The sequence below is a fragment of the Hypomesus nipponensis genome, chromosome 22 (assembly GCF_054491055.1).
Source record: "Hypomesus nipponensis isolate SF chromosome 22, ASM5449105v1, whole genome shotgun sequence".
Taxonomy (NCBI): Eukaryota; Metazoa; Chordata; class Actinopteri; order Osmeriformes; family Osmeridae; genus Hypomesus; species Hypomesus nipponensis.
The window spans coordinates 19,919,423-19,989,393 of record NC_140382.1 but is presented as its reverse complement, the minus strand read 5'-3'; the positions used below and the strand labels follow the sequence as shown (position 1 = coordinate 19,989,393).

Here is a 69,971-nt window from a genome sequence, read left to right as displayed (position 1 = left end):
TTCTCACTGTCTCATATCATACAGGTTCACGTATTTCACCTCCCACAGTTTGCTCGTGGTTGTAGGCATGTTTTCCCCCTTCCGACTGTTCTGTGTTTTAACTTATTCTTCAGATTTAACATGTAGGAACGTTCGAGCTGAATCTATGTTTAGGTTTTATAACTTCTGTCTCCGAGGGCAAAAAATATATATAAGAAAGAAAAAAAAAAGTGGAAGGTCTTCTGTTTGCATGCTTAGGTAGTTTCTAGGGGGAGTTGGCCTTCATCTCATGCGGACTGTTTCCCCAGACAGTCTCCTCAACGTCTGGCTGTCATTCAATGAGGGTTCAGGGCGGCAGACCAAACTAATCAAAACCACTCCATCCTCATGCACGCAAAACAAACGATCGCCTATCCTAAATAAGCGATTTCCTCAACAGACCTGATTAGGATAGAGAGGGAGGCCTCTCCTCGTGACTCTGTCTAACGTGATTTAAGACGCTAAAGTTGACCTGTTGAACAGGGCTCTAACAGAGCTGAGAGCTTATCCATGGCAGATATACTTCATATACAGTATGTATATATATGTACATATATATATATACAGCATAAAAATATTGCCGTTCTGAAAACCACATTTCTGTCAAATATCTGTACTGTATATTTGAGCCAATGATAATCAATTGGTAATTAATATTTACGGCAACAAGTAAAACTCAAAATAAAAAATTACAGATTGTGGAGTTCAACTGTTTTAAGTGACGTCAAACCAGAGCTGAAGCTTTCTTCTCAGTATGAAATTCGTAAAAAAAAAAATATGATTAAAAAATCAGTGTGTATTTTATTAATGACGTGGAAATATTTGTGAAAAATTGTCAATGTATTGTGCTATGATAATAATTACTTATAGAAATGTACCGCTTATCGGAGCTAGCCGTATTTCCTTCAGCTAAAGTGAGGTCTTCCTCTCTTTTAGGAGAATGTCTTTTAGAAGGCAGGTCGTCTTCAATAGTGTAGCTATTTATAAGCAATGAGACTGGAGAAACAGAGCTTGTGGTTAAATAATTAAAAACGTAAACTTATGCCCAAATGGGGGAAAAGGAGATTTCTACAATGTGTGTAACATAAATGGCAGCATTTCTGTTAAACCACATGTGTAATGTCTCTTTTTTTCTTTTTTTTACTGCGAAGAATGTTTGTTCCCAGATGAAAGTCCAATTCTCCTTCGGTTCCTGCTTGAAATAGGCCTTCTAGTTTTGGGTCAAATGTTCATAAACCGTTCTCATCCCATTCAGTATTAAATAACAACATGTCACCTGTAGCCTAAATATTTGTCTGTCATTCCCCAAGACTCCATTGTAGCCTAACCCCCCCCCCCCAGTATGAGACTGGGAACATCGGTTACATCGACAACTACTGTCGTCATATTCTACTACTACACACCAAGCAACTGGACTCTCTCACGCACAGCTCACACACAGCTCACACACACACACAGCTCTCACACAGCTCACACACAGCTCACACACACACACAGCTCACACACACACACACACACACACACAGCTCACACACACACACTCTCACACAGCTCACACACAGCTCTCACACACACACAGCTCACACACACACACAGCTCACACACAGCTCACACACAGCTCGCACACACACACCTACAGGCCTACACCTGTTCCCTTTCATTTCAAGCATCTCTTATTCAGTGGCTTTCCTGTAAAAATGTCCTCTGCAAAATTACAGTGACTGTGTGTAACAAGGGGCAATAAGAATAGTATTTAACCCATTTTTGTACGTGGCTGTGCTTGCAAAGGCGGGTATATGTGCGGGCTGGTCAGGTGTGTGTATACCATGCCATGTGAAGAGGAGTGTTAGTGACAGGTGCTTCTGTGATGAGGTAACATGACATTGTTTTGTCAAACTTAATTTTGTTTCAGCATTGAAAATAACATGTGGCTGTCTCTATGACAACAGGCCAATGCAGTTTGAAGATTCTGAACGCTAATCCAATGATAAACACCCTTCAAAAACATGTTGGTTTGTTTTGTGTTTTTAAAAGGAAGCACAAGTTTTTGTATGAAAGTTTTGTTCATTGGTGGAGGAATATATATAGGGTATATGGCACTGGCTGGATGTTTTTTGTTTTAAGGCTATATATTTCCTTCATTTTCTCTCTTTTTTATTATCAATTATTGTGTTTATCTTTGGCCTCAGTGAGGACTGTACAGCTTTTCAGTGTTCTGTCATCACCCCGTGTGTATAGTGGCACATCTACAGTACCGTACCTTATTTTTGTAACTGTGATAAAAGTATATACATATAGATGTGTATATATATATACATATACAATATATACAGTACTTATATAGGACAAATTGTGAAGGGAGGGATTCTTTGTGATGCACACAATTGATGTCTTTGAATTCTTCTTCTCCTGTTAAATTTATTTTCATGATTTAATTTTGATTCAGTTTCCTTCCTGCACTGGATATCTTGGAGACAAAATGCTTTGATGTAAGAAAAAAAATACTGATAAAAATCTCTCAATGTAACTTATTGAAATAAATACCATGACACGGTTGTGTTGCTGTCATGTGCTGTTCCTTCCTCTGCCCCTAGAGGGCAGTGTCTCCAACACTACATGTGGAATCAGAATCAGAAAAGGTTTTAATCGCCATGAAAGTTTGCACAGACAAGGAATTTACTTTGGCAGGAAGGAGTATACATTCAACATATATGGATCTTGACTTAAATATGTGGTCTAACTGTACTAAAGGTACAAAGTCTCACTAATCCTGAGGATAAAATAAAGAATATTAATTAATCAAATGGCCATAATATACAATGTAAAATTCAAATAATATACAAAATACAAATAGTGTAACATAGTGCACATTTGATTGAAGGTGTCATGGCGTCATTGTACAGATGGTGGTTAGAGTCAGTGTGGGCCCTTGGCCTTGTTGAAGAGGCCAGTAGCGGAAGGGAAGAAACTGTTGTTGTGGCGTGAAGTATGGTCCTGATGAACCACAGCCTTCTGCCGGAGGGGAGTGACTGAAACAGGGAGTGTCCAGGGTGGGAGGAGTCGGCCACAATCTTCTTCGCTCGCCTCAGGGTCCTCAAGGTGTGCAGGTCCTCGAGGGTGGGCCAATCACCTTCTCAGCAGTGCAGATGACACACTGCAGTTTGCTCTTGTCCTTGACAGTGTGGGTGAATGAGTAAGTCTACAACATGGGTTGTCCGTGGTTAGAGCAATTTGACTGCAGATTAAGAGGTCCCAGGTTTGTATGCCCCTGTATGGCCAAATACAATTCAGCTTATGGACTCATAATGGTTTGGGCCTTCCCTGCTAATAGTGTGAGAGAACTGCAATCTATAGATCAAGTAATCTTTATTTGTGTATTTCACTGACATCACGGGCACTGTGCACTAGTCATAATAATTGTTCATCTTATACACCAGAAGTAAGAACACCCAGTTTTGCTTCTCTGAAATTATGATCTTTAACATGTGATTTGCTAAATAAGTATTTAAATTCAAGAAAATTAGAGTAGTCATCAATCAGTATTCAGGCAGAATCAATCAGTATTTTAAGATGTCATCAAACTGTATTTCATGTGAATGTAACTTTTCAAAACTTCAGATTTTGGATTCGATGTAGCAGTTTCAGACAGGGCAGGGCAGGGCTTGGCGTTGGGGAGGGGTGTGCAGCGCTCTAGCAGGGCACGCATCTCCCCGACAGGACACCAGAGTTAGAATATACAATGATAATCAGGGGGGTCAACTTTCCTCCCACAACACTCAACACATGCTAACCCCTTTGGTCATTTACCACAAAACACACATATTAACCAATTTGGTCATGTCATCCAAAACACCCATGCTAACCCCTTTGGTCATTTGATCCAAAACGCACATGCTAATCCCTTTAGTCATTTCATCCAAAACACATAATAACCCCTTTGGTCATTTCATCCAAAACACACATACGAACACCTTTGGTCATTTCATCCAAAACGCTGGACATTTAATCCAAAACATACATGCTAACCCCTTTGGTCATTTCATCCAAAACACCCATGCTAACACCTTTGGTCATGTTATCCAAAACACACATACTAACCCCTTTGGTCATTTCATCCCAAATACCCATGTTAACCCCTTTGGTCATTTACCACAAAACACACATTAACCAATTTGGTCATTTCATCCAAAACACCCATGCTAACCCCTTTGGTCATTTGATCCAAAACGCACATGCTAATCCCTTTAGTCATTTCATCCAAAACACACATAAACCCCATTTAGTCATTTACCCCAAAACACACATACTAACCCCTTTGGTCATTTACCCCAAAACACACATATTAACCCCTTTGGTCATTGCATCCAAAACACCCATGCCTACCCCTTTGGTCATTTCATCCAAAACACCCATGCCTACCCCTTTGGTCATTTCATCCAAAACACACATGCTAACCCCTTTGGTCATTTCATCCACAACACACATGGTAACCTCTTTGGTCATTTCATCCCAAATACCCATGTAAACCCCTTTGGTCATTTACCACAAAACACACATATTAACCAATTTGGTCATGTCATCCAAAACACCCATGCTAACCCCTTTGGTCATTTGATCCAAAACGCACATGCTAATCCCTTTAGTCATTTCATCCAAAACACACATGCTAACCCCTTTGGTCATTTCATCCAAAACACACATGCTAACCCCTTTGGTCATTTCATCCAAAACACATATACTAACCCCTTTGGTAATTTTATCCAAAACACACATACGAACACCTTTGGTCATTTCATCCAAAACACTGGACATTTAATCCAAAACATACATGCTAACCCCTTTGGTCATTTCATCCAAAACACCCATGCTAACACCTTTGGTCATTTCATTCAAAACACTGGTCATTTCATCGAAAACACACATACCAACCCCTTTGGTCATTTCATCCAAAACACCCATGGTAACCTCTTTGGTCATTTCATCCCAAATACCCATGTTAACCCCTTTGGTCATTTACCACAAAACACACATATTAACCAATTTGTTCATGTCATCCAAAACACCCATGCTAACCCCTATGGTCATTTGATCCAAAATGCACATGCTAATCCCTTAGGTCATTTCATCCAAAACGCACGTGCTAATCCCTTTGGTAATTTTATCCAAAACACACATACGAACACCTTTGGTCATTTCATCCAAAACACTGGACATTTCATCCAAAACATACATGCTAACCCCTTTGGTCATTTCATCCAAAACACCCATGCTAACACCTTTGGTCATTTCATCCAAAACACTGGTCATTTCATCCAAAACACTGGTCATTTCATCCAAAACACAAAAACTAACCCCTTTGGTCATTTCAGCTAAAACACCCATGCTAACCCCTTTGGTCATTTTATCCAAAACACACATACTAACCCCTTTGGTCATTTCATTCAAAACGCTCATGCTAACCCCTTTGGTCATTTCATCCAAAACACACACATGCTAACCCCTTTGGTCATTTAATCCAAAACACACATACCAAGCCCTTTGGTCATTTCATCCAAAACACCCATGCTAACCCCTTTGGTCTTTTCATTCAAAACACGTATACTAACCCCTTTGGTCATTTCATCCAAAACACTCATGCTAACACCTTTGGTCATTTCATCCAAAACACTGGTCATTTCATCCAAAACACACATACCAACCCCTTTGGTCATTTCATCCAAAACACCCATGCTAACCCCTTTGGTCATTTCATCCAAAACACCCATGCTAATCCCTTTGGTCATTTCATCCAAAACACCCATGCTAAACCCTTTGGTCATTTCATCCAAAACACCCATGCTAACCCCTTTGGTCATTTCATCCAAAAAACACATGGTAACCTCTTTGGTCATTTCATCCCAAATACCCATGTTAACCCCTTTGGTCATTTACCACAAAACACACATATTAACCAATTTGGTCATTTGATCCAAAACGCACATGCTAATCCCTTTGGTCATTTCTTCCAAAACACATATACTAACCCCTTTGGTAATTTTATCCAAAACACACATTCGAACACCTTTGGTCATTTCATCCAAAACACACATGCTAACACCTTTGGTCATTTTATCCAAAACACACATATTAACCAATTTGGTCATTTCATCCAAAACACCCATGCCTACCCCTTTGGTCATTTCATCCAAAACACACGTAAACCCCTTTAGTCATTTACCCCAAAACACACATACTAACCCCTTTGGTCATTTACCCCAAAACACACATATTAACCCCTTTGGTCATTGCATCCAAAACACCCATGCCTACCCCTTTGGTCATTTCATCCAAAACACACATGCTAACCCCTTTGGTCATTTCATCGACAACACACATGGTAACCTCTTTGGTCATTTCATCCCAAATACCCATGTTAACCCCTTTGGTCATTTACCACAAAACACACATATTAACCAATTTGGTCATGTCATCCAAAACACCCATGCTAACCCCTTTGGTCATTTGATCCAAAACGCACATGCTAATCCCTTTAGTCATTTCATCCAAAACACACATGCTAACCCCTTTGTTCATTTACCGCAAAACACACATATTAACCCCTTTGGTCATTGCATCCAAAACACCCATGCCTACCCCTTTGGTCATTTCATCCAAAACACACATGCTAACCCCTTTGGTCATTTCATCGACAACACACATGGTAACCTCTTTGGTCATTTCATCCCAAATACCCATGTTAACCCCTTTGGTCATTTACCACAAAACACACATATTAACCAATTTGGTCATGTCATCCAAAACACCCATGCTAACCCCTTTGGTCATTTGATCCAAAACGCACATGCTAATCCCTTTAGTCATTTCATCCAAAACACACATGCTAACCCCTTTGTTCATCTCATCCAAAACACACATGCTAACCCCTTTGGTCATTTCATCCAAAACACATATACTAACCCCTTTGGTAATTTTATCCAAAACACACATACGAACACCTTTGGTCATTTCATCCAAAACACTGGACATTTAATCCAAAACATACATGCTAACCCCTTTGGTCATTACATCCAAAACACCCATGCTAACACCTTTGGTCATTTCATCCAAAACACTGGTCATTTCATCCAAAACACACATACCAACCCCTTTGGTCATTTCATCCAAAACACCCATGGTAACCTCTTTGGTCATTTCATCCCAAATACCCATGTTAACCCCTTTGGTCAATTACCACAAAACACACATATTAACCAATTTGGTCATGTCATCCAAAACACCCATGCTAACCCCTTTGGTCATTTGATCCAAAACGCACATGCTAATCCCTTTAGTCATTTCATCCAAAACACATATACTAACCCCTTTGGTAATTTTATCCAAAACACACATACTAACCCCTTTGGTAATTTTATCCAAAACATACATGCTAACCCCTTTGGTCATTTCATCCAAAACACCCATGCTACCACCTTTGGTCATTTCATCCAAAACACTGGTCATTTCATCCAAAACACTGGTCATTTCATCCAAAAGACTCATGCTAACACCTTTGGTCATTTCATCCAAAACACTGGTCATTTCATCCAAAACACACATATTAACCAATTTGGTCATGTCATCCAAAACACTCATGCTAACCCGTCTGGACATTTAATCCAAAACATACATGCTAACCCCTTTGGTCATTTCATCCAAAACACCCATGCTAACACCTTTGGTCATTTTATCCAAAACACACATACTAACCCCTTTGGTCATTTCATCCCAAATACCCATGTTAACCCCTTTGGTCATTTACCACAAAACACACATATTAACCAATTTGGTCATGTCATCCAAAACACCCATGCTAACCCCTTTGGTCATTTGATCCAAAACGCACATGCTAACCCCTTTGGTAATTTTATCCAAAACACACATACAAACCCCTTTGGTCATTTCATCCAAAACACACATGCTAACCCCTTTGGTCATTTCATCCAAAACACATATACTAACCCCTTTGGCAATTTTATCCAAAACACACATACAAACACCTTTGGTCATTTCATCCAAAACACTGGACATTTAATCCAAAACATACATGCTAACCCCTTTGGTCATTTCATCCAAAACACCCATGCTAACACCTTTGGTCATTTCATCCAAAACACTGGTAATTTCATCCAAAACACACATACCAACCCCTTTGGTCATTTGATCCAAAACGCACATGCTAATCCCTTTGGTCATTTCATCCAAAACACACGTTAACCCCTTTAGTCATTTACCCCAAAACACACATATTAACCCCTTCGGTCATTTCATCCAAAACACACATACTAACCCCTTTGGTCATTTACCCCAAAACACACATATTAACTCCTTTGGTTATTGCATCCAAAACACCCATGCTAACCCCTTTGGTCATTTCATTCAAAAAACCCATGCTAACCCCTTTGGTCATTTCATCCAAAACACACATGCTAACCCCTTTGGTCATTTCATCCAAAACACTCATGCTAACACCTTCTGTCATTTCATCCAAAACACTGGTCATTTAATCCAAAACACACATACCAACCCCTTTGGTCATTTCATCCAAAACACCCATGCTAACCCCTTTGGTCATTTCATCCAAAACACCCATGCCAACCCCTTTGGTAATTTCATCCAAAACACACATGGTAACCTCTTTGGTCATTTCATCCCAAATACCCATGTTAACCCCTTTGGTCATTTACCACAAAACACACATATTAACCAATTTGGTCATGTCATCCAAAACACCCATGCTAACCCCTTTGGTCATTTGATCAAAAAAATGCACATGCTAATCCCTTTAGTCATTTCATCCAAAACACACATGCTAACCCCTTTGGTCATTTCATCCAAAAAACACATGCTATCCCCTTTGGTCATTTCATCTCAAAACACACATGCTAACCCTTTTGGTCATTTCATCCAAAACACATATACTAACCCCTTTGGTAATTTTATCCAAAACACTGGACATTTAATCCAAAACATACATGCTAACCCCTTTGGTCATTTCATCCAAAACACCCATGCTAACACCTTTGGTCATTTCATCCAAAACACTGGTCATTTCATCCAAAACACACATACCAACCCCTTTGGTCATTTGATCCAAAACGCACATGCTAATCCCTTTAGTCATTTCATCCAAAACACACGTTAACCCCTTTAGTCATTTACCCCAAAACACACATATTAACCCCTTTGGTCATTTCATTCAAAAAACCCATGCTAACCCCTTTGGTCATTTCATCCAAAACACACGTTAACCCCTTTAGTCATTTACCCCAAAACACACATATTAACCCCTTTGGTCATTTCATTCAAAAAACCCATGCTAACCCCTTTGGTCATTTCATCCAAAACACACATGCTAACCCCTTTGGTCATTTCATCCAAAACACACATACTAACCCTATTGGTCATTTACCCCAAAACACACATATTAACTCCTTTGGTCATTGCATCCAAAACACCCATACTAACCCCTTTGGTCATTTCATTCAAAAACCCATGCTAACCCCTTTGGTCATTTCATCCAAAACACACATGCTAACCCCTTTGGTCATTTCATCCAAAACAGTCATGCTAACACCTTTGGTCATTTCATCCAAAACACTGGTCATTTCATCCAAAACACACATACCAACCCCTTTGGTCATTTCATCCAAAACACCCATGCTAACCCCTTTGGTCATTTCATCCAAAACACCCATGCTAACCCCTTTGGTCATTTCATCCAAAACACACATGGTAACCTCTTTGGTCATTTCATCCCAAATACCCATGTTAACCCCTTTGGTCATTTACCACAAAACACACATATTAACCAATTTGGTCATGTCATCCAAAACACCCATGCTAACCCCTTTGGTCATTTGATCAAAAAAACGCACATGCTAATCCCTTTAGTCATTTCATCCAAAACACACATGCTATCCCCTTTGGTAATTTTATCCAAAACACTGGACATTTAATCCAAAACATACATGCTAACCCCTTTGGTCATTTCATCCAAAACACCCATGCTAACACCTTTGGTCATTTCATCCAAAACACACATACCAACCCCTTTGGTCATTTGATCCAAAACGCACATGCTAATCCCTTTAGTCATTTCATCCAAAACACAAGTTAACCCCTTTAGTCATTTACCCCAAAACACACATATTAACCCCTTTGGTCATTTCATCCAAAACACACATACTAACCCCTTTGGTCATTTACCCCAAAACACACATATTAACTCCTTTGGTCATTTCATCCAAAACACGCATGCTATCCGCTTTGGTAATTTTATCCAAAACACTGGACATTTAATCCAAAACATACATGCTAACCCCTTTGGTAATTTCATCCAAAACACCCATACTAACACCTTTGGTCATTTCATCCAAAACACCCATGCTAACATCTTTGGTCATTTCATCCAAAAAACCCATACTAACCCCTTTGGTCATTTCATCCAAAACACCCATGCTAACCCCTTTGGTCATTTCATCCAAAACACAGCAAAACTATTCCTCCAATCTATAATTATAACACCAGATGGCGCCATCAGATTGTAGAGATATTTCATCGGGGAAACGTTTCAGCACATCCTGTCTTGTTCTGGTCTGGGACGCAGTACTCAACATGTCATTACATTTGATTACAAACTTACAAATTATTTCACAGCTCTGTCTTAAACAAAAAATTTGTCCCTCTCAAATGAGTCTGTCCACAGCAGGGACATACAGGAGGGAACATCTTCAGTTTGTTTACATTTAACAGTCACTTTTATCCAAAACAACCTTCACTCTAGCTTTACTCCTGCTGTTGTATTTTCTGTGCAAAGAAATTATCACAGGCTGTGATCTTCAGACCCCTCCATGTGGACATTCAGACCCCTCCATGTGGACACTCAGACCCCTCCATGTGGACACTCAGACCCCTCCATGTGGACACTCAGACCCCTCCATGTGGACACTCAGACCCCTCCATGTGGACACTCAGACCCCTCCATGTGGACACTCAGACCCCTCCATGTGGACACTCAGGTCCTTATCATTCAGAATAGTTTCGTAAGTCGCATTTCTCATTGCAGACCGTAGACACTATACTGATCCAAACTTGAGAAGGAATGATTGATGTGTACCTGTGTGTGTGCGTGGGGGGGGGGGGAGGGAGTCATAGCGACATGGAGAGCCCCAACACACAATAGCAACTGTCAATCTTTCTCAGTCTGTCAGCAGGCGAACAAGCTCCTCACTCGTTCCATAACGCTGCTCCTCCCTTTATACACACACACACACACACACACTTTATACAGCTCTCAAGCAGAACACACCGCCCTGCCACACACACATACACTGAAAGACAAAGACCCACACATGCACACGTACACACACTCACTCATACGCACACACACACTTCACTAACCCACCATACCAGTAGCTCTGTGTGTGAGACTCTTTCAGCACTAATGAAGCATCTCACAGACACTACCCCACACACACACACACACACAGCTGCACGAACATGTACACACACAGCCACACACACCACCCCATATGTACACACACACACTCCACCCAAGGTGTTGCCCCTGTCATGTCCCTGATCACAGCAAATATACACACACCAGGGCCCATGTTTGACCTGGCACGGGTGGCAGCGATCCACATCCACACACACACCAGCCAGCCTGGACCAGCCTGCTGGTGTGTGGAGATGTGTGTGTGTATGTGTGTGTGTGTATCAACTATGTCAACATGCTGTGTCTGTGTACACACAGCTGTTCTGAGGAGGATGTGTGTGTGTGTGTGTGTGTGTGTGTGTGTGTGTGAAGCAGGGGTCTCCAGCCCTGCTCCTGGAGAGATAGCTGCCTGCAGGGTTTCACCCTAACCCAGCATACCTGATTCTAACGAGCTGCTTGATCAGGTAACTAGCTTTGATGATAAGTGTGGTTGGAGCAACTCACAGACAGAACTCATCAGACAGGCAGCTTTACAAAAACAGGGTTGGGGACCCCCTGCCCTGCATGTTCTAGATGTTTCCCTGCTCCAACACACCTGATTGTAATGAATGTGTCAAAGCTTGATAACCACTGTTGCAGACGTAGCTGGGTATATAGGTATATAGGTGCAATGTTGGGGGTGGTAAGAATTCATATTTGCATCAGTTGAAATTGAAATAAAATTCAAAATGTGCTCATTTTGATTGCCCTGTGGTGTTTTTAAGTGGACATTGATGCTCTAGGAAGCTTGTATTTGAGGTTGTTTGCTGCTTGTGAGTTATATAGGGATAGCCTTTCTCAGATAGTTATTTACAGTTATGAAGATATGAGACCACATAAGAAGGTGCTCCCTCTTGTGTTTAGCTGCAGTATAACACGACCTGTGAACGGAGACACCACCAAGTCTCTCCAACCAACTAAACATGCCTTAACACACACACACACACAAACACGCTCAAGCACAACCCTGTGTCTGTCACACATGGGAAGTCAGTCAGACACACACACACACACACAGACTAACCTTTCACACACAAAGCCTCCCTCTCTCTCTCACACAAATACACTCACTCTATCTCTCTTTAACACACACACACACACACACACTCTCTCTCACACAAATACACGCACTCTCTCTCTTTCTAACACACACACACACTCTCTCTCTCACACAGACACACGTGCCAGGCCAGTAAGGTGTCAGATGAGACTGGGGTAGAGAACATGGGACAGACAGGTCATCTGGTAAAAAGCATTCCTCAGCCCTTCTCCAAGTGGGTGGCCCTCTTAGACAACCCTCTACCAACCCCCCCCCCATCCTCCCTCCCCCCCCCCCCCCATCCTCCCTCCCCCACCCACCCATCCTATAAAGCCCATGATGACCTGGCATTCTCCAGCCCTCATTCTCTACCCTGTGTTCTCTATCCCAGACCCTGTGTTCTCTATCCCAGACCCTGTGTTCTCTATCCCAGACCCTGTGTTCTCTACCCTGTGTTCTCTACCCTGTGTTCTCTATCCCAGACCCTGTGTTCTCTACCCTGTGTTCTCTATCCCAGCCCTGTGTTCTCTATCCCAGACCCTGTGTTCTCTATCCCAGCCCTTTGTTCTCTACCCTGTGTTCTCTATCCCAGCCCTGTGTTCTCTATCTTGTGTTCTCTACCCTGTGTTCTCTATCCCAGCCCTGTGTTCTCTACCCTGTGTTCTCTATCCCAGCCCTGTGTTCTCTATCCTGTGTTCTCTACCCTGTGTTCTCTATCCTGTGTTCTCTATCCTGTGTTCTCTACCCTGTGTTCTCTATCCTGTGTTCTCTATCCTGTGTTCTCTATCCTGTGTTCTCTATCCTGTGTTCTCTACCCTGTGTTCTCTATCCTGTGTTCTCTATCCTGTGTTCTCTATCCTGTGTTCTCTAACCTGTGTTCTCTATCCTGTGTTCTCTACCCTGTGTTCTCTATCCTGTGTTCTCTATCCTGTGTTCTCTATCCTGTGTTCTCTACCCTGTGTTCTCTATCCTGTGTTCTCTACCCTGTGTTCTCTATCCTGTGTTCTCTATCCTGTGTTCTCTACCCTGTGTTCTCTATCCCAGCCCTGTGTTCTCTACCCTGTGTTCTCTATCCTGTGTTCTCTACCCTGTGTTCTCTACCCTGTGTTCTCTATCCTGTGTTCTCTATCCTGTGTTCTCTACCCTGTGTTCTCTATCTTGTGTTCTCTACCCTGTGTTCTCTATCCCAGCCCTGTGTTCTCTACCCTGTGTTCTCTATCCCAGCCCTGTGTTCTCTACCCTGTGTTCTCTATCCTGTGTTCTCTACCCTGTGTTCTCTATCCTGTGTTCTCTATCCTGTGTTCTCTACCCTGTGTTCTCTACCCTGTGTTCTCTACCCTGTGTTCTCTACCCTGTGTTCTCTATCCTGTGTTCTCTACCCTGTGTTCTCTATCCTGTGTTCTCTATCCTGTGTTCTCTACCCTGTGTTCTCTATCTTGTGTTCTCTACCCTGTGTTCTCTACCCTGTGTTCTCTATCCTGTGTTCTCTACCCTGTGTTCTCTATCCCAGCCCTGTGTTCTCTATCCTGTGTTCTCTATCCTGTGTTCTCTACCCTGTGTTCTCTATCCCAGCCCTGTGTTCTCTATCCTGTGTTCTCTACCCTGTGTTCTCTACCCTGTGTTCTCTATCCCAGCCCTGTGTTCTCTATCCTGTGTTCTCTACCCTGTGTTCTCTAACCTGTGTTCTCTATCCCAGCCCTGTGTTCTCTATCCTGTGTTCTCTATCCTGTGTTCTCTACCCTGTGTTCTCTATCCTGTGTTCTCTATCCTGTGTTCTCTACCCTGTGTTCTCTATCTTGTGTTCTCTACCCTGTGTTCTCTATCCCAGCCCTGTGTTCTCTACCCTGTGTTCTCTATCCCAGCCCTGTGTTCTCTACCCTGTGTTCTCTATCCTGTGTTCTCTACCCTGTGTTCTCTATCCTGTGTTCTCTATCCTGTGTTCTCTACCCTGTGTTCTCTACCCTGTGTTCTCTATCCCAGCCCTGTGTTCTCTATCCTGTGTTCTCTATCCTGTGTTCTCTATCCTGTGTTCTCTACCCTGTGTTCTCTACCCTGTGTTCTCTATCCCAGCCCTGTGTTCTCTATCCTGTGTTCTCTACCCTGTGTTCTCTATCCCAGCCCTGTGTTCTCTATCCTGTGTTCTCTACCCTGTGTTCTCTATCCCAGCCCTGTGTTCTCTATCCTGTGTTCTCTATCCTGTGTTCTCTATCCTGTGTTCTCTATCCCAGCCCTGTGTTCTCTACCCTGTGTTCTCTATCCTGTGTTCTCTATCCTGTGTTCTCTACCCTGTGTTCTCTATCCCAGCCCTGTGTTCTCTATCCTGTGTTCTCTACCCTGTGTTCTCTATCCCAGCCCTGTGTTCTCTATCCTGTGTTCTCTATCCTGTGTTCTCTATCCTGTGTTCTCTATCCTGTGTTCTCTATCCTGTGTTCTCTATCCTGTGTTCTCTATCCTGTGTTCTCTACCCTGTGTTCTCTATCCTGTGTTCTCTATCCTGTGTTCTCTATCCTGTGTTCTCTATCCTGTGTTCTCTACCTTGTGTTAGCTATCCCAGACCCTGGCATTCTCCAGCTTGTGGCATTTTAAAATGTCTCGACAAATCATCACCCCTCTTGAACACATTTCATCAGCTGTTATGTAAAGTTGCTTTTCTCCCAAATGGCAGACTAGATGTTTACACATCTCTCACATGTCAGAGTCATGATCTCTATCTGTTTAAAAAGCTTGAGAAGGCTAATCTGGCGATCTTGAAGGATCTGGAATGTCGGCCATTTTTTTTTTCAAGTTATAATTATCTTTCTCACCTTTCAACAAATTGGTGCCGATTATACAGACATTATTTCTACTTGATTTAAAAAAATTGTATTTCAGTTTCTTGCACAACATTAGGCCTTTTTAAATGTAGAGGTTAAAAATAAATTACAATTCAAAAAGGGAAACCCTGCCCTGACCTCCTCCGGGACTCCCAGCGCCAACATGGACATCTTCTCTCTGAAGAGTCACTTCTCTGCTGCTTCCAAAGGGGTGGTGGTTCTGTCCCTGTGACCAGGAGAGGTGGAGAGGCAGGGACTAGGAGGGGTGGAGAGGCAGGGACCAGGAGGGGTGGAGAGGCAGGGACCAGGAGGGGTGGAGAGGCAGGGACCAGGAGGGGTGGAGAGGCAGGGACCAGGAGGGGTGGAGAGGCAGGGACTAGGAGGGGTGGAGAGGCAGGGACTAGGAGGGGTGGAGAGGCAGGGACCAGGAGGGGTGGAGAGGCAGGGACTAGGAGGGGTGGAGAGGCAGGGACCAGGAGGGGTGGAGAGGCAGGGACTAGGAGGGGTGGAGAGGCAGGGACCAGGAGGGGTGGAGAGGCCGGGTCTAGGAGGGGTGGAGAGGCAGGGACCAGGAGGGGCAGAGAGGCAGGGACTAGGAAGGGTGGAGAGGCAGGGACTAGGAGGGGTGGAGAGGCAGGGACTAGGAGGGGTGGAGAGGCAGGGACCAGGAGGGGCAGAGAGGCAGGGACCAGGAAGGGTGGAGAGGCAGGGAAGACTGAGGCAATGACAATAAATAATAATGATCATGCCACCAAATACAGATTAAAACTAAAGTAACGAGCCTGTCTTGAAAATGTAAGAAATAGAAAGTACAGATATTTGTGTAAAAAAAAAAAGATAGTGAAAGTAAAAAGTTGAAAAATAAATAGTGAAGTAAAGTAGTGATACGGTAACAAAGTACAGTAATGAAGTATTTGTACTTGGTTACGTCCCATCTCTGAGAGACAGACCCAGAGAGGGAGACCCAGAGATTAAACAGCTGTCAGGACAAATGTACCGTGGGAATAGTATGTATGTGTGCGTGGCTACATGTTTGGCCCCAGTGTTCCTACATACTTTCTCTATTCATCAGCAAGGCTCTGCTCTCAACACCAGACAGAAGCTGCTAATACCCTGTCTGTCAGCCTGCCTGTCTGTCAGCCTGCCTGTCTGACAGCCTGCCTGTCTGACAGCCTGCCTGTCTGACAGCCTGCCTGTCTGTCAGCCTGCCTGTCTGACGGGCCTGAAGATGACACATGAGGTGGGACGATGGGTCAGGCCAGGGGAAGGGGGGGGGAAGTGGGGGGGTGAACACAAATACACCCAGTATACAAAAAACATAAATACACGTGCAAGGTAGAGTAAATACAAATACAGGTTTAAATAATAGTGCACACACACACCCTTGAGCTTTGACAGAGGGCTTCACAGTGGATGGCTGGTCAGACAGACAGTACAGAGGGCTTCACAGTGGATGGCTGGTCAGACAGACAGTACAGAAGGCTTCACAGTGGATGGCTGGTCAGACAGACAGTACAGAGGGCTTCACAGTGGATGGCTGGTCAGACAGACAGTACAGAGGGCTTCACAGTGGATGGCTGGTCAGACAGACAGTACAGAGGGCTTCACAGTGGATGGCTGGTCAGACAGACAGTGCAGAGGGCTTCACAGTGGATGGACTTTAATAGGTGTATAAACATTGAGTCACAGTAAACCCAGGTCTGTCATGATAAACGGGCCGAGGTGAAGGGTGGGCTGCACAGCATGCAAAACATCCCCACTCACAGAACCAGCTGCTGTGCAAATCTCTCACGTCCATTCAAATGATGCCACCAACACACAAACAGTGAAAGTGAATGGGCTGCAGGTCTGGGGGGTCAGCTACAACACCAAAAAACTAGTTTTTCGATAACGCGGGTGGGCGGTATATATACTGAGGAAAGAGTTTTACTAATTAAACTTGGTTGCACTAGCATAGCCTAACTAGTTTCTTGGGAATTATTTTGGTAAATTGCCAATTGAAATGTTGTCCAGTAAGTAAGTAGGCCAAGACAAGTTTGTTCATGGCTAGGTACCTAGTGAGAAGTAAACTTTCCAGTCCAAACTTTTGGCTATAGGCCACTACAACGGCATATGCCTAAACCAGTAAACTGTTCTTTTAAAAAGTTTTTTAGACAAGTTCCATAACAATTAGCAATCTCTTTGTTTTAGTTAGATAGCATCACTTGCTCTACAGGAATACCTAGCAAAACCAGATAATAATTAGAGGGACGATTTAACCATCACCCTACAAAAAGTAAAAAAAGTACGAGCTGGCATTGGAACATGAAATAAACGGGATAATAGACGACGCAGAATGAACTCTGCAGACGCAAACCACACGAGGCCTCGTAGTTAACAACTTCTCTCTCTTCAACTCTCTACCTCTCTCTCTCACTCATCTCTCTGTCTGGGTAGAAAAAAGGTTAATTTGGTTTTAGAAAGAAGTTTCCATTAGAAAAACGTGTGAAATCCAGCTCTGGTTTATGTCCTCCAGTAATTCTGGTAGCAGGGATCTGTAGGGGAAATCACCTCACAAAGGCGTGCATGCAGCACCTGCATGCACGCACAAGATGTGGCTTGTGTTGGCTTTCTGTGGTAAGTCCAGGTAATCCACAGTGTCAGTGATTGAGGAGGGACAGCTCCTACATTACCAAGCACGCAGGTGGAGCAAGAGAGAGGCAAGACCTAGGCGTTCTCTATCTCTCTCCCTCTCCCTCTCCCTCTCCCTCCCTCCCTCCCTCCCTCCCTCCCTCCCTCCCTCCCTCCCTCCCTCCCTCCCTCCCTCCCTCCCTCCCTCCCTCCCTCCCTCCCTCCCTCTCCCTCTCCCTACCCAGCCCTACCTTCACGACCCTACCTTACCCTCCAAACCCTACCCCCCATGACCCTGACCCCCCCAGCCCTACCCAGTCCTACCTTCACGACCCTACCTTACCCTCCAAACCCTACCCCCACGACCCTGACCCCCCTTGGCCCTACCCTACCTCCCTCAATATCTATTGTAACAATATCTACTATCACAATATTTATAGTAACAAAAACCACTGTTACTATCTATCACAATATCACTAGAGGTAATTAACCTAAGTTTAATTTGATCAAATTACAGTAGCTTTCTGTGTGTGTGAGTGTTTGTGAGAGAGTGTGTGTGTGTCTCATCCAGAGTCTCTTCTCCTGACAGGCTGACAGAGAGAGGGAGAGAGAGGGGAATGTTTGGGCATTTATGTAAACAGAGTTCTGGGCTTTTGGATCCAACTGGAAGCAGACAGGAAGATCTGTACGTTCCTGCTCAGGAATCAGCTGCTGGGCGATGACACTGAGCCCTGGCTCACCACCATGGTGCCCTCTGAACAAAGACTCCGATGGAACATGTTGTCTGGTGGTGTTTCAGGTGGTCTGATCAGGTGGATCCGGTGCATTTGAGGGACTTGGTTGGTTTGGAGGTTGAGGGATTGTTTAGAGGCGCTGCATCGTCCAGACCAAAACATTTGAAGAGATAGAAGATAAGTCTTTATTTCCTCCCTCACTACCTCCCTCCCTACCTCCCTACCTCCCTACCTCCCTACCTCCCTACCTCCCTACCTCCCTACTTCCTTCCCTACCTCCCTACCTCCCACACTACCTCCTTCCCTCACTACCTCCTTCCCTCACTACCTCCTTCCCTCACTACCTCCTTCCCTCCCTCCCTCCCTCCCTCCCTCCCTACCTCCCTCACTCCCTACCTCCCTACCTCCTTCCCTACCTCCCTACCTCCCTCACTACCTCCATCCCTCACTACCTCCTTCTCTCCCTACCTCCCTCACTACCTCCCTCCCTACCTCCCTACCTCCTTCCCTACCTTCCTACCTCCCTCACTACCTCCTTCCCTCACTACCTCCTTCCCTCACTCCCTCCTTCCCTCACTCCCTCCTTCCCTCACTCCCTCCTTCCCTCACTCCCTCCTTCCCTCACTCCCTCCTTCCCTCACTACCTCCTTCCCTCACTACATCCTTCCTTCACTACCTCCCTCACTGCCATCAGAAAAGGCAGGCAGAGGAGACAAATCAGTGTTAATGAACTAGAACGCAATAAAGGCATTAGTGTTTAACTTTTTACCATGTGCCAATTGTGGAACAAGTAGCATGGAAACATGCTGATATGTGTGTGTGTGTGTGTGTGTGTGTGTGTGTGTGTGTGTGTGTGTGTGTGTGGGTGTGTGTGTGTGAGTGTGTGTGTGTGTGTGTGGACAGGTTGAAACTGAGCTGAAGACATACACACAGAGTGTGTGATTCTCGACTCTGCATCTGCAACCAGGCGTGGAGGTAATTGTGGGTTCTACACCATGCTGTGTGGTACAGAGGAAAGAGGGGGGGAGAGAGAGACAGACAGGGGTAGAGGGAGAGACAGACAGGGGTAGAGGGAGAGACAGACAGGGGTAGAGGGAGAGACAGACAGGGAGGAAAGAGAGAGGAGAGAGGGGGAGAGCGAGAGAGAGACAGAGAAAAGAGAGAGGGGGGAGAGGGAGAGAACCAGACTGACAGGGCCCTACTTAGGAATGCACGGCTTTAAAATCAAGACAAAGAGGTACAAATTGTATATCACTTTTGTGTGACACAAAAACATGGTGCATTTAGTTTAACAAAGAGTCCTGTATGAGAAATCTAGTAAGCAAACAGTATTCTAAGCTGCTGGTATGAGGAGTTCAGACACACCAGCATCATGGGTCAACTGAGATCCCAACACAAAGATGATTTCAAATGAGTAAAATCTCATTTACATTTTAAAATGAATCCTTGTATTGTGTGTCTTTTTCCAGAAGTTCTGTGTCTAAACAACCTACTGTGCTGACTGACACACACACACACACACATACACTCCGTCTTTCCCCCACATACTCACACACACTCACACACATACATACTCACACACACACACACACTCTCTGGTGGAGATTTAACGGCGCCCCCCCCTGAGCGACACGGTGCTTCAGTTATGTAAACCGCCTGACTCAGCAGCCAGTCAACCGTCCTGAGCACTTTGCATCCAGACCAGGTCTCTGCTGCTGCTGATGCAAACAGCACACACTGCTGGGTCTCTCTCTCTCACACTCACACACACACAAAGTACACACCAATACACACACATTAACACACTGTCTTACACACAGGCACACATATTTACAGACACATAGAAACAATATATACAAACTCTCTCTGGTGTTCACCTCCTCTTCATTCTCCAGAGAATCTACAAAATTCAGGTGCCGGCATAAACAGACCCTGACCCAGTTGTTTCCTTCCAGCTTACCTGTACACAACACAGCCCCAGTGTGTGTGTGTGTGTGTGTGTGTGTGTGTGTGTGTGTGTGTTTGTGTGTGTGTGTGTGTGTGAAAGAGAGAGAGAGAGAAAGAGAGTTTGTGTGGATTGAAATGGAAATGCTCTCATTTGTTTGTCTTTGTTTGCAGAGAGCCGTTTCTCCCTGAAGCTGAGATACAGCATCCCTAACCCTAACCCTAGCTGGGATACAGTATCCCTAACCCTAACTCGTCCATCCAGGCCCTTCCTTTGCCTTGACTGACTGATTGATCACATCAGGCTGGCTGGCTGGCTGGCTGGGGTGGGGCCCTGGAGGGATGAACTACACTGCCTGTCAGCCACATCACACTGCCTGTCAGCCACATCACACTGCCTGTCAGCCACATCACACTGCCTGTCAGCCACATCACACTGCCTGTCAGCCACATCACACTGCCTGTCAGCCACATCACACTGCCTGTCAGCCACATCATGGAACTTTTCAACTGGTTCTGTGGAAGAAAACAAGACACAGGAGTTTGAGCAGGCAACACTACATGATCATGAGCAGGTCAAAGACACAGACACGGGCTGTTTATCAGTCCACGTTTTTTCTTCGTTCTTGTGTTCTTGCAAACTCATTTGACGTCATCTTTCATTGCCCAAGTACGGTTCCAATACAAAGAACACAAGTCACCAATAACGCCAAAAATACCCTCAAATGTTCTTGATCCCCCCTTGATCGAGGATGTAGGATGGTGACTTGGTCAGCGAGAACGCATTTGATTACCCAGAAATCACTGCAAGAACACACGCATCTCAAATCATTCTCCATCCTCACAGTCTTCCAATCTCACAAGACCGTTCTCACAAGACGCTTGGCAAGAACGTTCTTCTCAAGAACGCAAGTACGTTCTTAGCGTTCTTCGGATTGATAAACAGCCATGGTCTGCTGCAAGGTGTGTGTGAGGCTTGAAGGTTAGAGAGCTCGTGTTAGGAGTCTGGGCACCTGTTCCTCCAGCTGTAACACTGCAACACAGGAATCAATATCAGTAAATACAGTAATACAAAGAAACGGATATTATAGGATGTTAATAAGGTTATATGAGGTGTGATTTGATCCATCAGGATCACAGCGTTCTCTCACGACGCAAGACTGCAGGCTTTCTCCCAAGGTTCATCCTTCTAGATCTTTCACCACTCGTTCAAGAACGCACCGCAAAGTAATCCTTATCACAAACACAGAGGAGAGATATCGATCTAAACTGTAAAAAGAACGCCCTGGTCGGGACGATTCAGGGCCAGGCGATGAGGCAGAGGAGAGGTATGTGAAGGCAAAGCCTCAGCTTACAGGCTGAGAGAGTCAGCTGCATGAGTCACTTCTATTGTGCTCTACTGAGGACCATGACAGGCCTGTCTTAGGAGCTGGGCGCGGCTCTGTGGGGAACTGAGGGGCCGTCATACCTGTCAAGCCGGGAGAGAGCGATCTCCCCCTTTCAACGCGTCACTGCGGCAACCGCAACACCTCATTCAACTGTGTTGGAATCACAGATCGGAAAGAAAAACCAAATCGCGATCGTGATGAATTGTGTTGTGGAATCTGTCAACTTGACGTGAGTGTACATGTGGGTCTTCAGTCCTCCCTTAGTCCAGAGTCGGACCTAGGGGTGAGGTTGGTGTCTGCATGCGCACACAGACAAGTGCATTTGTCATTTAGTAGACACTCTTATCCAGAGCGAATTACAGTAAGTACAGGGACATTCTCCCCGAGGCAAGTAGGGTTGCCCAAGGACACAACCCAAGGACACAACGTCATTTTGCACGGCCGGGAATCGAACCAACAACCTTCTGATTAATAGCCCGACTCCCTAACCGCTCAGCCATCTGACCCCCACACATATACGATAGGAAAGCGAGGCTGGATAAGCATGTTTGTTTTTTCATAAACAAAATGTAAACAAATAAACAAACCCCCCCCCTCCCCGAGGCAGGGACAACCCCCCCCCCAGAGGCAGGGACAACCCCCTCCTCCAGGCTGCAGCTCCAGGGAGGGGGCCCTGGCCTCGGCCTGCCCCACAGGCGTTAACCCCTCATCAGGTCCTCCCCTCTTCTCCACCTTTCCTCCTCCTCCACCTCTCCTCCTCCCTCCCCCCCCTCCTCCTCCCCCCTTCCTCCTGGTACTCTGAGGTAACACTCGTAAGTGTTGTGTGCCGGGCTGGGGTTTGTGGAACGTTTTTCTTTCTGTTTGTGTCTCCTGTGTCTCCTGTGACTCCTGTGACTCCTGTGTCTCCTGTGACTCCTGTGACTCCTGTGACTCCTGTGACTCCTGTGACTCCTGTGACTCCTGTGACTCCTGTGACTCCTGTGTCTCCTGTGACTCCTGTGTCTCCTGTGTCTCCTGTGTCTCCTGTGACTCCTGTGTCTCCTGTGTCTCCTGTGACTCCTGTGTCTCCTGTGTCTCCTGTGTGTGCTGTGTCTCCTGTGTCTCCTGTGTGTGCTGTGTCTCCTGTGTCTCCTGTGTCTCCTGTGTGTGCTGTGTCTCCTGTGTCTCCTGTGTCTCCTGTGTCTCCTGTGACTCCTGTGACTCCTGTGTCTCCTGTGTCTCCTGTGACTCCTGTGTCTCCTGTGTCTCCTGTGTCTCCTGTGTGTGCTGTGTGTGCTGTGTGTGCTGTGTCTCCTGTGACTCCTGTGTCTCCTGTGACTCCTGTGTCTCCTGTGTCTCCTGTGTCTCCTGTGTCTCCTGTGTCTCCTGTGTCTCCTGTGACTCCTGTGTCTCCTGTGTCTCCTGTGTCTCCTGTGTCTCCTGTGACTCCTGTGACTCCTGTGTCTCCTGTGTCTCCTGTGTCTCCTGTGTCTCCTGTGACTCCTGTGTCTCCTGTGTCTCCTGTGTCTCCTGTGTCTCCTGTGACTCCTGTGTCTCCTGTGTCTCCTGTGTCTCCTGTGTCTCCTGTGTGTGCTGTGTGTCCTTTATAAAAATACCATCTTTAAAACAAAGTGAGGGACATGTTCCGTTAAGTCCGATAGCAGTGAGAATCCAGTGGTGTCAATAAACGGGTGCCATGTTGTTCCTGCCACTCTCAACAGGGCACAGAGATGCTGTTTGGGAGATTTGCATGCTGAAATCACAAAGCAGGTGAGGTCTGGATTAACATTTACATCTCTCTCTCTCTGTCTCTAACTCTCTCCCACCCTCTCTCTCTCAACACAGCTGCCAACCCGGCCACTGGTGCAGAGCAAACAAAGGTCTCACACAACAGCAGCCCAGGAACCACTAATAAAGCCTTTTAGTGCTAAACATCCAACCCAGCCAGAGACCATTTTGGCCCTTTTAAAATAAACTGAGGTCTAGTTTTAGAGCTGCATTTGAATGCTTAGAGGTAGAGATACTTTGTTTTTGCATCCATGGTCACAGGATGAAAGAATTCCCCTAAACATAGACTGCCAGCACAAAGCACAGCGTAGAGTAGGGTAAGGTAGAGTAGATTACAGTATGAAAGTAGAGCAGAGCATAGAGTAGAGTATAGCAGAATAGAGTAGAGCAGGTTTTAAACTAAGCTCTACTTATTGTAATACAGAGTGTAAACATTCCTATAAGCACACTATACAAACCGACTCCTCTAGTTCAGTAATCTTGCACAACCTTACTATGCTTGAATACACATGTATATGTACATAATTACTGTCTGAATCTGGTGGTTTCACTTCACTAGAAGTAGACAAATAACTGGGCCCACACTTTAAAGGTAGAGTTCTCCTGGCGACACAGTAGGGTTAGCAGAGGAGCAACAACAAGGTCTGGATCAGCAGAGGTATGTGACAGGGGCCATGTGATGTGTGACGGGGGTGTGGTTCCCTTCCTCTTACTCAGGTGTGCAGGGTTGGTTTCAGCTTCAGGTAACACACCGTCCCCCTCACACACACCCTCACAAACACACACTCGTACGGAGCTCCGCACTGTTTACCTGGAGCCTTTCCCTCATTGTGCTGCTGTGGGACCTAAGTGGAAAAGTGCCTTTCATCATTCAGAGGAGACTTTTCTTTCTCCTGAAGAGTTTGGACTGAGAGACTGAGAGTGAGTTACAATTAAAATTATATATTTCTTCTCTTATATATGAATGTTTCCAGCTGTCCAAGATAGCCTGGCCGTGTCTCAGGTGGTTCCCTGAGCTGAGGTCCTGCCGTGCCGTCCGATGACAACACCTGAACAGCTTTGGTGAGAACGAGACTCAGCCTGCGACGATGCCGGTGGTGAAAGTAGAGAAAGTGTCTTCCTCTGATCTCCCCCAGCCGGCCCCCGGCCCCCCCGCGGAGGAGACGACCCGTGGGCGTCGGAGGAAGCGCCCGCTCCAGCGCGGCAAACCTCCCTACAGCTATATCGCCCTCATCTCCATGGCGATCGCAAACTCGCCTGACCACAAGCTCACCCTGGGCTCCATCTACAAGTTCATCACGGAGCGCTTCCCGTTCTACAGAGACAACTCCAAGAAGTGGCAGAACTCCATCAGACACAACCTGACGCTGAACGACTGCTTCATCAAGATTCCCCGTGAGCCGGGCAGGCCGGGGAAGGGGAACTACTGGGCGCTGGACCCCAACGCGGAGGACATGTTTGAGAGCGGCAGCTTCCTGCGCCGCAGGAAGAGGTTCAAGCGCTGCGACTTCACCACCTACACCACGTACCTCCACGACGCCCCCGTGTTCTCGCCCGTCCCCGTGTCGAGGGCGTACGGCAGCTCAGTGTACCCTGCCAACATGGCGGGGCTGAGCCCGGGGCTGAGCCCCGCTCCCTACGGCCAGCAGCTGCCCTCGGCCTACTACCCGTCCCCCTCACCGCCTGGCTACAGCCCGGGCCAGCCACACCCCCGCATGTTCAGCATCAACACCCTCATCGGCCACCCCACCCCCTCCAGCGGCCTGGGAAGCCAGGGCCAGGAGTTGATGCAGCAGCCCGGGCGGAGCTTCAGTCCGGAGGGGACGCCCGCCGGGCCGAGCCCCTGCAGCCTGGGAGCCCCGGCCTTCCAGCCCCAGTCATGCGGAGGGGCCATGCTGTCCCGGTCCTCGGGCCACGTAGGGTTCACCTACCCTGGGCAGAACGGACACCACCACCACCCCCATCCCCACCCTCACCCTCACCACCCCCAGGGCCCCTACCCTCAGGGCCAGGGATACGGGGGGCAGGGCCGGCACCCCTCCACCACTGGGCCTGGAGACTCGGGGGACCTGTACGGCCGGGCCTCCCCGGCCCAGCTGGGACCGTTCCCCCAGTACAGCGGGGGCCCGGCCCCCCTCACCAGCGCCGGCACCTACCTACGGCACCCCGCATACTCAGGGAACATGGACAGGTTTGTGTCCGCCATGTAAAACTGGACATAGTTTATCTAATGACTGAGTTGATTGACCGTTCTTTTTAGTGATTGATTTTTGACAACTGGACAAAAAGTATGTAGACGTGGAGATCTGCAGTTAACCCGGGCAACGAGATAGACTTCTGGAGGAGAGATCGTTCAAATGTGTTTTGAGTTGTTGTGGAATTTGTAGCGTTTACTTAATAAAAAACGCTTGTTGACGAATTAAATAGGGTTGAAAGGGTCAGCGGTATTGCCCTAACCCTAACCCTAACCCTAACCCTAACCCGACCACGGCATGAATACAGCGAGTGATAACTGACAGGATAAGGCGTGTTTTTGAAACAAACGTTTTCACAACCACACAAGTCCATACAAGAAAATCTGTCAGCATGTTTGAAGTGAACCATAATGTAATACATAATATTGCTTTTCAAATGCACAGTTGATATTTTTTATGTTAAAGGTTAAAAGCATTTTGAGATTTAAATGAAAATATAAAGACTCAAGATTGTTCTGTTGCTATAGCGTCTTGAGTGGAGCTGTTGTTATTTTATGTAGTTAAGTTGCAATTTCAATGGATTTATATCATTTGCTGTAAATTATTGTGTAAAATGCTTTGAATAGAATTGATAAAAATGATTTTTGTGGATTTGTGTTGAGTTAAACTATTATTTCCTTCATGGGAAAAAAGGAGACACTTTATAATTGCATTATTTGTGTAGAATGATATGGAACGCAGAGTTAGTCAAAATTAAATCAATAAATAAATAGGTAAATAAATAGATAAATACATACATAAATAAATATGGCTATGGAATAAATTATTAAACAAAAAAAGATGGCAATAAATATATAAATATAGCATTATATAATTACATAGTTGAATCCATTTACCGACATCAATAAATAAATACATTTATTTATTTCAAAATGACGTTTTTGTAAAGACAACATTTATTTATTTCATGGGACTTTTATTTCCTAATGCCACATTTATTTATTTTTTGAGACTTTTACACACCATATTTATTTCCACATATATTTCCACGCCACATTTATTTCTGTGCTGTATTTATTTCAGATCTCACATGCAAACGAGAGGGGCGTGGTTATCGTCAGACCAACGCAGCAGATAGCTATGTAACCTAGATGTGTCAAGACCAAGACCCATTCAACACGGTACACAATAACCAAACCCAGATATTATAATTTATGGAATTATTCAATATTAAATCAAACCACTGTTCAGGTATGTGCCAATACAGCACAACACTACTAGCTCTACAGTTGCTAGCTATAGCTGAAATGGCCACACTGATGTCGTCCTTTTATTATTTTGTCAGCTAGCTAGCCGGATAGCCAGCCACTTGGCCTAAAGTTGCCGACTTCAGCGCTACCTCATTGCTATCAAAGACCAAGTCCCCACACGTAGGCTACTAGCTCACCGCCATCACTCCAATCACAAAGCTTGTCTACATTGTATGCTTTTCGGCAGTGCGATGCCACTGTCACCCCCATACAGGTAGCATAGCTATCTGCTGCGTTGGTCTGACGATAACCACGCCCCTCTCGTTTGCATGTGAGATCTGAAATAAATACAGCACAGAAATAAATGTAGTGTGGAAATAAATGTGGTGCGTAAAAGTCTCAAAAAATAAATAAATGTGGCTTTAGGAAATAAAAGTCCCATGAAATAAATAAATGTTGTCTTTACAAAAACGTCATTTTGAAATAAATAAATGTATTTATTTATTGATGTCGGTAAATGGATTCAGCTATATAATTACATCATGTTATATTTATATATTTATGACCATCTTTTTTTTATTTCAGAGTTTATTTCATAGCCGTATTTATTTATGTATGTATTTATCTATTAATTTACCTATTTATTTATTTAATTTCGACTAACTCGGCGTTCCATAGAATGACACACAAAATAAAATATTCACAAAATTCCAGTGGTCATACAAATTTTAAACAATTTTACACAAACAACAAACTATTTCTACCTTATAGTATTACCATAACCCAAACTTTACTTCTAACTTCAAGAGTTAAGTTGAAAAAAAGAGTGTTTTTCATATTTTCCATCTTGTTAGGAAAACACTTCAAATATCTCCACCTCTAGTGGCTGTGTCCTCCAGCCTGTTTCAGCTCAGCTGAACTTGAAGAGCAGTCTGGAGCCAGGGAACCAGTCCTGCACTCAGACAGAAAGCCCTGACTAATCTATCTCAGAGAACCAGCAATCAAGAAAATTACGACTTTGGAACCTGATATGTGACCCACCTCAGTGAAAGCAGAGAGGAGGGTGACCTGCCTCTGGAGACCTGCCTCTGGAGACCTGCCTCTGGAGACCTGCCTCTGGAGACCTGCCTCTGGCGACCTGCCTCTGGAGACCTGCCTCTGGAGACCTGCCTCTGGAGACCTGCCTCTGGAGACCTGCCTCTGGAGACTTGCCTCTGCAGACCTGCCTCTGGAGACCTGCCTCTGGCGACCTGCCTCTGGAGACCTGCCTCTGGAGACCTGCCTCTGGCGACCTGTCCAGAATGTCAGATTTGTTGACTCAAAGCATAAGCCTACAGGTCTTCAGCCTTTAACTAATTATAAAATGATGTGTAACTAACTGACTAATATCAAAGGAATAAATATAAACACAATATTATAAATATGAACACATTATTATAAATATAGACACAGTATTATAAATATAAACACAGTATTGTCAGAGGGGCTTAGGAACACATGGACACTGAGGGTCTGGTGGGCAGAGGACTGCATTTTCAAAACTTGTCAAGTTAACATCCAAAGCTTCTTTTCCCATGAAACCCAGAGGACATAAACATCCTTATCAAACGAAATATGATGTAACATCCTCCAAACAGCCTCTTCACACAAGCCCAATCAAGCCTATAGGAGAAAAGATATAAAACATACAATAAAAACATTGTCAAAGCCGTCTACTGATCAAAGAGGGACGTCTGTGGTGGAAGTGTCACCCAGACAGTAACTAGCAGCGGAGGTATTCAGCCCAACCTGAGTTTCAGGCCCCATCCGTCATCCTCGCCCAGCGGAGCAACCAGACTGTGGCACAGCAGGAGCAGAGCATTGAGGAGCAGTGAAGGGGAACGAGAGCTAAGGGTGACGGAGAGAGAAAATGAGCTCTAGATTAGAGCGTTTTATCCACGTCGGGTTGACACAAGCACACTGCGATTCATTAGGAGAGGTTTTTGACCCCTCACACACGAATGCGCTTTCACTCGTTTTGGGAATTCTGTGCGTGACAAATCTCTCCTGTCACACCACATCAGGAATAAAACGCTCAAGAGGTTTTTAGTGTCTGATTTTTTGAAGAGTGTTCAGAGTGTCATGATAAAAGAAACTCCCACAAACATCAATTACAGACTTGTTCTCTGAAACCAGTCAGCATAACCAAGGTGATGAGTAAATACCAGTTTTTTTTTTCTTTCCTTTCAAAACTTTCTTTCCTTTTACACAACGTCACAGTCAAACGAATAAACAGATCCACATATTAGTGTCAGAAGGTTCCGATACAGGATACATAAAAACTTATCAGCACAAATGTTTCCCCACTAGAATTTACTGGATATGATGTGGAATGCAGTTGTGTTCATGACAGCATCATGTGGAGTGTGTTTCTGTGTGTCTCTGTGTGTTTCTGTGTGTCTGTGTGTCTCTGTGTGTCTCTGTGTCTCTGTGTGTCTCTGTGTGTCTCTGTGTGTCTCTGTGTCTCTGTGTGTCTCTGTGTGTCTCTGTGTGTCTCTGTGTCTCTCTGTGTCTCTGTGTGTCTCTGTGTGTCTCTGTGTGTCTCTGTGTCTCTCTGTGTCTCTGTGTGTCTCTGTGTGTCTCTGTGTGTCTCTGTGTCTCTGTGTGTCTCTGTGTCTCTCTGTGTGTCTGTGTGTGTCTCTGTGTGTCTCTGTGTGTCTCTGTGTGTCTCTGTGTTTCTGTGTGTGTCTGTGTGTGTCTGTGTGTGTCTCTGTGTGTCTCTGTGTGTCTCTGTGTCTCTGTGTGTCTCTGTGTGTCTCTGTGTGTCTCTGTGTGTCTCTGTGTGTCTCTGTGTGTTTCTGTGTGTCTCTGTGATAGAAGACCTGCTGATGAGTTAACCCCAACCCCTGCTCTACATTCTGGTCATCCACCTGGATCATCAGGGGCTCATGAGCACCATCTAGTGGTGGTGTTGTGTGTTGCTGCTGGGTCGTACGTGGTGTGGCTGAGCTCCTTCTTCAGGTCCTCTGGAAGTGGGACATGAGAGGACGTCCAGAGGGACAGGGACATGAGAGGACGTCCAGAGGGACAGGGACATGAGAGGACGTCCAGAGGGACAGGGACATGAGAGGACGTCCAGAGGGACAGGGATATGAGAGGACGTCCAGAGGGACAGGAACATGGGATGAACATGAGAGGACGTCCAGAAGGACAGGGACATGAGAGGACGTCCAGAGGGACAGGAACATGAGAGGACGTCCAGAAGGACAGGGACATGAGATGGATATGAGAGGACGTCCAGAAGGACAGGGACATGAGAGGACATGAGAGGACGTCCAGAAGGACAGGGACATGAGAGGACGTCCAGAGGGACAGGGACATGAGAGGACGTCCAGAGGGACAGGGACATGAGAGGACGTCCAGAGGGACAGGGACATGAGAGGACGTCCAGAGGGACAGGGACATGAGAGGACGTCCAGGAATGAATTTATAAACGAATGTAAGCGACTGAATGTGAAAGTAAGTGAGTGAGTGAGTGAGTGAGTGATGTGAGAGGAGTCAGGTGGCTGAGCGGTTAGGGAATCGGGCTAGTAATCAGAATGTTGCTGGTTCGATTCCCGGCCGTGCCAAATAACGTTGTGTCCTTCACCCCCCTTGCCTCGGGGGAATGTCCCTGTACTTACTGTAAGTTGCTATGGATAACAGCGTCTGCTAAATGACTAGATGTAATGCGGGAGTGAGGGAGTTGAGTGTGTGTGAATGAAGCCACAGAATTTCACTGAATATTAGTCTACATGATTCCTTCATTCATTCCTTTAACTTGATATCTTTGAATTTAGAAGACTTTTTCTAGAAGAAAAAAAATCTAAACTTTGATAGCAGTCTAGATAAGTGTAAGTTAATAATGAATAACTGGCTCAGAGAGATTATAAAGTATAATTCTTCCAAATAGTGTAAAGAGTTGTTTACCCAAGCTATTTGTTGGCAAAAATGTTGTAATAAGATTAATTTGGATTTGGAAAAACTAATGTAATTACGTACAGTGACATTCTAAAAGATTATGAAGATGGTGGACTGAACACTATTGATGTTGACATTGTGGAGTGCACAAATACATTTCTGAGGAAATGTCTGGTAAAAAAGAATGCTATCCGAGCCCAGTAAGTTGAACAAGGTGGATAGCCTATCAACAATTCTATCAAATGTGTCCTATCAATGGTAGGATAATGTATTCCCATCATACATTTTTAACCATGGTAGTGTTTCTGAGGTTCAAAGGACAGTAAGTGTAAACAACTCCAGGAACCAACCAGGGAACACTGTTCTCAGACTATTTGTTTATCAGTATATCATTTACAAGGCAATGTCCTAAAATGCCATAAAAGTGATTGTCTCTCTGGGGAGAAACAGACATCTGTCAGAGAGAAATGAAGAAACAAAACATGAACCTGCCAGCCTTGGTCATCTGTGCTTTTCTGCTGCAGAGCATCCTTGCTGAGGACGATGATGGGTACCCAAAGCTTTCCAACGAGACTGTCACTCAAACTGTCACCAAGACAGTGGAGACCACGGTAGAAGCAACACAGCCTCCCCTGCTGATGGGTCAAAGCCCAGTTCCTCCTCACCTCGATTACCCTAAAGGCGACATGTCCCTGAATAGGGTGAAATGGTCTGGCTCTCTGCCTCAGAGGGCTGTGAAGGTCGACATCAATGGAACAGGAGAAGAGAACTTCATCTGTGCTCCTCGTACTGGCTGCAACATGACCACTGGCTTCTACAGCCCCTCCAAAGGCCCGTTCTGCTTTCACACCTGCGATGGGAAGGAGGACAAATCCTCAGAGTTTGACTTACTGGTCAACGGGTTCAAGGTGAGTGTGTGTGTGTGTGTCTGTGAGTGAGTGTGAGGTGTATGAGTGAGTGAAGAAGCAAACCTTGCGCCAGCCTTGGTCATCTGTGTTTTTTCTGCTGCAGAGCATCCTTGCTGAGGACGATGATGGGTACCCGAAGCTTTCCAACGAGACTGTCACTACAAACTTCACCATTGCATTCATGACCACGGTAGAAACACAAATGCCTCAGACCCCATCAATTCATTTACCTGTACTTCGCCTCGACCCCAAGGCTAACTTGTTCTTGAAATGGGTGGAATGGTCAGGCTCTTTGCCTCAGTGGGCTGTGAAGGTCGACATACCTGGAACAGGACGAGAGGACTACATCTGTGCACCCAAGCATGAAGGTATTTGGTTCAGTGGTTATTACAACCCTTCCTTAGGCCCATTCTGCTTCAGCTCCATGTATGGAAATGACCAAAAAAATGCAGAGTTTGACATAATGGTCAACGAGCAAAACCTGGAGTTGTTGGAGTGGAAGGATTTTGAAGGTGACGTCAAGAATGGGGTCGCTTCAAGTGTAGGGAGTATTTCATATATGAACAGGTTTGTTGGGAAAAATCAATTTAGTATTGGGGCGATCATTCTCCCAGACAACTCTAAAAAATACATATTTTACCAGCACGGGAATTCAATCTATCAAGAAGCTTTTGAAATTCTGACACTGCAAAGAGGCCAATCAAAGGTGAGGATTCATAACATTGAGTACCACATTGATGATCTGGCCATGCTTTCCCAACAACCCAATGTGCTCCGTCAGATGAAGGTGGAGAACCATAACTGCAGAGACATAGAACAGGAGGTGAATCTGGAGGGGAGCACAGAGAGACAGAGTTCCTGGGAGACAAGCATCTCCAACAGCCTGACTCTCTCTGCCTCCATAGAAGTTACAGTACCGTTTGTCTCCGTCTCTGGAGGGGTGGAATACTCAAACTCCCAAACTCTCACCAACGGCAACTCTCTCACTGAAACCATCTCTCACTCTCTCAGCGTGAAAGTAATCGTCCCTCCCAACCACTCCTGTGTGGTGAAGATGGCAGGGAAGATGAACAAGTTCGACATCCCGTACAAAGCTCGACTCTCCAGGGAGTTTACCAACAGGAGAGTCCATACCATCCCAGTGTCTGGGACGTACAAAGGTGTCCAGGTGGGGGAGATGCGTGCTGTGGCAGAGCGCTGCCTACCCCTCCCCAACGCCAAGGCCTGCCCTGACTGAAACTGACAGCTAGATTGCATCCTACCATATGGTGTTGACCTCTGAACCCTCTACCGCATAGTGTTGCCCCTCAGGCAACATAATACCTCTCTCAACAACCAATACATTTAATTTCAATATTTGACACTGATCTTGTGTCTTGAGGCCATGCAATGAATGGACACACTTATGATCCAACAATTGGGGGAGTAGCCTTCTTTCATCAAGACCATTGACCAAAATGTCATTATTTTGGATGTTTGGACACTTAATTACTTAAAAAAAAAAAAGATGTGCTTGAGTAGCAACTTACAAGGATAGGTTTATTTTTATGTCTAACACTGATTGATTCTGCCTGACTACTTCTGATTGATGACTACTCTTGTTTTTCTTTTTCTTTTTTCTTTGTACCAAAATCAAATCTTGACGATCATACTTTCTGAGCAGCAAAACTGGGTGTTTGTACTTCTGGAGAACACACACAGCACAGGGCCTGTCAAATCTAAAACAGCCTTTTGGTCGTATTAAAAAGCTTTTATTATTTCCAATAAACAATAAAATAAAAGAAACTAAGGTTTCATTTGAAGTGTTACAAGGTCTTCATCCAAGGTATTCCACCAGTTTACGAAGCTCCTCACAGTTCTGGACCACGTCCGGCACAGAGAACAGAGTCTGCAGGACAGGAGATCACATCAGTAGATTAACATGCAGTATAACAGATCACATCAGTAGATTAACATGCAGTATAACAGATCACATCAGTAGATTAACATGCAGTATAACAGATCACATCAGTAGATTAACATGCAGTATAACAGATCACATCAGTAGATTAACATGCAGTATAACAGATCACATCAGTAGATTAACATGCAGTATAACAGATCACATCAGTAGATTAACATGCAGTATAACAGATCACATCAGTAGATTAACATGCAGTATAACAGATCACATCAGTAGATTAACATGCAGTATAACAGATCACATCAGTAGATTAACATGCAGTATAACAGATCACATCAGTAGATTAACATGCAGTATAACAGATCACATCAGTAGATTAACATGCAGTATAACAGATCACATCAGTAGATTAACATGCAGTATAACAGATCACATCAGTAGATTAACATGCAGTATAACAGTAAAGGTGCAGTCCTCCATCCATACACATTCACTACAGCGTAAAACATGTTAGATTAGATACAGTAAGGTTCTACATGTCCCCTTCCTGTGTGGACATGAAGCCTGAGTCATCACATCATGTTGAGTCCATGGTGGAGTGCTTACCTTCCTGACTGCCTCGATCATGTGGTCCAGCAGGTGAAGCTCCTTCTCTAGCTTCCTCTGGTTGGCCTCATGCACCACTTGCTGCAGACACAACACAAAGCCTTCATGCTATTTAGGAGTCTTCAATGAACACAGAAATCCCAGCATGTAAGAGTGAAATGGTTGTTTCATTAGGAGAACAGGTGAACCGCTAGTGTGTTGGTGTTTGAAAGCATGTCTTCATACATAATGGATATAGATTATATATATTTAATGTTGCTGTACTTTATATTTTTAGCTGATTTTAATGTCTTATGTACCTCTGTATGGTGTCCTTGAAAGCAGAAAAAGACGCCTTTAAATCAAATCTTTGATCAGTGTTTTCTCTTTGCTGATTTAGGCCCCGTCTACACTAGCCCGGGTAAATTTAGAAACGCATACATATGTCTGCGTTTGCACCTCCCGTCCACACTAATACGGCGTATTTGGACACTGAAAACGGAGCTTTTCGAATACGCTTCCCTAGCCGGAGACATTGAAAACGCCGGGTACGCGTAGTAGTGTGGACGGGGTCCCCGGAGCTTTTCAGATACGATGACGCTCAGTTGTCATGGCACTGGGGTAGCTTGCGCTCTAGACGTTATAATGTCCAGATGGAAAGTGAAGGAAATATGCTGCCCCGTCTCTATAACTTATTTATAAATTAGTCTAACAGTTTTTTTGTATGACAGTTTTCTTTTCTTTTTTTTAAACCTCAAAGTCTCAGCTGATCGCGTGCATGTAAACAGAGCAACGTGGCGGGAGGGACAGAAGTGGCGTAACCATGATAATGATTGTCATGTATCCTGTTAGTGTGGACGGCAAACATTTAGAAAACGATTTGAAAGCGCTAGTGTGGACGGAGATCGTTTTTAATTCGTATACGCGTATTTGTATTTCCCCGGCTAGAGTGGACGGGGCCTTAGCTGTGGCTGCCTCCCACTGTGTCAGAAACAGGGCTGTACAAAAGGCCGTCTATCAGCAGTGATTGTTAGAGTGTGCGTCCTTGAGAATTAGTCGTATAACTTATGTTGTCAGTTCATTTAAGCCTGTTATTGTATTAGTCTATAGTTCTTGCAAATCAAAATTAAGTTAACTGGTTATTTTCATTGTTTGTATTCTTCCACTGCTAGCTAAATTGCACGTCTGTTGATTCAATAGCGATTGCTGCCCTTGCTCACGTTTGTATTTAGGTGCATTATTATGCTGAAGTAGTTTTAAATAATAAATAGTGGGTATATTGTTATTATTTGCTACAGAATGCTTAGCCTATCAAGATCAAATGCAGCAGACAGTGTACATGCTTCAGAGTGGCCTACCTTAATCAATAGGCTAGGCTACTGACCATTTACAATAAGTTGTTATGTCAATTATTAATTGGCAGCATTTATGTCATTGAGAACGTACTTTGAGTGTAAAGTGTCTAAGTAGCTTAACCTTATTGCTTTAGGGGAAATGGGACGAAAATATGTGCGATATCACATTAGCTTTTAGACTATTAAATTAACCTGCTCCGAAATATAGGGTTAGAACTTTGTTTCGGCTGGGGGAGGGGAGGGGGGGGGGGGAGGATAGGCCTGCCCCCATGGCTAAAAAAACAAATCCTGGAGGAAACACTATTGTTATTAAATACAAATATACAAACTCACGTGTCTCTTGGCTCTATCCAGCAGCCTGGAGCGCCCCTCCTCCACCTCCACCAGACTCATCCTTAGTCTCTCCACCTGTGAATGACACACATGCTGAGGTCCTCTCTCAGCCTGGTCTAGTAGCAGCTAGTGAACACCAGCCTGGTGTAGTAGCAGCTAGTGAACACCAGCCTGGTCTAGTAGCAGCTAGTGAACACCAGCCTGGTCTAGTAGCAGCTAGTGAACACCAGCCTGGTCTAGTAGCAGCTAGTGAACACCAGCCTGGTCTAGTAGCAGCTAGTGAACACCAGCCTGGTCTAGTAGCAGCTAGTGAACACCAGCCTGGTCTAGTAGCAGCTAGTGAACACCAGCCTGGTCTAGTAGCAGCTAGTGAACACCAGCCTGGTCTAGTAGCAGCTAGTGAACACCAGCCTGGTCTAGTAGCAGCTAGTGAAAACCAGCCTGGTCTAGTAGCAGCTAGTGAACACCAGCCTGGTCTAGTAGCAGCTAGTGAACACCAGCCTGGTCTAGTAGCAGCTAGTGAACACCAGCCTGGTCTAGTAGCAGCTAGTGAACACCAGCCTGGTCTAGTAGCAGCTAGTGAACACCAGCCTGGTCTAGTAGCAGCTAGTGAACACCAGCCTGGTCTAGTAGCAGCTAGTGAACACCAGCCTGGTCTAGTAGCAGCTAGTGAACACCAGCCTGGTCTAGTAGCAGCTAGTGAACACCAGCCTGGTCTAGTAGCAGCTAGTGAACACCAGCCTGGTCTAGTAGCAGCTAGTGAACACCAGCCTGGTCTAGTAGCAGCTAGTGAACACCAGCCTGGTCTAGTAGCAGCTAGTGAACACCAGCCTGGTCTAGTAGCAGCTAGTGAACACCAGCCTGGTCTAGTAGCAGCTAGTGAACACCAGCCTGGTCTAGTAGCAGCTAGTGAACACCAGCCTGGTCTAGTAGCAGCTAGTGAACACCAGCCTGGTCTAGTAGCAGCTAGTGAACACCAGCCTGGTCTAGTAGCAGCTAGTGAACACCAGCCTGGTCTAGTAGCAGCTAGTGAACACCAGCCTGGTCTAGTAGCAGCTAGTGAACACCAGCCTGGTGTAGTAGCAGCTAGTGAACACCAGCCTGGTCTAGTAGCAGCTAGTGAACACCAGCCTGGTCTAGTAGCAGCTAGTGAACACCAGCCTGGTCTAGTAGCAGCTAGTGAACACCAGCCTGGTGTAGTAGCAGCTAGTGAACACCAGCCTGGTCTAGTAGCAGCTAGTGAACACCAGCCTGGTCTAGTAGCAGCTAGTGAACACCAGCCTGGTCTAGTAGCAGCTAGTGAACACCAGCCTGGTCTAGTAGCAGCTAGTGAACACCAGCCTGGTGTAGTAGCAGCTAGTGAACACCAGCCTGGTGTAGTAGCAGCTAGTGAACACCAGCCTGGTCTAGTAGCAGCTAGTGAACACCAGCCTGGTCTAGTAGCAGCTAGTGAACACCAGCCTGGTCTAGTAGCAGCTAGTGAACACCAGCCTGGTCTAGTAGCAGCTAGTGAACACCAGCCTGGTCTAGTAGCAGCTAGTGAACACCAGCCTGGTCTAGTAGCAGCTAGTGAACACCAGCCTGGTGTAGTAGCAGCTAGTGAACACCAGTTAGCCATGTGCTTCCACAGTCCACAGCTGAGTTAGTGGCAAAGTGTGATGTCACTTCAGAGATCTCAATCTTTTTTTTCTCGCGTTACATGAAACAGTCTACAGATCAAATGAAAAACATCTTATTATCTCACCATATTAATGCTTCATTTATGTGTATACATATTTCTGCATATAGGGATCGATGCCACGAACAAACCTCTTTCAGAAGACGGATCTTGTCATCCATAGCATTCATGGAGGATGCTGATTGGCTGCCCGCCTTGCTCAGTTCCTCCCTCATGGCCTGGGCCTCCACCTCTGATTGGTGGAGAGAGCGGCGAAGCTCCAACACTTCCTTGCTTAGCCCGGTGTTCTCAGTCCTGTGGCTCTGAAGCAGCTCCCTGACCTCGTCCAGGTCAGTTAGAAGCTGCATGGTGGTCTTCTCCTCCTGGGCTCTGTCCTGCAGCGCTGCAGCCCACTTCTCCTCCTGGCTGGTCAGTCTGCTCAGCTGCTCTCTCAGCTCAGACACTTCCTCTGTGTGTTTGAAAGCCTGGGCCTGCAGCTCCCCCTGCAGGGCACCGCTGAAACAACAACAGTCTGTGAAGGCAGCTGCCCCTCTTCCACAAACACGACATGGATCACCTGACTGTCTAATGGATGTACATGAATACAGCAAAAACAAAACAGACATCCAGCAACTACAGACTTAGTACACACACACACAGAGTACCTACATGGTGTTGTGCTGTGAGTCTTTGTGCTGGTGCAGCAGGGCCAGGGTGGAGCCCAGCTCAGTCACAGTGGTACCCATGTCTACCAGCAGAGCTAGCACACTCTCTTCCTCCTCTTCATCCCTCGCTCCCCCCCCCTCCTCCCCTCTGTCGCTCCTCTTCATGGGGACATGGGAGAAGGCGCTGTTCTTACTGCCCAGACCCTTAGACTGGGACCCACCCACATCTGAGGAGAAACACAGAGAGGGATGGAATCAGAGAGACACAGGAAGAGGGATGGAATCAGAGACAGGAAGAGGGATGGAATCAGAGACAGGAAGAGGGATGGAATCAGAGACAGGAAGAGGGATGGAATCAGAGACAGGAAGAGGGATGGAATCAGAGACAGGAAGAGGGATGGAATCAGAGACAGGAAGAGGGATGGAATCAGAGACAGGAAGAGGGATGGAATCAGAGACAGGAAGAGGGATGGAATCAGAGACAGGAAGAGGGATGGAATCAGAGAGACAGAGGAAGAGGGATGGAATCAGAGACAGGAAGAGGGAGGGAATCAGAGACAGGAAGAGGGATGGAATCAGAGACAGGAAGAGGGATGGAATCAGAGACAGGAAGAGGGATGGAATCATAGACAGGAAGAGGGATGGAATCAGAGACAGGAAGAGGGATGGAATCAGAGACAGGAAGAGGGATGGAATCAGAGAGACAGAGGAAGAGGGATGGAATCAGAGACAGGAAGAGGGAGGGAATCAGAGACAGGAAGAGGGATGGAATCAGAGACAGGAAGAGGGATGGAATCAGAGACAGGAAGAGGGATGGAATCAGAGACAGGAAGAGGGATGGAATCAGAGAGACAGAGGAAGAGGGATGGAATCAGAGACAGGAAGAGGGATGGAATCAGAGACAGGAAGAGGGATGGAATCAGAGACAGGAAGAGGGATGGAATCAGAGAGACAGAGGAAGAGGGATGGAATCAGAGACAGGAAGAGGGATGGAATCAGAGAGACAGAGGAAGAGGGATGGAATCAGAGACAGGAAGAGGGAGGGAATCAGAGACAGGAAGAGGGATGGAATCAGAGACAGGAAGAGGGATGGAATCAGAGAGACAGAGGAAGAGGGATGGAATCAGAGACAGGAAGAGGGAGGGAATCAGAGAGACAGAGGAAGAGGGATGGAATCAGAGACAGGAAGAGGGATGGAATCAGAGACAGGAAGAGGGATGGAATCAGAGACAGGAAGAGGGATGGAATCAGAGACAGGCAGAGGAAGAGGGATGGAATCAGAGAGACAGAGGAAGAGGGATGGAATCAGAGACAGGAAGAGGGAGGGAATCAGAGACAGGCAGAGGGATGGAATCAGAGACAGGCAAAGGGATGGAATCAGAGACAGGGAATCAGAGAGAGACAGAAAGAGGAAGGGAAGCAAAGAGAGAGAGCGAGCGTCCAAATGTGTGCTGTGGATGGTGTAATGTCATACTGTGTCCAGCAGGGGGCTCTGTATGGCATTCCTCCGGCCCTCTGGCCAGGGCAACCATGATGCTGTCCACAAACGAGCTGGGGGGGTGCTGCTCAAACTGTGGGGCGGTCTGGGGCACAGGGGCCTGGGGCACAGGGGCCTGCTCCTGGGACGGTTTGTGGAGACACGGCCATGTCACGTTTAAATCAAGTTTAGCAGACTTGAAAAGAACCTTGGTTAATAACTCTGTGGGCAGGGTGGAAGACGGAGTGTGTGGTGTAGGAGGGTGATGTGTGGAGGTGTGTGTGTGGTGTAGGAGGGTGATGTGTAGAGGTGTGTGTGTGTGTGGTGTAGGAGGGTGATGTGTAGAGGTGTGTGTGTGTGTGGTGTAGGAGGGTGATGTGTGGAGGTGTGTGTGTGTGTGGTGTAGGAGGGTGATGTGTAGAGGTGTGTGTGTGTGTGGTGTAGGAGGGTGATGTGTGGAGGTGTGTGTGTGTGTGGTGTAGGAGGGTGATGTGTAGAGGTGTGTGCGTGTGTGGTGTAGGAGGGTGATGTGTGGAGGTGTGTGTGTGATGTAGGAGGGTGATGTGTAGAGGTGTGTGTGTGGTGTAGGAGGGTGATGTGTAGAGGTGTGTGTGTGTGTGGTGTAGGAGGGTGATGTGTGGAGGTGTGTGTGTGGTGTAGGAGGGTGATGTGTGGAGGTGTGTGTGTGTGTGGTGTAGGAGGGTGATGTGTAGAGGTGTGTGTGTGTGTGGTGTAGGAGGGTGATGTGTGGAGGTGTGTGTGTGTGTGGTGTAGGAGGGTGATGTGTGGAGGTGTGTGTGTGTGTGGTGTAGGAGGGTGATGTGTGGAGGTGTGTGTGTGGTGTAGGAGGGTGATGTGTGGAGGTGTGTGTGTGGTGTAGGAGGGTGACGTGTGGAGATGTGTGTGGTGTAGGAGGGTGATGTGTGGAGGTGTGTGTGTGTGTGGTGTAGGAGGGTGATGTGTGGAGGTGTGTGTGTGATGTAGGAGGGTGATGTGTAGAGGTGTGTGTGTGGTGTAGGAGGGTGATGTGTAGAGGTGTGTGTGTGTGTGGTGTAGGAGGGTGATGTGTGGAGGTGTGTGTGTGATGTAGGAGGGTGATGTGTAGAGGTGTGTGTGTGGTGTAGGAGGGTGATGTGTAGAGGTGTGTGTGTGTGTGGTGTAGGAGGGTGATGTGTGGAGGTGTGTGTGTGGTGTAGGAGGGTGATGTGTGGAGGTGTGTGTGTGTGTGGTGTAGGAGGGTGATGTGTGGAGGTGTGTGTGTGGTGTAGGAGGGTGATGTGTGGAGATGTGTGTGGTGTAGAAGGGTGATGTGTGGAGGTGTGTGTGTGGTGTAGGAGGGTGATGTGTGGAGGTGTGTGTGTGGTGTAGGAGGGTGATGTGTGGAGGTGTGTGTGTGTGTGGTGTAGGAGGGTGATGTGTGGAGGTGTGTGTGTGTGTGGTGTAGGAGGGTGATGTGTGGAGGTGTGTGTGTGGTGTAGGAGGGTGATGTGTAGAGGTGTGTGTGTGGTGTAGGAGGGTGATGTGTGGAGGTATGTGTGTCACCTGGGAGGTGAGGGCAGCCTGCAGCTGATTGGTCAGTTCTCGGAGGGTGTGGTGTAGGATGGTGATGTTAGTGACAGTCTGAGCCTGCTGCTCCGCCTGCTCTGCCTGGACCCTGCTGCCCTCCTCACTCACTCTCTCCAGCTCTGCACGCAACGCCTGCTGCTCCACACTACACACACACACACACACACACACACACACACACACACACACACACACACACACACACACACACACACACACACACACACACACACACACACACACACACACACACACACACACACACACACACACACACCTCACTTCAGTTCAAGTACATAGGAGAGAACTGTACAGTAGAATACTACCTACAGAACCTTTTTAAGAATAAGAGATGAAACGTACGTGGCGTGGCTGAGCGCCCTCCTCAGGTCCTCACTCTGGAAGTTCCTCTCTCTGAGCGCGTGCAGAGTGGCCCTCTGCTTGGCCTCGCTCTCCTCAATCTGCTGCCGCACCAGCTCGCTCTCCATCTGCAGGAACTGACCACAGACAAGAGACTTCATCTGGTGAGACTTCATCTGGTGAGATCTGTTTGGCAAAGGCACGTTGGAGCACGGCTCGAGCAGGACTCCACATTCAGGACCCTCACCCTTCGTCCCTCCAGCAGGACTCCACATTCAGGACCCTCACCCTTCGTCCCTCCAGCAGGACTCCACATTCAGGACCCTCACCCTTCGTCCCTCCAGCAGGACTCCACATTCAGGACCCTCACCCTTCGTCCCTCCAGCAGGACTCCACATTCAGGACCCTCACCCTTCGTCCCTCCAGCAGGACTCCACATTCAGGACCCTCACCCTTCGTCCCTCCAGCAGGACTCCACATTCAGGACCCTCACCCTTCGTCCCTCCAGCAGGACTCCACATTCAGGACCCTCACCCTTCGTCCCTCCAGCAGGACTCCACATTCAGGACCCTCACCCTTCGTCCCTCCAGCAGGACTCCACATTCAGGACCCTCACCCTTCGTCCCATGACCCACAGCAGGATTGGGAGGATGTTAGAACAATTGGACAAATTCTGGATGAGTGTTAGTGGGGAGGCGCTAACGTTGCCAAAACCGCTGGTTGTCAAGCAGCAGAGTTATTATTAAACCTTGTTTGACAATTTACACACGCGCACGTTAACTAGACCAGTTACATGTTTGTATCAGAAACCGGTTTGTATTGTCAGTTGCTATGGGAAGTAGATTTCTGGTATCACTACTTTACTATTTATATTCAGATATTTTACTAATATCTATACTTTCTACTTCTTACATTTACAAGACAGGCTCGTTAATTTAGTTTCATCTGTATTTGGTGGCAGGATCAATACAATGTCTTGTCATTGAGCGCCTTTTCTCATTTCCTGGCTATGATGGACAAGAAACGTAAAATAATCTCCTACCATGCAGCAGGCAGAATGGATGAGGACTCTACTCTACATCTTATCTTATTATACTCTTATGTTGTAAGGTTGCAAGGTTTCAAAGGCAAACATTTTGGCAAAAAAAAAAATGTTTTGGTTTGAAAAGGCAGAATATCCCCCCCAAAAGGTACGTTATGGATGAGACAGAGGAAGTTAGCGATACTCCTTCATGCTGCAGACCTGAATGTGTTTGGTGTGTGTGTGTGTGTGTGTGTGTGTGCGGTGTGTACCTCGTTCATCTCCTTCATGCTGCAAAGCTGAGTGTGTATCTGTGGCAGCTGCTGCAGTTGTTGGGCCTGGCTGCAGCAGCGGGCCTGCAGCTCTGTGCTCTCCTCCTCACTGTGCTGCAGGGCTCTCTCCAGCTCACACACACACTGCTCACTGTGCTGCAGCCGTGCCTGCAGCCTGGACACACACACACACACACGAGGGAGAGCATGACCATGTCAGGGCAAGGCTACGACAACTGTTTAAGTTAAGAAAGCCAAACAACAACAAAATAGGAAAACTGCTCCAAGTCACAACAAATACATCCATGTTTTATAGAGATGTGTTTGTCCTACAGGTCCTCTTAACGTTGTGTGTCTGAGTCCCTATTGGAGAAGTTCTACTCACTCATTAACACGTTCAGTAGCTAGCTTCACATCCTGCTGGGCCTGCTGCAACCTACAGGCCCAAGACAACACAGACAAGTGAGCCACACTATCAGATGACATCTCTACAATAGAATGCACATGGGCACACACAGAGCAGGGCCTTACAGGCTGGACTCCCCAGCGAGGGCTTCCTCCAGGAAGGCGTAGGAGGCCAGGCTGGAGGAGACCGTGGCAGACAGCTCCCCCACCTTCCTCTCCAGACCAGCTCGCTCCTCCTCCTCCTCACCCAGCTTCTGACGGAGCACACCCATCTCTAGTGGGGAGAGAGGGAAACTATTACACACTACGATTAAGAAGTTCACTGAAAGATAGTTGGCAGGAGCTGAGGATCACAATATTGTCACCAAGAGGTCACAGGTTCAAATCCCCCGTGTGTGGCGGGTAGGGTGGAGGGCCTCTCACCTGAGGTCAGAATGGTGACCTGCAGCTGGAGGTCTGTGTTCTGCAGTTGGCTCTCCTGCAGGCTGGACATGCTCTGCTGGAGGGAGGCCTGGGTCTGGGCACAGGAGCAGGGATCAGGACAGAGAGTTAGGGAAGTGCTGGGCCTAGCAAACTGTACCAACATAGGATGCTACAGACACTCAAAGACTAGAGATAGAAAAACAGAACCAGTGACTGGTGAGAGAGACTAGGGACACACAGACTAGTGAGAGCCATCAGGTGACAGAGCATGAGGTGAGACAGAGAGAGAAGACAGACAAGAGGCAGAGACTAGAGACCTGGTCTCTCTCCATCAGGGCCTGGTCTCTCTCAGCGATGGCGGCAGCAGTTTTCTGGTTCAGGCTGCTGAGCAGAGGGAAGGACTTCTGAAGGAGACGCCTGGTTGACTGGAGCTGGAGAGAACAGCCTCAATGTTAACACACCCACCAGCTGACTGGAGCACAACGTCACACAGATAGTTAGCTCTATGATATCACTATGGATTTGATTATATCAAATGAATTTCATGCTTTACAGTATTTAAACAAAAATACAACAAATTAAACTTCAGTCAGATATTTGATTCCTGATCCCATTCTACAGAAGAGGTGTACCTGCTGGTGCAGGCTGGCTTGGTCACTCATAGTTCCTCTTAAGAGTTCAGATGCTGAGCTGAAGGACTCAACACAAGCCTTGTTCAGTACAACCTGCATGGGGAGTGTAACACACACACTTTAGGAATGCTCTCAGGAGAAGCAGAGTGTATTCATTATATTCATATCTTTAGCCAATATGCCTGTGATTAAAAAGGGTGTACCTGTTGAGGGTAGGTGTGTGTGTACCTGCGTGTGTGTGTGTGTGTGTGTGTGTGTGTGTGTGTGTGTGTAGGTGTGTGTGTACCTGTTGAGGGTAGGTGTGTGTATGTACCTGTTGAGGGTGTGTGTGTGTACCTGTTGAGGGTGTGTGTGTGTGTGCGTGTGTGTGTGTGTACCTGTTGAGGGTAGGTCCTGGTCAGAGCATCTCTGAGGTCCTGGATAGAGCTGAGGTTGTTCTCCAGCTCTGAGATCCTGTCAGAACTCGACACCTTCAGTTGCTCCACCACACTGAAGGCCTGCACACAGAGAGAGAGAGACCACACTGAAGGCCTGCACACAGAGAGAGAGAGACCACACTGAAGGCCTGCACACAGAGAGAGAGAGACCACACTGAAGGCCTGCACACACAGAGAAAGACACCACACTGAAGGCCTGCACACAGAGAGAGAGAGACCACACTGAAGGCCTGCACACAGAGAGAGAGAGACCCACACTGAAGGCCTGCACACACAGAGAAAGACACCACACTGAAGGCCTGCACACAGAGAGAGAGAGAGAGACCACACTGAAGGCCTGCACACAGAGAGAGAGAGAGACCACACTGAAGGCCTGCACACAGAGAGAGAGACGCACACTGAAGGCCTGCACACAGAGAGAGACGCACACTGAAGGCCTGCACACAGAGAGAGACCCACACTGAAGGCCTGCACACAGAGAGAGAGAGAGAGAGACCCACACTGAAGGCCTGCACACACAGAGAGAGAGACACCACACTGAAGGCCTGCACAGAGAGAGAGAGAGAGAGAGAGAGAGACCACACTGAAGGCCTGCACACAGAGAGAGAGAGAGACCCACACTGAAGGCCTGCACACAGAGAGAGAGAGAGACCCACACTGAAGGCCTGCACACAGAGAGAGAGAGAGACCCACACTGAAGGCCTGCACACAGAGAGAGAGAGAGACCCACACTGAAGGCCTGCACACAGAGAGAGAGAGACCACACTGAAGGCCTGCACAGAGAGAGAGAGAGAGAGAGACCCAAACTGAAGGCCTGCACACAGAGAGAGAGAGACCACACTGAAGGCCTGCACACAGAGAGAGAGAGACCCACACTGAAGGCCTGCACACACACTACACCCCAACATTTCCAGATTAGGTTGGAGGGATAACCAATAACACAGAGATGGGATACAGGACAGTTAAAGCTCCGTGGTTAGAGTATCTGACTGTAGATCGAGAAGACATGTTCAAATCCCCCCTCTCCTCTGTGGAGCTTTGGAGAGCAGGTGAAGGAGTGGTAGAAGGGCTGTATGTGTACCGCCTGCTGCTGCCAGAGAGCCTGGTCCCTCTGGGCTCTCATCTCCTCTCTCTGCTGCAGACAGTCTCTGGTCTTCTGCAGCATCCGGGACTGGCTGCCATTACAGCGCTCAAACAGGCTCCGCACCTGAGCATGCTGGGACAGGACACACATGAGTACACGCGCACACCCTGGTACAGGACACCCACACACACACACACACACACACACACACACACACACACACACACACACACACACACACACACACACACACACACACACACACACACACACACACACACACACACACACACACACACACACACACACACAGGTCCTACCTGTGAGAGGAGGCTGTGGTGGTCTGATCTGACCTCATCCAGCATCTGCTTCAGGCTGGACAGAGCTGCCTCACTGTGAGAACTCAGGCTGGCCTGGAGACACACACACACACACACACACACACACACACTGTGACTGATGGTACTGGGGTGTGTGTGTCCTCACCATGCAGGTCCTGGTGTTGTGGTGTGTGTCCTCACCATGCAGGTCCTGGTGTTGACCAGGCTGAGCTTCAGTGTCTGTAGATCAGCCTGGTCCTGCTCCAGATCCCTGATCCTCTCCAGGGAAGCAACATACAGCTCCCTGTACGTTACAGTCTACACACACACACACACACACACACAGTGAGGCATGAACATCAAAGGTTGTTTCAGCAGAGCCAGAGAAGATTCAGAAATGAATACGTGTGTGATTTTAACAATCCAGGAGCTTTCAAAATGTCAACCTCCAGCACGGGCTCGACCCCCTTACCAGCCCCTCACCTGGCTGAGCTCGGTGTGGTCTGTCTGGACCAGCTTGTCCCTCAGCCTGGAGGGGCCGAGAGCCCCGGGGAGGGAGGCGGGCGCCCTGGATGCAGACAGCTGCTGGGCCAGGGCTTCCACCATGATCAGGCTGGAGGACAGTCGCTGCTCCAGCTCTGCTCTGGAGAGGTCAGACAGGCTGCCTGGGGCCAGGCTGGAGGAGGAGGGAGCGGAGAGACAGCGAGGAGGGAGAAAGATGGAGCAGGAGGGAGAAAGAGAGAGATGGTAGAGGAGGGAGAAAAAGAGAGATGGTAGAGGAGGGAGAGAAGTGGAGGACGTGGGAAAAAGAAAGAGATGGTAGAGGAGGGAGAGAAGTGGAGGACGTGGGAAAAAGAAAGAGATGGTGGAGGACGGAGAAAAGTGGAGGACGTGGGAAAAAGAAAGAGATGGTAGAGGGAGAGTAAATACTTGTGTATAGACTTGAATGACCAAGATGAAAAACATTTCAAATGAAGGGAATTTAGCATCTTGGAGAAAGATCACACCGTCACACACGCACGCACGCACACACACACACACACGCACACAACTCACTTCCAGAGCAGTGAATCAGTGGCAGTGCAGGCGTCTGACACCAGCACCTCCCTCTTCCTCTCATACACCCCCGAGGTGTTGGAGCTGCGCTCTTCCTGTCTGGGGGGGCTGGTGCCCACACTGCGCTCCTCCAGCCTGGCCCCCAAGGGAGGCGGAGCCGAGGGGGTGGCCCCACCCACCCTGTTGGACGCAAGGATGAGGAGGTGGGCCATCTGCTTAAGCTGCTGCTGGAGGGGGAGCCCAGGAGCCAGGGAGTAGCCCAGGGGCAGCTGGTCCATCCGAGGAGGAGCGCAGGTTCTCCCTCCATCTGTCCTCGTCTCCACTGGAGGAAGATCCAGCTCTTTCTTCTCCTGGGTAGGAGGCTCTGCAGCAGAAGGATTCTTCTCTTCGGCTTCCTGCTCGTCATCCACAGTCTTCTCCAGTGTGTCTGTGTTCTGATCCTGAGGGGCTACATGATCCTGCAGAACTTCCATCTCCAGAACGTTCTCCGGGTGATCCTGCAGCACCTTCCCCCTGGTCGGAGGTGCTTGCAGGGGCTTGCAGGAAGACCTGGCCCCCAGAGCAGTGGAGTTGAACTGGGGATGGAGTCCTGGGCTCTCCAAGGCGATGCTGTTCCACAGGCTGTCAGCGTTACCAGGGACCACACAGCTTACTGAGGTGATGCCCACGAGGATCTTCTCCACCTCCGCAACGGACTCCTCTGCTATGGCTCGAGCGAGGGCCCGAACAGAGCGCCTGTCACACTTCCTCCGGTTGACGGGGGTGGCCCTGAGCACGGGGCTGAGGAGAGAGAGGGGCAGAGCGTCGCCTACGGAGCAGAACCCTGGGAGTTCCCTCACCACGTCCAGCAGGGTCTCTGGGAGAGGAGCTGCCCCCGGTACCAGGCACGGAGAACCCGTTCCGCTGGAACCCAGGGCGCTGTCTCGGGCCGCGGTCGTTCCTGAGGCAACTTCACTTTGCAAGTCTCCATCTGGGTCATGGGCTTCATCATCATCATCATCATCAGCGTGTGCGGTGCTGCTGTATGTGGACGCAGGGACGTCACCACAGTCTGGGATGAGCTGACAAATGACTTCTTCCTGTGTGGTGCATTCTGGGAAGAGCTGACAGGAAACAGCTTCAAGATCTTTTGCTGATTTCAAAGAGATGTTTCCCACAGAGGGCTCCATCATATGAGGGTGGCCAATATAGGACACAACACCATCACGGCTCGAATGGCAGTATGGGTGATCTGCGTGACTGAGAGTCTCATCATCCAATAAGATGCTTGGGTTTATACTGATGTCGCATTGCGATTGGCCATTTGAAGACTGATCGTTGGGTAAAGGGATGGTGTCCTCCCCCATTCTGATGGAGTCAGACAATTCAACCTCTCCTCCACAGCAACTAAATGATTTGAAGGTGACGTCACTTAGTGCACTGGGAGCCTTCTCACTACTCTCGCTAGGTCCCAAAGCATCGTCCTCAGGACAGTTAACAGAGTCCTCCCTGCAGGAGGGAGGCTCAGTGCTCAAGGCGGCCATGTCTTGTTCTGTGTTACAGTAAGGGTGCTCAGTATGGCCACTGCTGGGCTTGAGGTCACAGTCCTCCACTAAGCCAGGAGGATGAACACTGTGGTGGTACGGGGGGCAGATGAGCCCCTCTGACCGGTCCCCAGGTACACAGATCGTCTCAGCATCCAGGCCGGTGCCTTCACAAACTTCCACCTCCCCACCGGCACACAGGAGGGATCTGTACGTAATATCTCCCAGTCCAGAAAAGGAGTCGTTGGCACGTCCAGACTCGTCAGTGGCGAGGGGAACATCTGTGCTCCCAACAGCACCTGAAAGCTCGCAGGCGGACAGACGACCGGCCCTGGATGTGGCGACATCACATCCCGCGCTGCAGTAGGGGTGGTCCACATGGTGGTCACATGACCAGGTGACGCTGCTTTCCAAGGAGAACGTGTTCTCCCCCTCACTGTCGGGGAGAAGCCGACTCAGAACAGACTGATCAAGGAACATGGATCCTTCTGGCAACACGGAAGATTCTGAGACCAGAACTTCTCCTCCGACACAAACAAAGGATTTGAAAGTGACGTCTCCTGGTCCACACTGATAACTGACATGGTTGTCATGGTTGTCCTCCATGGTAGATGCCTTCTCAGCGACTTCTGGAGAATGTGTGCACGTGAGCTCACTTGAAGTGCCGGGGGAGAGCGGGGCTGCTAGGCAACGAGCTGCTGCCCCATCCTTCTGTTGGGAGGAAGAGGAGGGGGTAAAACCAAATATTATCATCTTTATTAGCCTTTATTGAAAGCGACCTATACTACATACTGAAAGAATATCAGAAGATCAAGGATCAGAAGTGCATCGTTGTAAATGTACTAGGTTGTCAGTCAAGGAACAATCATTATCCACACCCCACCATAAGCACATTTTAGGCACAGTGCACATTAACAAAACAATCATCCAAACTACAGTGCAACAAAACAACCAAAGTGCATTGAGAGAGAACACACACAGCTTTTCACAAAGTTTAGCAAAATGTCATTAAATTAGCTTACCATTAAAGTATATTGGACATGGCTACTGGACTTGGGCACTGATCTGAGCCTTGAAGCTGTGGTTTGCAGGTGCATCTCATTCTCCACATTTCTCAACGGCGTTCGTTCCCCACGCCTAGACGACTAGTAGCAGGAAGAGCAACCAGTTCACGTAAAGCAAGTTGAGGATGGTGCACGAAACTGTTTTATAGTGATGTTAAGAGTTTTACCATTGCTGAAAACGTAGGAGTCGATCTCTTTTCGTCTCGTTGCAGGCAAGCTTTGAATCTTTAACCAAGACGCAAATAAAACAAACGTATATCGTTAGCTTTTCTGTGGGTGGCTAGCAACTGTTAATGATGTTGGCTATTGGCTCTTTAATGCGGCTCGTGGAGATCTACCCTACTGTTGCGTTCACACACCAACCTCTGTTTAAACAAATTATGTTAAACAGCTAGACTACTTTAATTACAGTTACGGTCACGTAGCGTCTACTCAGATCATGTGCGCTGGATTAAGTTTGATGAAAACCTAAAATAAAGTAGTTCAAGTCTTGCTCTTAGGGAACAGGGTTGACCTAATCTATGCATGTAAATTATACAATTACGAGTGAAGATCAAGCAATAAAGCTGGGTAGTCAGAAAATGTAACTAGACTAAATGAACTAGCTCTACGAGCATGTACAGTACCACGCTCATTGTCCTCTTGTTAAGAGACAGCTTAACAAGTCTAGCTAACGATTGCTTACCTAACTTAATATTTTTATAGATACTAGTTTTTGTATTCTTAGAATATTACCAGAATGTCAGAACTTGCTCACAATTTACATAATTACAGAACATAGATATGTAGTAGCTACCGATAGGAAAAGGAGGTAAACAAACCTGTCAGCTTGTGAACTTCAACCGCCTGTAAATTCAAACTGAAAGATTGCGCTTATTGGTTAAAACTGAATTACTGCAGGTCTAAAACGTCACTTCTGCTTGCAAACAACATCCATTTCCTGCCGCGCTACCAGATGCAGAGAAAAGTGTGTAATAACGAAATTACCACAGACATGTTTAGTTAGACGACACAAAACACACATGTATTACAATTTTTTGTTTTGTAATTTATTTAAGCACGGGATTTCAAACAATCAGCTAACCAGAAACCATTACCCATGCCCAGTTAAAATTGCATTTATGATTCATTTCTATAGTGTGGCTATTTACCCAAAAGTCACGTCACTATCCTCACAATTAGTGCTTCATTTCATGTGAATCTTCTGAAAATGTCCTCAAAAGTGTATCCAGATCGGATCTCTCAAGTTTTATCATAAGTTAAATGTGAGAATACATTTTTTTTTATAATTCCATAAGACGTCTCATATTTTGAACAGTTTAGAAAGCCAACGTGTTTAATGTGACAGACATTCGACGTACGTTAGTGTTGAGCAAACATTTCCGCAGTGCAACATTACATGAAAAGGGCTCTCAATGTTTGTAATTGCCTGGTAGGTAGCATTTAACGCTGTATAACTGCGTGAAACTTGAAAGCCCTGATCCCGATCTTCACACAAAAACTAAATTCATGATTGGTTCAAAGTTTTCTTCTTCCCTTCCTGAATACTGACAAGTGGTTTAGGGGTTTCCCTCCACCCTCCCCCGGTACCGCCCCTCCTGCTCCCACCCCGCCCCTCCAGCTTGGTGGAACAGTCCCTCTGCCCCCCCGACACACCCATCCTGATCATTGGTAGGACCGCCAAACTGCAGCGCCTCCTGAACGCCCCGTTGGCGCTCTGCTCCTTCAGCAAGCTGTCGCTGAGGGCGTCCAGAGACATCTTCCTGCCTCTCTGGTTCTGCTGACGGAGCAGGGCCTCCACCGTAGGGCTTGGCCCCAGTCGGGAGGTCCTCTTCCTGGGTTTGGGGGCCGAGGGCCGGGCCTGGGCCCTGGGTCTGTAAGACGGGCTGATCTGGTGTTGCAGCGTCTGGGTTAATGTTCTCAGGGCCAGTTTCCAGTCCTGTGGAGGGTCTGGTATTGCCTTCAGACCCCCTCGAGCTTTCCCTTCTCTTTCCTCACCTCCTCCAGGTGTACAGTCTTCATTTACTTTATTTGAAGCCTCATTGGATAACTTTCTTATCTCAGGCCTCGTTTCACGTTTCTTCATGGTGTTGTAGAAACTCTCCCTCTTTTCCCACAGTCCCGCGGGGAGGGGCTTATAGGGCAACAGTGTCACTGCATCTCCCTTTGGCTGTGGTGTTGTGTACTTGGTTGGACCGTCCTGCAAAATCTGCCTGGATGCTTTCAAAAGAGTCAGGCTTTGACCGCACGTTTTCTGCCCAGCGTGGTTGGAGGTCGTGGTCGTTTCCTCGTCTGAGTTTAGACCGTACCTCTTCATGGTCTTGACCAGCAGGTCACGGATTGGACCATTATCGACTTGGACCGCGTACCTCAAAGCAGTACAGCCGTACATGTCGGCCTGGGTCAGGTCGTGATCCAGGGCTTGCAGAAGCATCCTGACCAGCCCCAGGCGCTCGTACAGGACAGCGTAGACCAGAGCTGACCGTCCCCGACCGTCTCTCAACCCCACCCTGCCCCCGTGGACCAGCAGCATGCGTGCTGCGCCCAGCGCCCAGCGCTCGCCATCATGGAGGCAGCACAGCATCAGCGGGGTCCTGCCCTCCTCGTCCCTGGTGTTGACGCTGGCCCCAGCTTCCACCAGCCTCCGCGCCTGGAGAAAGTCAGCCTTCAGCACAGCCTCGTGGAGGTCCATTGGTTTCTTCACAAGAGGCCGGCTGTGAGGATCGTTTCTTGTGCACCAGTTGGTTTTTAATGTGAATGTTTGGTCTGTTCAGCTTCAGGCTCTTTCTAATGCTGTTCCCCCTCTGTCTCTCCTTCTAAACACACACACAGTACAAAGCACGTTCTGGAGAGTGGTTTGCTGTTGCTATTGGTTAAGGGAGTGTTACACGTTGTAAATCTAGGCAATAAAAAGCACAGCTTCATCCAACAATGAGAGAGTTGACTAATCACCGTTTGCTGTCAGTCAGGATAGAAACGCAATTAAGTTACTTAAACAATACAAATCATTGGCTTTCTACATCCGAGATTGAAGTTACTCACTGTGATGGTTCATAAGATGACAAAAAAATGTAGCAAATGAAGAGTGAAAAGAAACTAGAGTTTGAGAGTGAAGACTAAACCCTGTCAGGCCTTGTTGTTACTGTGTGACTGGCACACTGGTGCTGTTTGGGACACACCTTCAACACACAGAACTCTAACAGCAGAGTGGGCAGGGATGATTGGTTGGGTTGTGAAGCGCTCCAACATGGCCCTATCTGTTGTTGGAAGTAAATATAATTGGAGGTTACTAAGGTAAATACAGCCATTTTCAGGCACCCAAAAAATAGGGAGGGAATTTTCAGCATCAATTTCAGCATTTATTTAGTTCAAGAGAATAGGCAAGGGAGTTTTAAGAGATTGTTACAACAGAACAAAATGTCGCTCTGCAACAAAAACAAACCCAAAAGGTTTCCACAATCCTGAACTTCTCAACTGGGTCCAGAAGTCGTCACTCAGGTCCGGTTCTGTGTAACGGTCCAACGGGCCGGACCCTAAGCACCTCAGCAAAGCCCGGTCCGAACCAGCAGGTGACGTGGGCCGTGTCGAGGGTGAAGAAGAACAGACGGTCTTTACAGCGAGTTCTCCGGTAAACCGACCGGGGGTCAGCAGATAAAATGCTCCTGATGGCGTCCCTGGCCTCTTCTGGACCACGCAGGAACCGGAACCTGGGACGCCCGCATCTCTGAGGTTCTGCAGAGAACATTCAGCGGGAGGGGAACATGAAAACACATGTATAAGGACCTTTGGAATCGATATAAATATAAACACTCTGACCAGTATATAGATAGAATAAATAAATAGAATCACTTTATTATAGTAGGTATGGGGATTATGGTATCCAAGGTCTCGAAAGATGCTGGGCTAAAATGTATGTATAACAATATCGCCATCCAGTGGTGAACAAATGTAACCCGACTCTCTGGTGGCAACAGAGATGGATATATATATACATATATATATATATATATATATATATTATAAAGAATGTGGAATAAAGAATGAAGTAGCAAAAGACCATTTAAAAGTATAATCACCTGTGTTTAGACCTGCTTTTTCAGGAGGCAGAAAGTGTGCCAGCTCCTTTTCCGTGTGCGCAGTGAAGCGCACCTCCAGGCTGGCCACGGGAGGCTCTCTGATCCAGCCTGCGATGGTGCTGTAGGCCTCCTCCCCATAGCAGGGCTCACCACCATCCTCCAGAGCTTCTACTGGCTTGGCCGTAGGCCTGTCTGAAGCCTGGGACTTTCCTATGGAGCTCCCTAGGGAGAGGGCAGCATCTCCCTGGCTGACATAAGCTTTAAGGTCCTCCAGGACAGCACTGAGGATGCTGGGATGGGAGGCAGAGAGAGCCTGTACAGAGCTTGCAGCAGAGAAGTTAGATGGATCATTTCCACTTGAAGTATGACCCTTTGATTCGTCTTTTGAGAGGAGTTTTCTAGGGTCCGGGTTCGGCCCACTTCCTGTCCAATCAGAGTCCAACTCACAAACCACAGATGAAGGCCATCCTGACCCAGCCACCATAGAAGAAGTAACACTTCCTGTTTCTGTAGTTACGGTGACTGCATCGGTTGCCTGATCCGACGACACACCCGGCGCCTCGTCTGGGTAGCGTCCGCAGCTCTCCTGTGAGTCCGTGTAGGTTCTGCTGTGTGGGGAGTCATAGTCTGGGATGTAGGGTTTGATGTCCAGAACTGGAGTCCCATCGATCATGTCGATCTCAGACAGGTGGAGAGTATCACCTGAGGACAGAGAATTAGATTCACTTAAACTAAGACCTTATGCCAGAGTGGGAAAACATATGTAGCTTGTCCAAGCAAGGAACTGAGTAGTTGAAAAGTGGCGTCAAGGTAGTATGATGTCTGATTTGTTTGTCGTTAGTGTGCCAGCAAATTGTGTGTAAAAATGATAGGCTACTATGCAGGACGTTTGTTCTCTGAACGTCAGTCTGCCTGTGTAGGGTCTACCTGCTGTGACATTAAACAACCAAACATTCACACAATGTAGACGTTCCTCAAGCAGTATAGAAGCAGTTCAGTCACATTCTGCATCTGTCACACTCCAGCAACAGTAAGCAACAGTGTGAATCTCATCACAAAGGACCCAAAGCAAGTCAAGCCAGTTTTGATGACAGTCTCTCATACCACACAGAGGCGGTTTGGGGGAGCTGAAATATATAGTTGGCAAAATATATGCCAACAATAATGTTTCATGTAACTGGCCCCTTTAACAGTCCAACTGGCCCAGCTTGGACCCCCAGTTGAAATGGTCTAGAGCCGCCACTGATGCCATAAGCATACAGTGTATATCTATAGACCTACACAAGTGGATATCCATACATTCTTCATACAGCCTATACAGTATGTTCTCTAACTCTCAATACAACCGGAAGCTTCTGCAACTCTCTAGGATGGGATGAGTGCGTTGGTTAAAAGCACCTAATTGAACACTTTCTGGGGCTGCTCACCAGAGACCCACCACAGACCCACCACAGACCCACCACAGACCCACCACAGACCCACCACAGACACACTACAGACCCACCACAGACCCACCACAGACCCACCACAGACCCACCACAGACACACCACAGACCCACCAGAGACCCACCACAGACCCACCACAGACCCACCACAGACCCCCCACAGACCCACCACAGACCCACCACAGACCCACCACAGACCCACCACAGACACACCAGAGACCCCCCACAGACCCACCACAGACACACCACAGACCCACCACAGACCCCCCACAGACCCACCACAGACCCACCACAGACACACCACAGACACACCACAGACCCACCACAGACCCACCACAGACCCACCACAGACCCACCACAGACACACCACAGACCCACCAGAGACCCACCACAGACCCACCACAGACCCACCACAGACCCCCCACAGACCCACCACAGACCCACCACAGACCCACCACAGACCCACCACAGACACACCAGAGACCCCCCACAGACCCACCACAGACACACCACAGACCCACCACAGACCCCCCACAGACCCACCAGAGACCCACCACAGACCCACCACAGACCCACCACAGACCCACCACAGACCCACCAGAGACCCTGTCCAGCCGGGCCAGGGAGAGGCCCAAGGCGTTGGGGCGGTGGGGGCTCCGGGTAGAGTACACCCCGACCCTCTGGCCGTTCAACCGCGGAGGTTTCACTTTAGCCTTGCAGCTCAGCTGGCCGTTCTTGTGGAACAGGAAGATGACCCTGGGAAAACATGAAGGTGTATGTATGGTGGCATAGGGTCACACTCTCCCTCCATGCCCCCCCTCAACTACTTCCTGCCACCCCAGGTGAAAATGTCTAGCCCCTGCCATCAGTTGATTTACGTTTACATCAGCAGCGATGGCTAGTTAGCATCTTACCACACATGGGAGAATTGCTCCAGGCCGACCAGGGAGTGCTCGGGGTTGGAGAAGAGGCTCTGCTGGACCTGAAGCGTGGCCCTGGACGCTCCGCAGACGGTGGGCTGCCTGGGTGTACCGCTCTTCAGGGAGAAACAGGAGCTGATGTAACCGATAGGGGCTGTCTGGATGGTCCCTGTCACGGCACACAAGGACTCGGTTCAGTGTGTCATGGACAGACATGGCAAAAGTACACACATCCTTCACTCAAGTAAAAGATACTCATGTTTAAAAAGACTGTGGTCAAAGTTGAAGTACTGACTTAACCTTTCCACTCAAGTTAAAGTCAAGAAGTGTGGGCTCTGACATAGTCAAGCAGTGTTTCCCCTGGCAGTGTTTCCCCTGGCAGTGTTTCCCCTGGCAGTGTTTCCCCTGGCAGTGTTTCCCCTAGGTTTACAGGGGGGGCGGGGCGTAAAGACATGGTCGCCCAACTATGTAGACAGAAATTACATGCCGTCATGTAAAGAAGATAAATAACATAAGGCCATTTAGTTTGTTTAATAAAAGAGCAAGCTATAGACCTGTTTTATAGGAAAGGTGGGTTTTTTTTGTTTAAGGTTACCTTAAAAAAAAAAAAACAGATATATAAAACTAACTTGACCTTCCGGGGGGGGGGGGGGGGGCAGGGGTACCGTTGGAGGGGGCGGGACCCCCTAATATAAATGGTAGAGGACACACTTCTTAAGTAAAAAGTAGCAATTACTACACCTGTTTTAGTGTCACGCATGTAACTGGACCTCACACCAAATGCCAATGTACTTTAATACCATAATACACCATAGACACTGCACATTTGCTGGGGCGAACATAGAACATCTCCCTCATATATGGCCATGTTTTCTTCTTTTGCATTTTTGTAAACTGTCCCCCTCCAAAAGTCTAGAAAAAAAAATCCAAAAAAAATGGTAGACTTTTTGAAACTTTCTTTTTCACAAACACAGGGAAAAGAGAGGAGAGGGGACATGAGAGAGGAGGAGCGGGGAGAGGAGGAGAGAGGAGAGGGGACAGGGAACATAGAAGCCTAAAACAGAGTAGAGCTGAGCAATAGTAGAGTCCTCATCAAGTAGGCCTACTCATCAATGATGCAAACCTAATTTTGGAAAATAATAAATTAAACCTTTGACAATCTTTTGAAAAAAAAATTATACCTGTGTGTTGGTAATTCTGCCTTTCAAAGCAACAATTTCAATAGCTAACTATAACTTACGTTTTGTGTATCCGTAACTTTATAACTCTGGTTCAGTACCTTGTTCTAACGCAAGGTGTGTCGGCTCCACTTTACGTGATGTTGGCTCTCTGGTCTGAAAACCGACCTGGCCAACATCTGACAGGGCAGACCGGAGAGATACCATGTGTTTCCGATGGGCTCGGACGGCGGTGTCCAAACCCTGCCTAAAATCAGAATATCGTTAATAACGACGAATATAAAAACCTCTCGCACGCGTATGAGTGCGTATATCGAAAAATCTATATATCTTATGAAGTCTTACCGAAGATTCTTGATTTCTTTTCGCATGACAGCCACTTGCACGTTAAGTTTGTTGAGATGTTCGCGACAATTGCAGCACGTATGAGACATCTTGCTTGTCGAGACTGATAACATACGTTATTTTAAAATAGGTAATAGAACAAAGATCTTTTGACAGTGTAACTGATAGTTGTTCATCCTAGGACCAACCGTAACACGTGTGCAAATTCACGGAAGTACATGACTCAATTTTATTTGTTGGACGACCAGCTTTTAACTCCTGCTTGTAATTTACCATTCCAGAAAGTGCAGCAGAGGGCAGTATTGAGCAAGCCTGTCATTTGAAGGCAACAAATGAAAAGCCAGGCTGTTTATCAATATCAAAAGAGATTGTATTATGGTGCACATAAACAATGTATCTATACAAAGTTAATAACAAATCTTATTTCATTAAAACTTTACTAGAAATCTGCCCAATAACTAATCATAGATGATACACTTCTGTAACATAAAGCAAAAAAAATAAAAAATACAGCAGAATGTATATTTTCAATTCAGCCCTAATTGCTAGTTTTTTGAAAGCGCATTGCAATACATTCACCCTATTGTTTCCATCCATCTCTCCTCTTTGTTCTTAGGCTGAAAACCCTCCACAAAAAAATGTATTTGTACTCATCTACCTTCATCTTCTTGATGAGTCTGACAGAACAGGCTTGAAGTAATAGTAACCTAAAGTTATATGCATGGTTTCAAAAGACAAATTCTGTGTTGGTTGTTCAGAAATAACTTCCAGGGAAATATTCGTATCGGGGTGCAGAAGAGGAGTATGTGAGCCGTGAGAAAGATGCATTCTGCTCGGGCGCCTCGACGGACGACTCCTCCAGCGGTCCTAGATGAACACACAGGCCAGAGAGCAAGTCAGGTCGTTTGTGGCGTAAGCTAGCAGCAGCAATGATAAACAACATTTACATCCTCAGTCCTCAGTACCTGACCCAGGCATGATGTTTGATGTAGGAGCCATTGAGTATTGAGTTCATTTGTATTTTGTTTGCTGTGATCTGTTTGTGAGTGTACATGGGTGAGTGGGTTTACATGGGCACAGGCTGAAGGTGGAGCCCAAGGGGAAGGCCTTAAGACCTGGGAGCCACCGTGTGTGTGAGGTCGGGAGAGCATACCTTGACCAGGGTGGTCTGGTGATGGAGAGAGGTCAGGCTTCTCGTCTGGGCCCAGCTCCTCCAGCAGGACCGGGGCCAGCCTGTCCCCCTCCGGAGGCACTGTGTACAGGGTCTCCACAGGGCTGGGGGCAGGGGCAGGAGAGGCAGGGGCAGGGGCAGGGGCAGGAGCAGGAGAGGCCGGGGCAGGAGGAGAGGCAGGGGCAGGGGTCATGGCAATGCTAGGGGCCAGGGCAGGGGAAGAAGCAGAATCCGGGTCAAGGGTGGGGGTGAAGACAGAGGTGAGGGTAGAGGCTGGGGTGAAGGTAAACGCTGGGGCAAGCACAGGGGCAGGGGTGGAAGTAAACGCTGGGGCAAGCACAGGGGCAGGGGTGGAAGTAGAGACTTGGAGAGGGGTGAGGATAGAGGCAGAGTCAGGGGCCAGGGCAGGAACAATGACAGGTAGGTCAGGGGCTGGGGCTGGGCATGGTATGGGCAGAGAGCTGTATAGGGTAGGTTCAGGTGGGCCCTGGGCAGGGCTAGAGACAGGTAGGGGGGCCGGGGGTCTGGGGACGTGTGCTGGCTGTAGCTCTGGGGGAGTGGGCTTCTCGGGAGGGAGGGTGGGTAGCGATGACACGCTGGTTGTCATGGACACCCTCAAGGGTTCCACGACAGCAGGGAGAGCTTCCGGTTGCGGGTCCGGTAAGGGTCCCGGTTCATCCTCAGCGGCCAGGAGCCCAGGTAACGCCTCGGCCTTCTTTGGTCTCCCTCGTTTCCCTGAGCCGCCCCGGTCCTCCCCTCTCGCTCTCTTCTTCCTGCTCTCCATCCTGGAAGCGCAACACACACGTTATCATTAGAATACTCCTTTAGGTCAATACAGGCTGGTGTGACTATGAGAAGTTGACGGGGCAAAGTCCCTGACTCGACTCACTGCAGGCAGGGCACTACTGAGCATCGGGCTAGTAATCTGAAGGTTGCCAGTTCGATTCCCGGCCGGTGCACATGACGTTGTGTCCTTGGGCAAGGCACTTCACCCTACTTGCCTCGGGGAGAATGACCCTGTACTTAATGTAAGTCGCTCTGGATAAGAGCATCTGCTAAATGACTAAATGTAAATGTAGGCAGCTTTTGGAAACACCTATCCTGACCTTTGGTTTCCTCCGGCTGGGTAGTGAGTGTGAATTAGGATAACTGATGAGAAGCCAGACTGATACCAAACAAGTTCTCTGTGACTTTTGTGTGCCACAATTCAAAGTTAAAAAAAGCCAATGATCTGAGAAAATAGATAAACAGTAGAAACTATCTCCGGCATCTTTTTTATCTTAAATCTCTAAATCTAGGACAAAACCAGACAGCCTTACATCCCTCAATCAGGTGTTACTTGAGGAATGAAGACACTCAGATTAACACAGTAAACAGTCATCTCAACAGAGGTGGGAAGTAACAAAGTACAAACACTTTGTATCTGTACTTAAGTAGATTTTTCTGGTGTCAGTCCTTAACTTCACAATACATTTTTCAGACAACTTTTTACTTTCACTACTTGCATTTTTTACACAAATATTTGTACTTTCCACTTCTTACAGTTTAAAGCCAGGTTAGTTACTTAAGTTTGTATTTGGTGGCATGATTTATCTCCTTCCTATCCTCTCCTTACACTGTGTGTGAACAAAACTGTTACGAAAGGTTGTAAAAATATTTTTGAAAAAAAGTTTGCATCATTGATGAGTACTTGATGAGGATTCTACTGTACTGTACTCTATTGTACTCTGGTCTACTGTACTGTACTGTACTCTACTGTACTGTACTCTACTGTACTGTACTGTACTCTGCTGTACCGTACTCTACTGTACTGTACTGTACTCTACTGTACTCTAGTCTACTGTAGTCTACTGTACTGTACTGTAGTCTACTGTACTGTAGTCTACTGTACTGTACTCTAGTCTACTGTACTGTACTCTACTGTACTGTACTCTACTGTACTCTATTGTACTATAGTCTACTGTACTGTACTCTACTGTACTCTAGTCTACTGTACTGTACTCTACTGTACTGTACTCTACTGTACTGTACCGTACTCTACTGTAGTCTACTGTACTGTAGTCTACTGTACTGTACTCTACTGTACTGTACTCTAGTCTACTGTACCCTAGTCTACTCTACTGTACTCCAGTCTACTCTACTGTACTCTACTGTACTGTACTCTACTGTACTGTACTGTAGTCTACTGTACTGTACTCTACTGTACTGTACTCTACTGTACTCTAGTCTACTGTACCCTAGTCTACTCTACTGTACTGTACTCTACTGTACTGTAGTCTACTGTACTGTACTCTACTGTACTGTACTCTACTGTACTCTACTGTACTGTACTCTGCTGTACCGTACTCTACTGTACTGTACTGTACTCTAGTCTACTGTACTGTACTCTACTGTACTGTACTCTCCTGTACTCTAGTCTACTGTACTGTACTGTACTGTACTCTGCTGTACTGTACTCTACTGTACTGTACTCTAGTCTACTGTACTGTACTCTAGTCTACTGTACTGTACTTTACTGTACCGTACTCTAGTCTACTCTACTGTACTCTAGTCTACTGTACCCTGCTCTGCTTTACTCTGTTTTACGCTTCTCTGTTCTCCCACTCATTATGTGAAAAAAGATTGAAAGGTTGGAACAATATTTTTGAAAAAAGGCTTTGATAAAAAAGTTGTAAAAAATTAAAAAGATTTCCACAGAACTCCAAACCCTTTCAGATGACAGTCATCGTTCCCTGTCAGAAGTCAAGCTCAGACTGGAACTTTGGGATATACAGATTTACCAATAAACCCACTGGTTTGTAGCTTTCTGCTCTGCCTCGACCCTCCTCTTCCTCAGGAGATCTCTGTCTCTCAGTCTACGCCGGATCCCACCTGTACAACACACACAAACACACACATTATACACACACATATAAGCACATACACACCCACACCCACACACAGAGACCAGTAAGATCAAATACACGCACGTAAAAAAAATCATGTGTGTTTGATTTATTTCACGGTTTGCAGTTTGGGGTTGACACTATTGGTCCTGCTTTCCATGGTAAAATAAATCAAGTGCACCCCAACAGCTTGGCACTTCAGCCTGACTGTTTGGCACGGGTCTGGAAACAGCACACACCACCTGGCTGTCCTCGCTTCCCGGTCTGGAGGACCACTGAATTCAAGGCCTTTACACATATTACACTAAACACTCACTTTGACCCATTATATACAAAGAAATACACACTGAAACTGATCAGTACGCGGCTGTGAGGACATGCATATCGGAGTGGCTCTGTTACACATCAATAGATCTCCTGAGAAACAGTTCTTGGAGGGAAATTAAATAACAACAACTATAGTACTACTGTGTCTCTCCATATAGTCTTTCTCCAGAACACTTCAACAGACACTGTAGAACACTGTGTTAGAACTGTGTTAGAACACTTTCTAACACAGACACTGTGTTAGAAATATTTTGTTGTGTCAGAATTCAGTTGAATGAGAAACAAATTCTTTAAATAAAAACAACAACTAGCAAAATGGTTGCGTATAAGTAATGTACATGATTCTTCACCCCCAAAAACACAGTCAAAGTTTTAAAGATGCCTACCTTCCTTTTCATCAGGATCTTCGTTTTCGAACTGTTTCTGGGTTGACTCCTCCATTTTGCGTCTTCTTCAAAATGAGTTCAGATTATAAAAAAGTCCTAAAAAGTGTCGTGTTCCCGCCCCTCTAAAGGCATTATCTGGTTAACCATTAGCAGAGCGGGGAGAGTTCTTGCAGCTCTGCCCTTATCGTATTTGCAAAGGTGGAGGGGTTGGCACAATACTGGCAGAAAACAGGGCATGTTTCTGGCACAGATGGTGTGTGTGTGTGTGTGTGTGAGAGAGAGAGAGAAAGAGACAGGGACAGAGAGATTAGGAGGGAGAGACATTGAGAGGGAGACACAGAGAGAGAGACACAGAGAGAAATGGAGAAAGAGAGATGGAGACAGAGAGAGAGAGATGGAGAGAGAGAAAGAGAGAGAGAGAGAGAGAGAGAGAGAGAGAGAGAGAGAGAGAGAGAGAGAGAGAGACCGCACATATAAAACAACCTGCAGTGTGTATGCCAGCTTGTGTGTGTGCGCGCTTCTATCTGCCTGTGAGAAGGTTCAAACTGTAACCAGACAGACAGCCCAAGCAACAGTGAGTTTAGCTACCAGAGCTGACCCTGGTAATGAGACTGATCATCTGTCACAGTCTGTGTCTCTCTTGCCCTCTCCATCTCTCTCTTTCACGTCAGTGTGACAGTGTCTACATAGCTGTGTGGTTACCATACAGAGCTGCATCCCTGAAACCATAACAGGTTCTGTCTCGTTCACTCGAGACAAACCCCCCACCCCTCAAACTGAACAACATTACATCAATGTTTCTCTCTTCTCCTGTTCTCCTGCTTCTTTCTTTGTCTTCTTTCCCTAAACACACAAGCTTGAGAATCCAGTCGATACTAAACACTAATCTAATCCAAGAGACATCTATTTCCACTCCCCACGTTTTTTCTTATCTTCTGTCTCCCTGCTGTCTCTCCTCTCCTCTCTTCTCACAGAGGAGAGACAGAGGAGAGAGAGAGAGAGGAGAGAGAGAGGAGAGACAGAGGAGAGACAGAGGAGAGACAGAGGAGAGAGAGAGGAGAGAGAGAGGAGAGAGAGAGGAGAGAGAGAGGAGAGAGAGAGGAGAGAGAGAGGAGAATGCTCCCCAGCAACACTGGCTCGTTTTGTTTTCAAAAGACGCGGGAAAAGAAGGGCGGAGTGCCCCCCTCCCCCTGCCTCTCACGAGGGACTCTGCTTCTCCAGGAAGCCAGCCCACAGCAGACGCCTCTTATCTCCCTCTCTCTGCCAGGGAGCAGGGCCTCGTCCAGGGCGTTTCTCAATCTCCCCCCCGCACATGGGGCCTGCTGCTTGTCCTCCCTGCTGAGCACACACCCAGCCGACAAGCTCCTCCCCCTTTTGGCAGTGGGGCGTCATGGCTGGGCATGGGGCCAGGGCCCCCTGGTCTTGACGGTGTTCTCCTCAGACCAGGCGAGGCTGAAGGCCTCCGCTACAGCTGCATGTGCAGGAATCTGAATCCCTGCATGCACGTGGCCACTGACCTAGAATCGATTTCCCGTCGTTTGTGAGGGTTTTCAGTCGTGATCAACAACTGGTCCCAAATCGGAGACCTGGCTCAGTGATCAACAACTGGTCCCAGATCAGAGACCTGGCTCAGTGATCAACAACTGGTCCCAGATCAGGACGTTTCTGCTGGTTTATTCAGATGCAGACATTCACTGAACATGAGTGTTCTCTCCAGACTGTTGTGAGGAAGGGGAGAACATGAACGTACAGTTTTTTCTTTTCAGTAGATGTGTAGGACTTTATCCTAATGACAATCTGCGGTTTTGAAGGAGAACGTTTTATAGTTAAGTAAAAACAATGATGTGTGTGTCAATGTTTTTCTTTTTAAACGTAAGCCCAAAATCGCAACAATGTGCGATAAGAATGGTTTGAGTTCCGTAGGCTTTCAAACAAACACACACACACACAAATACACTCACACACACAAATACACTCAAACTATCTTAAACACACAAAGAACTTGAAGTAGTATCCCAGCATGGTATACTGCCTCTAACAACCACCCCGCTCCCTGCTGCCAGACTGCGAGTATTTCTAATCAGTTATGATAAGCAGGGACAGTGAGAGAGGCAGGCAGGCACACATACATGTGCTGTTTGATAAACTCATGGTTAGTTCGACTGAGAAAGCGCTTTGGTTGAAATACATGGAACATCGCCCACTACTGGTAAATACCCTCCACTACCATCTGTGTGTGCAGCGTTGTAGATGGCCAGAGTATTACAATGACCCTGTGTGCTGGAAGACGCATATGCTGTCAACTGGATAGAGCACTGATGTATCAATACCGTACGAAATCGTGGTCACAAACTGGTATTTGGATTGCGTGTGATGAATGGTTCTATTATTGTAAACTGTGTATGTTCTGTGTTACCACAGAAACACAGGTAGACTTACAGCAGTAATACACCGTATTACATCCGAGTAAACAACTTGTATATCTCTGGAGGTGTTGTGAGAATTGTTTTTATACACATACTTACTAAGTGATACTTGTTGTGAAGTAGGAGAAAGTAAACTATATTTGAGTCAGACACCTTAAACCATATCACCTCTCCAGAAACTAAACATGGAAGATGGGGAGTCAGATGGCTGAGCAGTTAAGGAATCGGGCTAGTAATCAGAAGGTTGCTGGTTCGATTCCTGGCTGTGTCAAATGATGTTGTGTCCTTGGGCAAGGCACTTCACCCTACTTGCCACGGGGGGAATGTCCCTGTACTTACTGTAAGTCGCTCTGTATAAGAGCGTCTGCTAAATGACTAAATGTAAATGTAGGATGTCTATGTAAATTAGAGCAGGCATATCCACCAGCCTCCACAGAATGCATCCTAGTTTGCCTATTCAACAGCCTCTGTTGAGCGTGTGTGTGTGTGTGTGTGTGTGTGTGTGTGTGTGTGTGTGTGTGTGTGTGTGTGTGTGTGTGTGTGTGTGTGTGTGTGTGTGTGTGTGTGTGTGTGTACTTCCTGTCCTGTGTCAGAGGGTGTTTTGGTGCTGGTAGTCTGACTGGAGGCTGTGGGGTGAGCACACAGGAGCCCTCTTCAATCTGGGGGACCGTGAGTCCATGCAGGAAGTGGCACAGGGGAAATTTCCCCCTCGTAGGAGACCTACAATGCCCTCTTCACTGCTAACCAAACCAACTGCAAGCTGCTTCCAGGCCAGGCTATAGGGACATGCAGGTACTCCTGCAACATCCAACACAGATTACAGTTACGCTTGTTCCTCAAATCACTGCTCATGTCAAAATTGTTTTATACAATAAGTATTGTAGACTTTTTGTTGAATAAGTACAATTGTTTTTGATGTATAGGTCAGCTGTGTAAGATGTGGTTACTATTATGCTGTACAACAGATACTAAAAAAATGATTATGGCCAACAACAGGGTTGAGTCTGCAGGTAGGCCATGTTTGTTATTAATTAAAAAAAGTGTTAATGTGATTTGATTGGGCAAAACAGGAATTAAGCCATAAAAACATTCAAAGTAAATCATATTACGTATAACTTGTTTAGAAATATAAATCCTTACTGAACTTAGCCTGGGGTGTGTTTTGTCATCGTAAGCAAGTTGCTAAATAACTTAATGTAAAAATTCATGTATACAACAATACCTGCCATAAATTCATTTTTTTCCATTTTTCAACATGACACGACGAATTATCAGACATACAAATCCATATTAGCTCAACAGAATGACAGATGGAGATTAAGGCTTTTTTTATTTTATTTTTTACATAACACACATTACTTCAGAAATAAATTGCACCACCACCATTAGAACAGTTCCACGGCATCGTCATGTTTAGTGACTGCAATGCCTTTTTAACGGCAGTGGGAGGTTCTGGCCAGAGATGGCGCTGTTTAGTATATATTTTGTTTCAGTCCCGTTTCCCTCCATGGTTTCTCCTCTCCCCGACTAACTTGGCGTTTGGCTCAGTTCATTATACAGTCCCATATTCTTCCTCCATTAGGGCATCTCTCAGCATTTGGACTGAGAAAAGATTCCAGCAAAACCCCAGAGAGAAAAGTTTAAACTTTTGGAAGGGCAAAATGGACATGAAAAAGAGGATCCACTTGGAGCTTCGAAACATGACACCATCTGATGTAAGTCTGCCTTTTAAACCAAACCTTTAGTTTTCTGGCTAGCATTGCTAGCTTGCTACTTTTTTGCTTTCCAAGTGACCTGTGTAGCTAGCAAATGGTGACCACATGGGGTTTATGTTTCTCATTTATTAATAGGGCGGAAAATACTTAACTGTAACCAGCTTTATCTGTTATAGAGTATCCGTTAGGGCGTGAAGGGGCAACAAAACGAGAAAAGCTATATTCAATCGTTACTTTCGAAAGCCGATTCTTTAGCTTGCTGGCATTATTGCAGGGTTGTAACGTTTCCCAGTCCCCTCGGTCGATGGTTGCACACGCGATTCGATGGCAACGATGTGGCCCAATTTGTTAACTTCTATTTACATCGGCGTTAGAAGAATGTCAGTTTCCCTCCCGTGCGTTCTGACTAACGAAATGGTTTATTTTATATAGACCTTGGAAGCCATGTTTGTGGCTAGCATAACTGCTAAAATGGGGCGCCCTTTATTACAATGCACTTTACACCCCTCAGCAATTAGTCAAAAACGAAAAAACGCCTCGTAATACTTTTGATCTCTTAATCAAGATCACGGGTGGAGCAATGATCATTTATCCCGATTGGGTCGGGACACGTTCAGCAGCTGTAGCTAGCTGGATACGCAAACACAAAATTTAGTCACTGACTCACGAGTCACCCAAATCCTATATAGCTACAATCAATCCACCAAGTTACAATGTTCCAATTTATGTAAACGTTTACAGTTCATCACCACCAACCAAGTCAAGTTTAGACTGGCCAAACAACAATACCAACCCTCAATTATGATGGGCTGTATAAAGTTTAAATCCAGAATGAAGTTGCGTAATATTAGCATTAGGGTTTTAGACTATTCTCTGCCGAAGTTAGTTGATTTATTGAATCATACTGAAATTAAATGAATCAATTCCAATAATTCCGGCACGGATCTGACAATGTTTGGTTCCCGCCATATTATGTTCCAGGGACAACGACTAAACGGCATAAATCCATCTGTTACAGACTATGATGCCCTGGGTTTAGATTAACTGTATTGTGTAATTTCGCAGAAATTTTTACTTTTGACCCGGTACATAGACAATACTATCTGAAAGTACTAGTATGGTCGCCGGCTTGGGGAACAGTCTGCCTGACTGACACGACACCGAGCTACCCGTTCGATGCGTGGGTAGTTAAAATTCGACATCCCCGCGCCCTTCGTTCATGCAAAAATGTATACAAATATTATACAGTGAAAGAGGATTAAAAATTGATATTTATACTGTATTACTACGTGTTAGCAGTCATTTCCCGTCGAAGTGTTCAAGAGATGTCTGCATACTGTATCTCAGGAATCGCCATGTTGTCATTCTGTCGTCTTTGAAGCTCTGGAGAAAGGAACTTTCTCCATCTTTGTCTTACTAATTTCCGTTATGAATATTTCCTTCGCCATTGGAACAGAAACGCCGATATAACGTAACAATCTGTAATATCGTTCGATCGCTCGACGACAAGACGATCCAATTCCCCTCTCAAATTTCATTTGAAAATAAAAAGTATATCTTTACTGAGTATATTCGCAATCCTTCCCGTTGCTGTAGTGTGGGTAATGGCGGCTGACAAACTTCTCCTGCAGCTCTTCACTGCACGCAGCGCTTAAAAGGGCAATGGCTGGCTAGCCTGTAGCGAGCTGCTAGCTAACAAAAATCATTGCATTTGTCATTAGTGACTGCATCGGCAGAGCAAGGGAAAGGTGCATCTGTTTTCTACCGTTCCTCTTCCTGGCATATGTCTCAAAGAATACACCCGCGGTCGCTTTACCATATTGAAACACTTATCGTGGACACGCAGTAGTATTTTTGGTGTTTGACTTTGAGAGGGCGCAAATCATGATCTTTGACGTTTTACAATAACTTTGTTCAACGTTTAATCGAGCATTTGATTGCGCAGCTATAGTGTTGTGCCCACACTGTAAACTCCTCCTTTAGACAAGCGTGGATGTAGGGCATTATGTTGTAAGGGATTTATTAAAGTTGTTATTTAGTTGGTAGTCTTTCGAAAAACACGTCTATCTAGGTTCCTGTACACGTTATAAGTTCACGACTCAAACTGATGCTGTCAATTGTTACAAATTGTGTTAGAATTGTAGCTACATGTCAGACACGTGTCATGTGCTTTTCTCTACACTGAAAACCTTAAAACCTAGGATATTGAAACATGTAACAGCTTTAACTAATATGTTCAAACAATGAATACAATATTTAAGTTTGTTTGTATTATTTTATAGGTACGAGAACTGGTCCTTGACAACTGTCGATCTAATGAAGGGAAAATTGAAGGTCTCACAGCTGAATTTGTCAACTTGGAATTTCTCAGTTTGATAAATGTTGGCTTAATGTCCGTCTCTAACCTCCCCAAACTCGGAAAACTCAAAAAGGTAAAGTTGCTTTCCCGTTCTATGCTACGTTAGACCAGCCAATGTTTGAAATACCGTAAACTACAGGTTTAGGAGAGTCTCAAATTCGACCCTATTTTATTTTTGTCAGTTGGAGCTCAGCGACAACAGAATCACTGGTGGCCTCGACGTTTTAGCAGAGAAGCTCCCCAACCTCACGCATCTAAACCTCAGCGGAAACAAACTGAAGGACATCAGCACGTTGGAACCTTTGGTGAGTAGGCCTACTGGCGCCCAGGCAGGACACATTTAAGTGCGACACGATACCAGTAGCCTACTGAAGTGTAAAACCGCCAGTCACATCCCACTTACAATTTCACGTTTACATTTTTACTTTAAATATAAGTGTTGCTGTTACAACGCGTTATTGTTACTGCTACAACTGTTTA

At 46.7% G+C, this 69,971-nt stretch overlaps 6 protein-coding genes across 11 annotated transcripts in view; 3 read left to right on the top strand and 3 right to left on the bottom strand.

The window, feature by feature from the left end:
• The first annotated feature begins 24,916 nt into the window (after positions 1-24,916).
• foxe1 (forkhead box E1) lies at positions 24,917-26,038 on the top strand. The gene has a single exon (XM_084687519.1). It carries the CDS (start codon positions 24,917-24,919, stop codon positions 26,036-26,038), a length of 1,122 nt encoding a protein of 373 aa, XP_084543645.1.
• Positions 26,039-31,650: 5,612 nt separating this feature from the next.
• LOC146237116 (natterin-4-like) lies at positions 31,651-33,905 on the top strand. 2 transcript variants are annotated; one of them, XM_084687054.1, is made up of 3 exons: positions 31,651-32,120; positions 32,224-32,310; positions 32,408-33,905. In XM_084687054.1, the coding sequence occupies exons 1-3, from the start codon at positions 31,680-31,682 to the stop codon at positions 32,429-32,431; spliced, it is 552 nt and encodes a 183-aa protein (XP_084543180.1). In that variant the 5' UTR covers positions 31,651-31,679; the 3' UTR covers positions 32,432-33,905. The 2 variants fall into 2 exon arrangements, with proteins under 2 accessions (XP_084543180.1, XP_084543179.1); XM_084687053.1 differs by having other exon boundaries at positions 32,224-33,905.
• spag5 (sperm associated antigen 5) lies at positions 33,850-51,153 on the bottom strand. 2 transcript variants are annotated; one of them, XM_084687051.1, is made up of 23 exons: positions 51,080-51,153; positions 50,426-50,483; positions 50,217-50,339; positions 47,672-49,905; positions 47,099-47,291; positions 46,817-46,933; positions 46,616-46,708; positions 46,293-46,427; positions 45,152-45,271; positions 44,775-44,867; positions 44,460-44,573; positions 44,143-44,236; positions 43,846-43,993; positions 43,700-43,750; positions 43,315-43,489; positions 42,025-42,158; positions 41,638-41,806; positions 40,093-40,237; positions 38,623-38,845; positions 38,106-38,469; positions 36,297-36,371; positions 34,630-34,710; positions 33,850-34,008 (listed from the first exon to the last, which is right to left on the bottom strand). In XM_084687051.1, the coding sequence occupies exons 2-23, from the start codon at positions 50,426-50,428 to the stop codon at positions 33,937-33,939; spliced, it is 4,956 nt and encodes a 1,651-aa protein (XP_084543177.1). In that variant the 5' UTR covers positions 50,429-50,483; positions 51,080-51,153; the 3' UTR covers positions 33,850-33,936. The 2 variants fall into 2 exon arrangements, with proteins under 2 accessions (XP_084543177.1, XP_084543178.1); XM_084687052.1 differs by lacking the exon at positions 51,080-51,153 and adding an exon at positions 50,944-51,055.
• Positions 51,154-53,595: 2,442 nt separating this feature from the next.
• Positions 53,596-58,361, bottom strand: trmo (tRNA methyltransferase O). Its single transcript, XM_084687325.1, has 6 exons — positions 58,223-58,361; positions 57,979-58,124; positions 56,694-56,868; positions 56,378-56,535; positions 54,335-55,036; positions 53,596-53,990 (listed from the first exon to the last, which is right to left on the bottom strand). The coding sequence occupies exons 1-6, from the start codon at positions 58,333-58,335 to the stop codon at positions 53,749-53,751; spliced, it is 1,536 nt and encodes a 511-aa protein (XP_084543451.1). The 5' UTR covers positions 58,336-58,361; the 3' UTR covers positions 53,596-53,748.
• A 66-nt stretch (positions 58,362-58,427) lies between these two features.
• hemgn (hemogen) lies at positions 58,428-63,255 on the bottom strand. 3 transcript variants are annotated; one of them, XM_084687326.1, is made up of 4 exons: positions 62,992-63,255; positions 62,174-62,264; positions 59,376-60,178; positions 58,428-59,089 (listed from the first exon to the last, which is right to left on the bottom strand). In XM_084687326.1, exons 1-4 carry the CDS (start codon positions 63,044-63,046, stop codon positions 58,977-58,979), a joined length of 1,062 nt encoding a protein of 353 aa, XP_084543452.1. In that variant the 5' UTR covers positions 63,047-63,255; the 3' UTR covers positions 58,428-58,976. The 3 variants fall into 3 exon arrangements, with proteins under 3 accessions (XP_084543452.1, XP_084543453.1, XP_084543454.1); XM_084687327.1 differs by having other exon boundaries at positions 62,186-62,264; positions 62,992-63,251; XM_084687328.1 differs by lacking the exons at positions 62,174-62,264; positions 62,992-63,255 and adding an exon at positions 60,283-62,152.
• A 3,593-nt stretch (positions 63,256-66,848) lies between these two features.
• anp32b (acidic (leucine-rich) nuclear phosphoprotein 32 family, member B) overlaps positions 66,849-69,971 on the top strand; it is a 6,815-nt gene continuing 3,692 nt past the window's right edge. Inside the window, exons 1-3 of one of the 2 annotated variants that reach the window (XM_084686919.1) lie at positions 66,849-67,132; positions 69,415-69,564; positions 69,674-69,796. In XM_084686919.1, the coding sequence (XP_084543045.1) occupies positions 67,079-67,132; positions 69,415-69,564; positions 69,674-69,796 (327 nt within the window). In that variant the 5' untranslated portion in view covers positions 66,849-67,078. The remainder of the gene's footprint in view (positions 67,133-69,414; positions 69,565-69,673; positions 69,797-69,971) is intronic. The other variant, XM_084686920.1, reaches the window with a different exon arrangement.

Coding starts and splice junctions, on each gene's coding strand:
- foxe1 (XM_084687519.1), top strand. CDS start 24,917: ATGCCGGTGGTGAAAGTAGAGAAAGTGTCTTCCTCTGATCTCCCCCAG.
- LOC146237116 (XM_084687053.1), top strand. CDS start 31,680: ATGAAGAAACAAAACATGAACCTGCCAGCCTTGGTCATCTGTGCTTTT. Junction 32,121..32,223: donor TACTGGTCAACGGGTTCAAG/GTGAGTGTGTGT, acceptor TTTCTGCTGCAG/AGCATCCTTGCTGAGGACGA.
- spag5 (XM_084687051.1), bottom strand. Junction 44,237..44,459: donor CCCTGATGGAGAGAGACCAG/GTCTCTAGTCTC, acceptor TCCTGTGCCCAG/ACCCAGGCCTCCCTCCAGCA. Junction 43,751..43,845: donor CTCGCTGGGGAGTCCAGCCT/GTAAGGCCCTGC, acceptor TTGGGCCTGTAG/GTTGCAGCAGGCCCAGCAGG.
- trmo (XM_084687325.1), bottom strand. CDS start 58,335: ATGTTATCAGTCTCGACAAGCAAGATGTCTCATACGTGCTGCAATTGT. Junction 56,869..57,978: donor ACACCTTGCGTTAGAACAAG/GTACTGAACCAG, acceptor GTGCCGTGACAG/GGACCATCCAGACAGCCCCT. Junction 56,536..56,693: donor GAGCAATTCTCCCATGTGTG/GTAAGATGCTAA, acceptor ATGTTTTCCCAG/GGTCATCTTCCTGTTCCACA.
- hemgn (XM_084687326.1), bottom strand. CDS start 63,046: ATGGAGGAGTCAACCCAGAAACAGTTCGAAAACGAAGATCCTGATGAA. Junction 60,179..62,173: donor ACAAACCAGTGGGTTTATTG/GTAAATCTGTAT, acceptor TTGCGCTTCCAG/GATGGAGAGCAGGAAGAAGA. Junction 59,090..59,375: donor ACCAGACCACCCTGGTCAAG/GTATGCTCTCCC, acceptor GTGTTCATCTAG/GACCGCTGGAGGAGTCGTCC.